At 40.4% G+C, this 72,089-nt stretch overlaps 2 protein-coding genes across 3 annotated transcripts; one reads left to right on the top strand and one right to left on the bottom strand.

The window, feature by feature from the left end:
- Window positions 1–620: 620 nt before the first annotated feature.
- Window positions 621–6,255, top strand: Clec4e (C-type lectin domain family 4 member E). The gene is made up of 6 exons (XM_059256896.1): window positions 621–745; window positions 1,534–1,629; window positions 3,065–3,154; window positions 4,075–4,226; window positions 4,866–4,981; window positions 5,909–6,255. Exons 1-6 carry the CDS (start codon window positions 709–711, stop codon window positions 6,063–6,065), a joined length of 648 nt encoding a protein of 215 aa, XP_059112879.1. The 5' UTR covers window positions 621–708; the 3' UTR covers window positions 6,066–6,255.
- Window positions 6,256–22,600: 16,345 nt separating this feature from the next.
- Window positions 22,601–35,607, bottom strand: LOC131906103 (C-type lectin domain family 4 member D-like). 2 transcript variants are annotated; one of them, XM_059256894.1, is made up of 6 exons: window positions 35,580–35,607; window positions 33,237–33,329; window positions 31,312–31,422; window positions 30,292–30,443; window positions 26,497–26,612; window positions 22,601–22,863 (listed from the first exon to the last, which is right to left on the bottom strand). In XM_059256894.1, the coding sequence occupies exons 1-6, from the start codon at window positions 35,605–35,607 to the stop codon at window positions 22,692–22,694; spliced, it is 672 nt and encodes a 223-aa protein (XP_059112877.1). In that variant the 3' UTR covers window positions 22,601–22,691. The 2 variants fall into 2 exon arrangements, with proteins under 2 accessions (XP_059112877.1, XP_059112878.1); XM_059256895.1 differs by having other exon boundaries at window positions 30,292–30,440.
- Between the last annotated feature and the right edge of the window lie 36,482 nt (window positions 35,608–72,089).

The raw sequence follows: 72,089 nt of genomic DNA, 5'->3' as shown, positions 1-72,089 counted from the left end.
TCTGCAGAAATTGTGTCACTGTAAGAAGATGAACTGACTTGCAAAATCGTATGAGCCTGATCTGTGAAATAATCCAGTGGTTAACATCTTGATAAAGGGGACCAGAGTTCACACAGTGAGTGTCCAAAAGCTGGTAAGGAAAGAGGGACACAAAAGATGAAAAGAAACTCTCCATAGCTAACTTGTAAATATGCATATTGTGCACCCAGCTGTGTGCTATGTGTGGGGAGAATTCAGAGTCTCAGCCTCCTGTGAACAAATGTGTACTTGGTACAGACAAAAAAATAAAACAAAACTAACCAACCAACCAACCAACCAAACAAACAAACAAAGAAACAGAATTCAGAATGTGGAGCTGAGTCCCACAGTGCCAAAGTGAGACTTTGGAGAAAGAGAGGCATTTACCTACTAAAATAAAACAAGTTTTTTTTTCAGACTTCTCAGCCATTTCTCTTGATGCTTACCACCTACCTCATCATTTCCTCTTTTGTGGTCTGGAGTGAGAAGTGGCATGTTGTCCAATAAACTCCCTATCCTTGTGCAAGAAAGGAAATTCTGAGTTAATTGTACAGAGCACATTAACACACTGTGATATCAGCTCTGTTAGGGCTGAACTTTTAAAAACGGGTGAAGCATTCATCTGTTGAGACTCACTTTCCAGGGCTCTTACTAAGTCGAGAGGAGAAAGAAAGGGGGAGAAAAAGAAGTATGTCTTCAATGAACTCGTCTGCATCCCATCACACAGGTACAATCTGCAAGTCTTCCTTTGCTTGTACAGCCCTTTTATTAGAACATGTATAAAGTTTGTTAAGGGTAGGACAATGGAAGAGTGCACAGTGAGATGGAAAGAGAAGAGAAGCAGGGTCCTCAGGATTAGCAGAAAGCTTGCTGAGGAGTCCAGGAAAGGCTGCCACTCTGCTGTTTCTACCTTCTGTGATACTCTGAATGTCTTTGAACAAGGCCTTCGCTTCCGTGGAATTCCCTCTACCTGTCTGTAAATGTATATTGGGGAAAAGGAAACACCTGCTGCTTGACTGTTATGTTTTATTTAATTTATGAAGATCTTGAAAATGAGATGCGGAGAAGACGACAGTAGGAGAGAGACTGGAAAAGCAAAGGGGGAAATGAAGTAAAAGGAGAAGAAAAGAAGGAAGGAAATAAAGAGGGGAGGCCTTAAGGTGTGGAAGCATTTCAAATGGGGAAATTAGAAATGAAAAGCTCATCGTATACCTAAGTCCAGGTCTTAACACCAGCAATGGATTACAGCAGGGGTTCTTAAGGTGTGGTTTCCAGACAGATTCCACACAACTCTCCTGAATTGTTAACTCCGAGGTGGGGCTGAGGCCCAGCAATCTGCATACCACACGGATTCATGGGCAAGCCATCTCCATACAACGGATTCATGGGCGAGCCTGGGGATCACTAGACACTAGGCAATTACGAATAGGAAGTGGCAAGGATAGAATTGACTCAAATCTCTTTTGTACGTTGCTTTGGGAAGATCCACTGTGTGTTATATCTTTCTTCTTTCAGAGAGAGGATGTTTCAAAAATTCCCAAGTGCTCTCATGGACCCTGGCCGGGGCCTCCATCCTGTTTCTCAGTGTCTGTTTCATCACCAGATGTGTTGGTGGGTTCCGAAAGTCAAAGTCACTCTATGTCTCCAGGGCTGATACTAGCAATGGATTCTTGCTCAGTGCAGTGCATCACTTTTCCTACAAGGAGTCTTTTTTTTTTTGTTACAAAGTTTCATATATGTTATACTTTGTTATTCTTGACTGATTTTGTTTTTAATAGTTTCATATATATATATATATATATATATATATATATATATATATAGTATTCCGATTACTCATTCTCTCACATCCTCTCATGTCCCTCCCTTCACTATCAATCCCCACACAGTGCCTTTCCCAGTTTCATGACTTTTGGTTTGGCTTTGTGACCCATTCAGTTTAACATGGGCCATCTCTATGATCACTATTGGAGTGTCCACTGGGGGAGGTAGGGTTCATCAATGGGGACACAGTTGAAGGGAACAATCTCCCTACTCTCTGAATCTATCAATAGGCAAGGGCCCAACAGAGGAAAGGGCTTCCCGATGCCCTCCTCCGACCATGCCTGAGAGTGAATGGGCCTACTCTATGGCAAGCCCAGTGTGGTCACCTGCGGCTGCTGTTGGGTTAAGATTGTAACAGCTGTGTCAGGTCCAGAAGATGACATTCCACAGCTCTTTGCCTTATCTTCTGGCTCTTCTACCCCTTTCCTTCTTCTGCAATGTTCCCTGGGCCATAAAGTAGGTGGCAAATGTCTTGTTTAGAGCTGAGCACTCATCCATTTCTGCATTCACTGTAACATTCAGCAGAAGGAGAGGCTCCTCTGATGAAGACCAAATAGTGTTCATCTACCTATGGATATAAACACAGATATCTATACGGCAACTTGACACTGGATTAATTCAGTTGAACAGCAGTGCTCATAGTTAGGCCTATGATGTCCCCTGTGATGGGTTTTTGACCAGATTTATAGTGCTTTTTTTATTTCATTTTCCTTCCTATTCACCCTCAAGCTCCAGACTATTTCCTAAGCCAGAAACACAACTAGTCTAAAATCATTTGAATTTCAGTCATCTCTATACATTTTTGTGGTGCATATTTTCCATCCCCTTGGTGCTCTTGAGTTCTTCCTTTCAGACCCCTGTCCTTAGGCCAACTTTCTCAATGAAATGTTAACCTGTAGCTTAGATGACTGGTCAAGACCAAAGGCACAGACATTTGCTTTGTGGATGGAAGATTTTAGATGGTTAGCCTTGGCACAGAAGGGACTACAAACATACTTTTGATCTGAAAGAGTTTATTCTTTGTTAAGTCAGGAAAGCCATGAAATGTGAATTACTCTTTCTTTGAGGAAGTGGATCCCAGTGTGAAGGGGAAAACAGGCAGTGAGGAAACTTCCTGATCACTGTTGGCCGTTGTGTTCCGAGCAGAAAACTGAGGGCAAGGATTTCGTTAGGAGAAAGAATAAGAGGCATTGACCGTGACCGTGACCCTTTCCTCTTACAGTAACCTATCGCAGCTGTCTAATGTACGAGCAGAGACAGTTACAGTCACACGAAACAGTCAAGGAGCTGTCCTGCTCCAGTGTCACATCAGGTACAACTGTCTGCCAAGTTGAACATGAAAGTGTGTACGACAACCTCTTTTTAGTTTCTAGATTGTCTTTGGAAACTATAGTGGGATTAGTTTCTGTTTTTCCAAATGAAATGAGAAATCCTGTCTGTGCAGAGAGCGGGGGAAGGTTGATGAGAGCAGAGGGACAGAACTCTGGAAACGCAGGTGTCCTTGGGCCAGAGATCTCCGGACATTACAATAAACCCTGACCATAAATTTCAAGTATGCATCTAAATGAGAACTCTGAAAAAGAAAGGATTTATTGCCAGTAATGGAAGTTTTTCTTCATTTATCTGCTTCCAAAATGAGGTGGAGGAGAAAAACATTTACAGAGAATTTTTAAATACCTAAGAAAAAGTACTCAAATATTCTTATATATCAGCATAGTCCAAGACATAGCAAAATGCTGCTGGATAATGGCAAAGTAAGTTACTTCTTTAAGCCACAGGGTTTTGGTGTTTTTTTTTTTGTCTTTAAATTAAGAGAGATTTAGTTCAATAAATGTCAACGACTGAAATTTTATAGTTCTAAAACATTTATCCGGGTTCAGAGGATTGGTCAGAGTGCAGAGCTTATCCACCACAAGGGTTTGCCTGGGAGTCACCCAGAGAAGACTCAAGAGTGGCCTTGCCTAAGCACAGAAACTTGAGTTCTGAGGTGACTACCTGACCCAGGTAAACTGCACATACCGCTGTATTTACTAGTCCTGATATCTAGAAAATAAAGGTTCTGCTCCAAAGACAAAATTGCTGCTTGTGTTTATTGACACTGGAATTACCTAACAGTCTTAGAGAGCAAGGTGTGGGCTACTAGAAAGATTCTAAGCTCGGGGCTCCCAGTGTTGGACTCCACCGGATCACAAGCCAAATTCCCCGACACTCCCTGAAGCTCTCTCCTCCTAGGTTCCGTCAAGAACTGCTGTCCTTTGAACTGGAAACATTTTCAGTCGAGTTGTTACTTTTTCTCCACGACCACCCTGACCTGGCCATCAAGTTTAAAGAATTGCTCAGAAATGGGGGCTCACCTGGTGGTTATCAACACACCAGAAGAGCAGGTAATTGGTGAACGGGCTCCTCTGTGTGGAAGGGATGTTTTCGCTGATCTTTTCTCCCAAACTTGTGCCTAAGGTTTGAGCCACAACTGTTTGCCAAAGGAGTGGGCTGAGATGTGTGCCGTGGCTACTGTTTCACCCATGATTTGCTTTCAGGCTCGGCATTACCAGAACCTTTAAAGGCTGATTTATCTGAAGAGACTCGATATTAACCAGAACAGCGGCGAGTAGGAATTGATTTTAGAATAGTATTTTGTTGATGAATACTTTGTATGAAGGAGGGCAAACAACTATTACCCATTGTCGTCAGACTCTGGTTAATTTCTCATGATAAATAGATACATCAGATGTGACTGCCATTAGCTAAAGACCAACTTTGAATGAATGACATAGAATCTCTTTTAGAGATTAGAGGGTTTTTATCTGTTGAATTATATTACTTGTAATTTCTCACAATAAAAAATTAGGAAATGGCCTTCAGTAATCTTACAGTTTAAGAATGCTTATCTATTGTCTAGTCTCAATTCTGCTTCACCTCTCCTAAAAACTAACTACTTTAAGCATCTCTTCAGAACCAAGATAACTGATCATGTTCTTCATCATTGTTGTTGCTATTATTGTCATTGTTATGTTCTTCCTCAGGAATTCCTTTTTCATACAAAACCCAAGAAGAAAGAGTTTTACATTGGACTGACAGACCAAGTGGTGGAGGGTCAGTGGCAATGGGTTGATGACACACCTTTCACAGAGAACCTGAGGTAAGTACATCCTGTGGGAAAATGGTCACATCAGGTAATCCTAAAGTTAGACCACGCTGAGGGGAATTCTCAGAATGGCTTTTGCTCCAATGATGCAAATTCAGGTCCATCACTGGTGATACTTGATGCAGGGAAGAAAATTGGAGGCACAGGCTTCTGTTCCCTAGGAATGCCAAAAGAATAGAAGAGAAATGATAGATGAAAATAATAAGGACATCAGAACTGTAGTGTAGATTCAGTTATCTACAGTGTAGATTTTAAAAAGAGTAAAGTTAAATCTTATGCCCTAAAACAGAACTAAGTGAAACATAGTGACTTAGAAAGGACAGAATACTCTTCTGATCCTACTGCCTTTCCCCTTAATAATGGCCTTGTGTCTTTATAACATTACATTTTAGAGTTTACAGTTGGTTTTCATTATCCCTCTTTATTGAAATAATTATAGATTTCTGAGACATGTCAGTGTTATTAATCTTTATCCAGCATTTGAGGAAACTAAATGTGGAAGGGAATGAGGGACTCACTCAGCTAACAAGTGGTAGTTGTGAGTCCAGGGCTTGGCTGCCCTGAATCCTGAGGAGGCATGCTTCACTGCACAGTGAACGATGCCCTAGGAGAACATGGAAGAAAGCGAGGGTAGCGTGAGGTAGGAGGGCAGAGGCAGCGCATCTGCCATGTCACCAGTCCAAGTAGTCCTTACCGTGACATCTCTTTCTGAGTCCAAGTCTATGGAGCTGCATGACAGTATAGAAACCCAGGAAGATCCCACCAGCTGATGACATAGGCAAGCGGGTTTTTCTTTGTTGGTAAAAATGGATTTTATAATTTCACTTCACAAAAGGATAGTTAAATGACAAATATATAAGTTGTTTAATGTGGTGACTCCTTTTCTTGAGACTGAAAATCTCCTGTGTTTCCCCTTCACAGTTTCTGGGATGCTGGAGAGCCTAACAATATAGTTCATGTGGAGGACTGTGCCACCATAAGGGACTCTGGAAATCCCAGGAAGAATTGGAATGATATACCGTGTTTTTACAGCATGCCTTGGATTTGTGAAATTCCAGAAATAAGTCCTTCAAACTAAATGCAAATGAACACGGGAGACATGATTTAAATGCGTGAGGAGAAACAGGAATGTAACAACACCCAAAATCCAACATGGGAAAACATCCATTATGGACCATAAGGACCACTTATGTGTGTGTTACTCTAAGTAAAAGTGACTTGTTCCATTGTTAAAATCCCTAGTACTGACCGATGTTCTCACCATAACCTGCAAGTCCTGTTTTCAGAATTTGTGGAGTAATCCACTAATAAACGCAGCAAGAGGAAAGGGACTTTCCTTTTGACATCCATCTTGCTTATGAGAATTAAAATGAAAATATAGGTACAGAGAGAGTGAGTATGCAGTCTAGTGAAGAAGTCTATAGACTTTGGATAGTCACCAGATCTTCCTCTTCTTTCTACATCCAAGGATCTAGTTTATCTCCTCACGTTGTTAATGCATAGATCATGTCCATGTTCTCCAACAGCAAGGAAGAAGCCTCTGTGAGTCTTGAGGCTTACTGCAGCTCAGGAGAATGACATGGCCGTCAGTGCATCTCCACAGGGAAAGGCCAAACTTCAGCTCCAAACAGACGGGTGGTCTAGTCCACTCTTCCCTGGACCTCCATTTTCTCTGTGTTTTCCTCTATCAACTGGATCTTGCCTGCATTTGTATCTGCTGCTCAAGTAGAACCAGAGTTCAAAGTGAGATTGCCCTTTAGAAGTTCGGTTTCACACTTTCCTATCTCAAGACTTTCCATTTATCATATGATATTCTGTCAGTGAAGACCATGGTTCTTCCAGGAAGAGTCATAAAGAGATCTTCAGCAGCATTCACATGCTGGAATAACATATATCCTTGAGTAGGGGAATTTAACTAAACAAATCAATTTGATATATTAACATTCTTTACAAGCATTTCAGTTAGGCATCTTAACAATCTGATTTTGAAATTAAAATCCTTCTTTTAAACACAAAGTCATTTAAACTAAAAGAAATCTTACAACCATACATTTGACTTTCTAATTCATTTTTAAAAATTATTTCTGTTTGAAAATTTCATGCACTGTATAGAATTCACTTTTAACAAACCCATCTTTTTCGCTCCACTACAGCCTGCCCCTAACCACCTGACTTCCTTCCCCTCCCAGCTTCATGTGCTCTTTTTCTTTTGAAACCCATAGTGTCTGCTCAGTGCTGCTTGTATGAACTTGGGTGTAATATCTTCTATGGAGCATGGGCAGGCTCTCAGAAATCACATCCCGCACTCCACCTCCTCCAGCAACCAACCCTTGTCAATAGCTTCTCCTCTGAGAATAGGACTCCATGAGCTCCATGCCATCCATGCTGGGATTTGGGATGTCTTTATTGTGTTGAGGTATGTCCCCTGTGCCCCTAGAATCTCCAGAAGTTTTATTGTGAAGAGATCCTGGATTTTGTTGAAGTGACGATGTTGTGGGATATTTTGATCATGCTCTGATGCTCCTGAAACTGACAATAAAGTTTATCCTGAATCAGAGGATAGAGGTAGCTTCTAGCTGACCAAAGTAGCCATAGAGGTTTTAGAGGACCCAGGGCATATAGAGAGACACAGGAATTAGTAGGGAGGGGCTTAGAGAGATGCTCTGCCTTTTGGATCAAGGGAGGAGAGGGAGAAGTCCTTCTTTGCTTTTCCACCCCTTCTCTGATCAATCAGGTCCACCCCTAATATCTGACTCTTGAGTTTTTATTGATAAAAGAATAATTAGATAAATGCTTCATCTGGCATCCAACATGGGACACAAGATTATGGGGTAGCCCCTCACCACTGGCTTTGCACCTGTGGAGTCACTGCCGAGGCTGCCTTTCTTTCCCTCCTCTTAGCCTCTCTGTGTCAGTCTGGGGTTTTCCCATTGCAGCCTCTCTACAGCAGCCTCCAGCTCCCGCCCATTTCTAGCCCCAAATACCATAGGTGAGTGGGTCCCCAAAGCTGGCAGAAGTAGCCACCCACTACCATCCAGCTCTGTCATTCAGGTCCCCTGGCTCTCACTTCTACCATACAGGCTTCTTCTGCACATCCCCCTGTGTCCACTTTTCAAGTGGCTTGCTCCCTCTCCATGTGGGTTGTGGGCATCCCGTGGAACCCCTCCTCAGGCTGCTGCCATGCCAGGTTGGCCTGCTCGACACCTGCTCATTCTTTTACTGCTGCTGCCACTGACAGACACTCTCAGCCCCCAGCCACATGCCAGCAGTTACAGGTGATCTCAGCCAGGCCAGTCACAGCCTGCGTTCTCTGCCCAGCCATGTGGCACAGTGACATCCAGCCTCACACTCTGCTGCCTTCATCAGCAGATCTGGTGAGACACCTGGGAATTTTTAAGGGGGGAATTAGTTTTTTAAAAAGGAGTTTTCTCCCCATGTTAACAGCGGGGAACAATATTACCATACAGGGAGTTAAGTCTCTTTATGGCTCCACAATGGATGGTTTGAAAATGGAAAAATCAAGTGGAGGGGTAATCAAATTGGCTGGGATTGATATAATGTTGATTATAATCACTGCCAGTTTGATATTTTCATCTTTTATCCTTAAAAAATGGTTTGATATTGGTGCCAAATATGAAAAATTGACTGATAGGATGCAATCCTTAGAAAGACCTACTAATGAAACTAAGAAAAATATTTACACGGAGGAGTTTAGAGCAGAACTTGCCACATCATTGCTCTATAAAACTGAAGAGGAGCAGTCCAAGGTTAATAGAAAACCAACCTCAATTTATCCAGTTACCATTCAAGAATGATCACCAGATGACGGGCACCACCAAGGCTATGCAGAAGTTGACTGGGATCCTGTAGAAATGTTAGATTTGAAGACATTTAAGGAAGCAGTAGTTTCATAGGGTATGCATTTACCATTTGTAAAACAGATGTTAAATTCATGGACAATTCAAAACAGAATTATTCCACAAGATTGGAAAGATTTAGCTACAGCAATATTGTAAGCTGGTCCTCAGTTACAATGGAAAGCATGGTAGAAAAAGGAAGCTAGGGTCATAGAACAATGAAGTAAGGACAGTATGCTGATTTACAAAGACAGTTTAGATTTGATGATCACACCTTGGACCTATGCTATATAGCTGCTTTGAATGCTTGGGACTGGGTTGAAGAATCAGGAAAGAGGACTGAGTCATTTACTAAAATTATACGAGGCCCAAAAGAAGCCGTCACTGATTTTTTTTTTTTAAACAAAGATTGACTTCAGCTATAAATAGAATGATATCAGATCCGGAAGTTAGACAAATACTAATTGAATCTTTGACTTTTGAAAGTGCTAATTTGGAATGCAAAGGCAAGATTAGTACCCATAGGTGAGTGGATAAAAAATATAACTGATATTAGATCTTACACTTATGATAATACTTGGAGAGGAGAAATAATTTCTAAAATTTTTAAAGAAAGATCAAAAGGTTAGATGTTTTAATTGTGGTAAACAAGGTCATCTGAAAAGGTATTGCAGGCAAGGCATTCCTAGAAATGATGTTTTTTCTAGAGATAGTCCAAACAGAAGGCCCCAGCCTTCTGTACTATGCAGAAGCTGTGGCAAAGGCTGATATTGGACTAATGAATGCAGATCAACAAGGGACAGACAAGGTAATCCTTTGCCATTGGGAAATGCCTTAGGGGCCTCTCATAGGCCCCAATGTCAACTTTGATTAAACAATTTCCTGTCAGCATTGGGGAAAACTCTCCACAGAGAAATTAAAAGACTTAATGCCTGTTGTTTAAAACCATACTGCCCCAGGTGACAGAACAGCTTATTAGATAAAACAAATTTTTCAGGAGAGTATTTTGGCAAACTGCCATAAATGATCAGAGACAAAAGCTAAAAATAGAAATAAATGGTATTGAAATGGAGAGTTTGGTAGACACAGATGCGGATGTAACCATAATTTCACCAAATCTTGGCAATCAAGATTGGCCTCTTCAGGGGGTAAATGCTCAGCTTCTAAGGATTGGAACTTTATCTCAGATAAAATAAAGTGCAAGATGGGTTGAGTGTATAGGGCCAGAGGGACAGATAGGTAAATTCAAACCATATGTGGTTAACATAGCAATCAATTTATGGGGACATGATTTGTTGTTGCAATAGAAAACCCAGATTAACATTCTTCCAACCTCAGAAACAAACTATAAAATAAAGAATGCTTCTAAGAGAAATTTTAAGAGCTATTAGCAAGAGCAGTCACAGACCATTCAGGTTGTACATAAGCAGGGCACAACAGCTGGTGGTCTTTCAAGGGTACCAACAGCCCTTCTTTAAAATGGTTAATTGACAAACCTGTCTGGGTGGAACAAGGGACTATGACATCATAAAAATTACAGACAATAGAATAGCTGGTACAGGAACAGCTAGATGCTCGATAGATTGAAGAATCAACCAGTCCTTTGAATTATCCTGTATTTGTCATCAAAAAGATATCTGGAAAATGGAGGATGGTAACAGATTTAAGAGCCATAAATAAAGTGATTCAGCCAATGGGCTCTTTACAGCCTGGAATTCCCTTGCCTTCTTCATTACCTAAAGGATGGTCTATTATAGTTATTGATTTAAAAGACTGCATTTTTACTATACTTTTACAAGAACAGGATAGAGAAAAATTTGCCTTCACAGTGCCTGCTTATAATGACTCCCAGCCTGTTAAAAGGTATCAGTGAAAAATTCTTCCACAAAGGATGTTAAACAGCCCCACCTGTGTCAATATTTCATACAACAGCCATTCGAAATAATTTGTAATCAGTTTCCTCAATCTATAATTTATCATTATATAATTGATATCTTACTAGCTGATTCAGATGCAGTTAACTTAGAAAACATGTTTCAAGAGGCAAAAAGAATTTTGTCTTGTTGGGTATTACAAGTGCTCCTGAAAAGAATACAAAAACACAAAGAGGAGATTCCATTAATTACCTAGTATATAAGATTGGTTTACAAAAATGACAATCACAAAAAGAACAAATTCAGAGAAATCAATTACAAATTCTAAATGGTTTTCAAAAATTGCTGGGAGATATGAACTGGCTACAACCTACAATTGGATTGACAACTCCAGAACTAAGTAATTTATTTCAAACTTTACAAGATGATAAGGACTTAAATAGTCCAAGAAAATTATCAACTAAGAAATTGCAGGAAGCACATGTAGATCATTTGGATTCAGAGCTTGATTATATTCTGGTTATTTTACCTTCTGTGCATTCTCCCACAGGAATTCCTATACAGAGAGAAGATAATATTTTAGAATGGGTATTTTTGACACACAGAATAAAAAAAATTAAAGACCTATGCAGAAAAGGTTTCTGAATTGATTTATAAAGGAAAATAAGACTTCATCAATTATCAGGAATAGACCCAGGAGAAATTGTGCTGCCTTTTACTAATGCTGAAATTGCCTCATTGTGGACAGTAAATGAACATTGGCAAAGAGCTTGCAGCAATTTTTTTTGGAGAGATTAGCAACAAATATCCCCAAAGAAAGAGACTTTGGTTTATAAAGAGAACTAATTGGATCCTTCCTCACACTGTATGGGGAACACCAATTTCTGGAACTTGCTACATTCTATACTGATGCAAATAAATTAGGAAAAGCAGGTTGTAAGACAGGAAATTTAAATAAAGTGGCTCAAAGCCAGTATGAATCTATTCAAAAGTCAGAATTATATGCTATTCTCATGGTATCATTAGATTTTCCTGTCTCTTTTAATATAGTTACTGATTCTCAACATGCAGAAAGAGTTGTTATCCATATTGAAACCACTGAACTTATTCCAGATGATTCAGAATTAACTTTGTTATTTATTCAATTACAAGAAATAATAAAAAATAGAATTAATCCCTTGTATATAACATGTATCAGATCTCATATATGTCTACCAGGCCCTCTAGTACAAAGTAATGATGAAATTGATCAGCTATTGGTATGAAATGTGCGAGAAGCCTCAGATTTTAACAATGTTAATAGCAAAGTTTTGAAGAAAGATTTTTCTATCACTTGGCAACAAGCCAAGGAAATTGTAAGGAACTGTCCTACTTGTTCTTTGTGTAACCAAAGTCCATTACCTGCAGGAAGTAACCCAAAAGGTACTCAAAGAAATTAAATTTGGCAAATGGGTGTGTTTCATTTTTCAGAGTTTGGAAAATTAAAGTATGTGCACCATACCATGGATACATACTCAGGATTTCAATGGCCAACTGCTTTGAGTTCTTAGAAGGCTCTGTAATTACACATTTATTAGAAATTATGGTCATTATAGGAATATCTGTATAAATTAAGACTGACAATGCTCCATAATGTCTCTAGTAAAATGAAACAGTTTGTTGCATATTTCAACATAAAGCATATTACAAGTATTGTGGTGATATATTGTGTATCAAATAAAGTTTGCCTGAGGATCAGAGGATAGAGCCAGCCACTAGATTAAACATAAAGGCCAAGCAGTGGTGGCACACACTTTTAATCCTACACTTGGGAGGCAGAGATCCATCTGGATCTCTGTGAATTCAGAGTCACCCTGGACTACATGAGATTAATCCAGTTTAAAGGAGAAACAGCAAGACAGTGGTGGCACACATCTTTAACTCCAGTACTTGGGAGTCACATACACTTGAGATCTCATGCATTTGCTACCAGTATTTGAGAAGCACATATGCCTTTTATCCCAGAACTAGGAAGGTTGAGATAGAAAGTGAAGTGATTGGGCAGAGAAAGGTATATAAGGTGCGAGGAGACAGGAACCACCATCACTCTGCTAGGAGAAAACCAAAATATATTAGCTATAGAGACAGTATAGAAACAAGGTCAAAATGAAGTGAGATTGCAGGCTATGAAGAGCTATAGAAGCACATGATTGTGAGAGTGCATTCTAAAGCATACAGCAGCAGGATATCTGTGCTGTTTCAATGGCTCTTTCCAGTCTCAGGAGCTGCCAGCACTGGAAAAGTGTCTCTGGAAAACAAAGCACTTCCACGCCCCGAGGCTTTTTGGCTGAGGACTCAGAGGCATTCAGTCTGAGGATTCATGGAGACAGGACTGGCTGAGGAGTTGGTGAGGTGAGAATTGACTGTAGCTTGTTCCTTTGTCTTTCTGATCTTTTAGCATTTACCCAACATTTGACTCTGGGTTTTTATTATGAGACCATTTAGTATTCATGCAACAAGTATAGCACACAATCCTACAAGACAAGTAGTTATAGAAATATCTAATCATACTTTAAAAGATATGCTTAATAAACAGAAAGGGGTAATAAAGACCCCCAAAATAGATTACACAGTGCTTTATTGTCTTTAATTTTTTTAATGCTAATGAAAAAGGAACAACAACTGCAGAGAGACATAGGATAATAGAAAAAACTGCTGAATTAAACCAGCCTATATATTTTAAAGATGTGTTGACTTCAGAATGGAAACCAAGATTTGTGTTACATTGGGGAAGAGGTTTTGCTTTTGTTTCCACAGTGGAAAAAAAGCTATGGATACCATCAAGATCGATAAAGATTAGATCTGAACAAGAGAGACCTCTTGATTAGGAGAGGCAATAGTTCCTAAAACAGCTTAGTCTTTCAATCATAACTAACTTATAAGACTAACAATTGACTTTCATTTGATCAGTATGAAAAAAATTAATATTTTATCATTAAATGATAATACTTTTCTGTTGCCAAAAAACCATTTTGTCTTAACAAAGACATAATCTGCAAAAAAGGAACTTCTCAAAGTTAGGATTGGGATAGGATTTGCTTTTTTTCCCAGGAGAATGAAAATATCTAACTAAGGAATCTGGAGATCACTAGACAAATGAGACATCTGAAGAAGGACAAATTACCTAGAGAAAATGCCCCAAGGAAAGTAAATTGGCCCAATGGTAAAGCACATTTCCAACAGGATAAAATTTCATAAATCTTCCTAAACAATTTTTTCTACTGTTCTCTATAGACATATAAGGCAAATGGTCTTTTTGTAGTCCCTATTCAATTAAAATTTAAATCTGGTTTTGGAGTTGGAGAATGGCTCTCTCCTTCTCTAAACCCAAACACGCTTCTTAAAGGAAAATCCAAAATCTGTCTCATTTCAGAAGAGCCACATGCTATGGGACAGAAGAAAAATGAAAATTAAGGGACTATTATATTGGCACTAATTTTATAATCCTTTGGTTTTATTTTGACTCTTTAAAACATTTCTTAAGGTGTGATAATATTGTGTTCCCCAAAATATTGTGAAACCTAATAAACTTATCTGGGGTCAGAGAACAGAACAGCCACTAGATACAGAGGCCAGAAAATGGTGGCACACACACCTTTAATCCCATCACTTGGGAGGCAGAGATCCATCTGGATCTCTGTGAGTTTAAAGCCACACTGGAAACAGTCAGGCATGGTGACTCACACCTTTAATCCCAGGAAGTGAGCCTTTAATCCCAGGAAGTGATGGCATAAAGCAGAAAGGTATATAAGGCATGAGGACCAGGAACTTTGGCTGGTTAAGCTTTTAGGCTTTTGAGTAGCAGTTCAGCTGAGATTTATTTGGATGAGGACTCAGAGGCTTCCAGTCTGAGGAAACAGAATCAGCTGAGGAATTGGCAAGATGAGGTGTCTGTGGCTTGTTCTGCTTCTTTGATCTTCCAGCTTTAACCCAATACCTGGCTTTGGGTTTGATTTTATTAATAAGACCTTTTAAGATTCATGTTACATTAAGGTATAAATATTATCTCAAAATTGATAAGATTAATTTTTTTAACTTTTGGTTGTGATATTAATGGTCATATAGAGTACTAACTAATTCTAGAAATAGGCTTAATTTAGCATTGGGCTTGAGTCTGAAGCAGGTAACTAGAATTAAGCTTGTGTACCTCAGATGTATTTAATGGATTGTGGTCCTTTAACCTCTCCAAGATCTGCTGCATATGACATTTAAAATGTTTAAGTTTTCTGAAGTGACCTGTGATCATTCCTGGCAGTGATCTTTGAGGTCTCTAAGAAGATGATGGGGCCCCACAATGATTAATCCACCTGGGTTGTGGTAAAGCCACTAAGCTGACAAACACCATGTGAAGATCAGCTTTGGACTACAAATTTCTCAGGACAATTTCAAGGTGGTTAGTTGAGATTGTTAAGCCTCACAGACTGCTCTAGCCAGCACTTCAGATAAGCTCTATACTTATTCCAATCACATAGACACTAAACAAAAAACAATACAGCTAGCTCTCATAGGTCTTGACCATTATCCAATTTTCTCAGGGTCCTTTAAAGATGCTGTCACCGCCAGACCACAGGAAACAGTCGAGAAAATACAATGCCAACATTCCCAGGAGGTGGGGTGGGTGATTTTTGGTCATTTGGTTGAGTATAGATGTTTGTCATCATTTAGGGGGTTGAAAGTTTGGTCGTGATCAGGGGAAAAAAAACTAAGCAAAGGAGGTTAGATTCAGAGATCTCTTTCTGAAAAGAAAATAGGGAAGATATAGGAATGATAGGATAAAAGGATAGATTATTGAATCTACTGTTAAGCTAAAAAAGCAACTACTAGTCTTAAATATTTTACATTGGTATGGATTTCTGTATATTGATACAAATTTAAGGTTTTTTTGTTAAACTGTATATATGTTTCTAATCTTGTTTAAGATATTGTACCTATACAGCTCATTTAACAATGTAATGTAAATTTCTAGTCCTTGAAAGTTATTATTATGAACTATTTAGGATAGTTAAAAAAAACAGGTTAGTAGTTAGTTATCTAATAATCAAATTTGTGGCCACATTAGGTATGTTTTAAAGTCAAACAGAGATATATTTTAGATAGATAGATGGTTCTGAAACACTTCAGAGATCTACAGAATATGGCATTTAAGATGTTTTAATAACATAAGGCTTTTTGTGACAGTGAGACATGTCTGCTCCCGGCAGCACCAATTTACTTCAAAAAAGATGATGAAGTTTGATTTCATTCTGGAAAAGTTAGCCACTGGGCAAGAAACTTTCCTTGCCTAGACTGCTGACAGTATGTTTTCAAATCTGACTAGCAGGACACAAAAGGTGACTGCCAAACTTTGCCAAGACAAGGTAGGACAGTCCTTCAAAATTCCTACTTCACAGAAAAATCTGTCAGATATCTTAGGCCTATAGGTCAAAGATGGATTTCCCAACATTGCAGAGGAACTTTAGGTGACTGTCCAGGCAGCCAAATGTCTCTTTGGAAGTTGTTTGCTCTGCACTTTCTGTTTATTCAAGTAATATTATATCCTTCTCAGGTCTCTGATGGGGTTGAAGAGTAGACAGTTATAGTTACAGTTTTCCTTGTTACCAAATTCAGAAAAGAAATTCAGAAAGAGGTATAAAGTATATAAGGTTGAGAGACATAAAAGCTTAAATTGTTTATCTAAGAAAATATTTTCAGGTTTAAAAAGATAGTTTGGGGTTGGTAATACACATTAGGATAGAAAGTGAATTAGGTACAAAACTTTGGACTCACCAAGATAAGATAGATAATGGATTATTTTCTCTGAATTTGCCAAATGCAAATGGACTGGACATTGTGAATGTAATTCTTACCAGATAAATTGTTTTTATTGTATATAGTTTTACTGTGTCAGAGTTAAAACCTTTCTTTTTTATTTAGACAAAAAGTGGGAAATGTGAGATATTTTAATTGCACTCTGACGCTCCCGAGACTGACAAAGTTTACCTTGAATCAGAAGGTGGAGCTTGCTATGAGCTGACCAAGTTAGTCATAGAGATTTTGAAGGACCCAGGATGTATAGAGAGACATAGGAAGTAGTAGGGAGGGGCTTAGAGAGCTACTCAGCCCTTTTGGATTGAGGAAGGAGAGAGAGAGAGAGGAGGGCCTTGGTTACATCTTCACCACTTCTCTGATCAGGTTTTTACCCCTAAACCTCTCTCTCTCTCTCTCTCTCTCTCTCTCTCTCTCTCTCTATATATATATATATATATATATATATATATATATATATATATATATATATATATCTGACTCGTGAACTTTATTGATAAAAGAATAATTAGATAAATGCTTCAGGATGAAGCTGACATGATCATGGTAGATGATCTTTTGGATGTTGTCCTAATCTGCTTTTCTATAGCTGTGATGAAACACTGACAGAAAAACAGCTTGGTCAGGGAAAGGTTTATTTTATCTTAACATGAATTACCTATTCAGAAAATTGGAGGTAGTGGATCATCCAATAGAAACTTTTCAAATATTATATTTGTGGGTGAGCTTACAGAAAGACTTAATAACTTTGACCACAAAAATAGAGTAAAAAACCACTCATGTTCTCAAGGACATACTCCTCCAGTAAGCCACCATTACAATTCAAATACACCATTTATGGACCTAATATTTTAAAAGAGTAGTCACTTTACTATTTTTAGTAAAAAATATACATGTTCATTATGAAAATTTCCTATGGAGCTCAAAGATGTACAGATGAAAAAGTCTTCCAGTTAGAGAAATACTTAGCATGAACATTAAACATCATTCCAGAAAACCATGGGTGAATTCTGATTGGTGCAGGAAGTGCTACTCCACAATATGGTACCTTGGAAAATTAGAAAGTAGCAAAATCAGGATGGTCATGCCTGCCTGCCCCCTGCCTTTCTTCCTAAAAGGAAGTCATAATGCTGAGCGCCCTCATCCTTCTCCTCTCAGGACCCTCAGGTTACAAGGTTCTACCACTATAAGAAGACTCGGCATAAGCCTCATAAGTTTCACCCACTTTATTAGCAGTAGATTGTGCTTTTATTTCTTAAATCACACATTCCCACCCCCACCCCAGGATTATCCACCTCTTTTTCAGACTTAGCATAACATAGATTCTTTTTTTAAAAAATTTTATTTTACAATACAATTTAATTCTACACATCAACCACTGATTCCCTTGTTCTCCCCCTTCCCACGCCCTCACCTTCCCCCCAGCCCACCCCCATTCCCATCTCCTCCAGGGCAAAGACTCCCCCGAGGATTGAGATCAACCTGGTAGACTCAGTCCAGGCAGGTCCAGTCCCCTCCTCCCAGGCTGAGCCAAGCATCCCTGCATAAGCCCCAGGTTTCAAACAGCCAATTCATGCACTGAGCACAGGACCTGGTCCCACTGCCTGGATGCCTCCCAAACAGATCAAGCCACTCAACTGTCTCACCTATTCAGAGGGCCTGATCCAGTTGGGGGCCCCTCAGCCATTGGTTCATAGTTCATGTGTTTCCATTTGTTTGGCTATTTGTCCCTGTGCTTTATCCAACCTTGGTCTCAACAATTCTCGCTCATACAAACCCTCCTCTTTCTCGCCAATTGGACTCCCAGAGCTCCACCCGGGGCCTAGCCATGGATCTCTGCATCCAGATCCCTCAGTGGTTGGATGGGGTTTCTAGCACGACAATTAGGGTGTTTGGCCATCCTATCACCAGAGTAGGTCAGTTCGGGCTGTCTCTCGACCATTGCCAGCAGTCTATTGTGGGGGCATCTTTGTGGATTTCTGTGGACCTCTCTAGCACTTTGCTTCTTCCTATTCTCATGTGGTCTTCATTTACCATGGTCTCCTATTCCTTGTTCTCCCTCTCTGTTCTTGATCCAGCTGGGATCTCCCGCTCCCCCAAGCTCTCTTTCTCTCGCCCCTCGCCCTTCATTACCCCCACTCATGTCCAGGCTGTTCATGTAGATCTCATCCATTTCTCCATCATTGGGCGATCCCCGTGTCTTTCTTGGGGTCCTGTTTTCCAGATAGTCTCCCTGGTGTTGTGAGTAGCAGTCCAGTCATTCTTGTTCCACATCTAGTATCCTCCTATGAGTGAGTACATACCATGTTTGTCTTTCTGAGTCTGGGATACCTCACTCAAGATGATTTTTTCTAGATCCATCCATTTGCCTGCAAACCTCATGATGTCATTGTTTTTCTCTGCTGAGTAGTATTCCATTGTGTATACATAACATAGATTCTTATTTCTTTATCTCTGAAGAAACTTGTGTCTTGTGAAACTAAATATATGGGTGTGTCTTTCCCTTGTAATATATACTCTGTTAGATACACAAATTCAGAATTCAAATAATGTGTCCCTACATGGAAGTAATTATATATACATAATTATATAATTATGATTGTAATTACTCTAAATTACTCTAAAGAGGCACTAAAGTATGATACTTCTTGAAGGAGGAGAGACTTCATTTTTTGTCCTTTCTTTTTTATTTTTTGACAGTTTCATAAATTTATATAATGATTTTATTCATTTTTCACATAACTCTCACTCCCTTTCTCACTCCTCTTCCTCTCCAGCTGGAATCCTTCTCCTACACTCATGGCTTCTTCTTGTGTGCGACCTTCTGGGTTAGATGAGTTTCTTGTTGGAGCGTGGATAGGAGGTTCTTTAAAGGAGTAGGGGCAATTAGCTGCTGAAATGGCCATGTTGTCCAACTACCTCCTACATACGTTTACAGCCATAGATTACTGTTACTTCATGTTTTCATTAATGTGTTTACTGTTTGCATTTTAACACACATATGAATTGATTTCCTAGATATGAAATTCTGGAATGGACCTAACCAGAGGCTGCTGCCTTCATCCAGGGAGGAGGGCTGGGGGCCTGAGGCTGGCATAGGTGCTGGGGATTGAACATTCTTAGCAGCAGGAAACAGACCATAGACAGAGGTGCAGAACAGTGAAGGAGATCACAGAGGAGTCATGCTTTATTGACAACTGGATTTTGACATAGACAGGCTCATGATTTGTACATTAAAATGGATAAAATTAACTCTACAAAGCCCATTAGTACATAAATTTCTTTCAACTTGTCTTGTGCTATATGACTTAATTAATGTGCCCAACACATGTGAAGTGACTTAGTCCTCCTTCATCCAAAAGTACCAACTTCAACATGGACACACAGAGAACACAACACTCCACTGCCACACTTAACCAAACATCAATATTCTACATTTAACCCAGAAAATCATGAACAAACTTGCAAAGCAGCTGCTGCTTTTAAAAATGGTGAAGGAGAGAGAAGACAGGTTAAAAAGTTGTTGGTTGATGGGGATAGAGAGAAACCCGGTGTTAGGGAAGTTGCCAGGAATCACCAAAGGTGACCCCAGCCTGGGCTACTAGCAGTAGTGGAGCGGGTGCCTGAACTGAACTGGCTTGCCCCAGAGATCAGACTGGTGAACACCCTGTCATCACAGAACTTTTCTCCAATGACTGATGGAAGCAGATGCAGAGATTCTAGCCAGTCACTAGACAGAGCTCCAGGAGTCTAGTCAAAGAGAGAGAAGAGGGATTCTATGAGCAAGTGCATCAGGATCATGATGGGGAAACATGCAGGGAGGACCAAACCAAACCAGAAGGAACTCATAAAAGTTGGATCAATTGCTGTGGATCCTACATGGGACTGGACTAGGCCCTCTGCATGACAAGACAGTTGTGAAGCTTGATCTGCTTGGGAGGGCCTCAGGCAGTAGGATCAGAATCCATCTGGTGCATGAGTGGGCTTTGTGGAGCCCACTACCTATGATGGGACACCTCATGCAGCCTTGAGGCAGGGGGAAGGGCTTGGACTTGCCTCTACTGAATGTGCCTCCCCATGGGAGGCCTTGCCTTCTTGTGGGTGGGAGTGGGAGGTGAGTTGAGAGGGGGAGGCTGGTGGGTGGGAGGAGGGAAGAGGGGGATCTTTGATTGGTGTATAAAATGAATGAAAATTTTTTTTTAATAATAAAAAAATTGAAAAAAAATTTGTTGGTTGAAAATTCTCAGCTCAGATTCAGGAAACACTAGCAAATAAAATTTCAAACAAGACTAGAACAGTATTTTTTCTTTTAAAAAATGTGTGTTAGCTTGATCTGTTTGGGAGGCATCCAGGTAGTGGGACCGGGACCTGTCCTCAGTGCATGTGCTGGCTGTCTGGAACCTGGGGCTTGTACAAGGACACTTGGCTCAGCCTGGGAGGAGAGGACTGGACCTGCCTGGACTGAGTCTACCAGGTTGAACTCAATCCTCAGGAGAGTCTTTGCCATGGAGGAGATGGGAATGGGGGGTGGACTGGGGGGAAGGCTGGGGGGGAGAGGGCGGGAGGGGGGAGAACAAGGGAATCCGTGGCTGATATGTAAAATTAAATTAAATTATAAAATAAAAAAAGTGTGTGTGTGTGTGTGTGTGTGTGTGTGTGTGTGTGTGTGTGTGTGCAGAAGTTGTGTTGTATAGCCAGGAGAAAGAGTCAGATACCCTGGAGTTGATGCTACAGGCCACTGTGAGCCACCTGATGTGGATACTGAGAACTGGATTCAGGTCTGCTGGAAGAGCAAGCATTCTTAACACTGATCCATCTCCCCAGCCCTCTTTAGGCTTTCTTATGGTCAGTTGTGACTGAACCACTAACAGCACAAACATTGTAATTGTAGGTTGTCAGTTTGGTGACTTTCTTGCCAATAGTACAGCTCTTGAATATTAGACAATTTATATAAATGAATTAAAAGTAATATCTTCATGATTCAAAATGAAAACACCAATGGAATGAACTTCAAATAATTAAGAAAATTGAGTCCTTAGCTAAGTGAAAAGGTCAGCATATCTCCATAAACTTTCCTGTACGTACAAAGGAGACATGGTTCATCTCCAGGAAAAGGTAGATGAGTCATAGTCCAGATTGCCATGAACAAACAATGAAAAAGGGAGCTCTTTAGCTTTTCAAGAATTTTGTTTCCTCAGCTATAAGGGAGTTGAAAGAGCTCATTTAAATGAAATTAAGTCAGCATGAAACTACGCGGTTTGGCCTGACAGCTGGAATGAAGAAAGAAGAAAAAATGCTAGAAGGTTTATATCCTTCTTCTCTATCTGTATAATACATCACCGAGACTTGTTTTACACTGTTTTTCCTGGGAGGTTGTTAGTAACTACTTAAATGTGGAAGTAAAAGATCAAACAGTAGAAATGTTAACATTTTAAACTGAGATTTGGGTTTGAATAGGACCCTTTCTCCTACTGGGCTGCTTTGTCTGGCCCTCCCTGATGTGAGGGTTTGTGCCTAGTTAGGAATCTTGTTGTGCTGTGTTCGGTTAATATCTTTGGGAGGCCCGCTCTTCTCAAAAGGGAAACGGAGGATCTGGGGGAGATGGGAGTTAAGGGGGTACTGGGAGAAATGGAGGGAGGGGAAACTGTGGTCAGGATGTATGAGAGAAGAATTTAAAAAAACAAACAAACAAAAGATTTATCACTACTAATGTGTATACTGTAAGTTTGAGTTTTAAGAAGTAATAATTTGAGCAAGAAAAAAATAGCAAAAAGATTGTATTACTTAATCCTTCCATTAGATACATAACTAATGCATACCGACTGAAAAGTAAATATCTTAAAATACCGTCAAGGAAGCAAAGATAAAGACTGATTCCCATAGGATGATGCTCATTCTAACAAAATACCACACAGAGCATGCACACACACACACACACACACACACACACACACACACAGATAATGAGGCAGAGAGCACAAGCCACACTATGTGTTTTCAATTACATTTAAGCAAAAATAATTAAGAACATCCTCATGGTTGACAGTGCCCTATGATCCAGTGTGTTCTCTATTTCTATGGTGCATAGACACTTTCCCCGGTCTGATAGGTTCATCTTTGCCATCTCCATCATAACAACTGCTTTGTGGGCTTCCAACCGAATGTTGCTCCAGGTAACTTGCAAATCCTACTGGCCCTAAAATGACAAGGAAAGTCATTCCAGGCCCATTTATCTTGGACATTAATAAGGACAACACAATCTTCTTCCATAAAGTTATTGGGTTCACCCTTATGCCAGAATCTGAAAGAGAAGGAGAACAGTGAGCTAGAGATTATACCAAGGACAATCTGGAGAAGTAGAGCAGACAGTAGAGCGAGTGACTCCTCAGAGCTGCAACCTGCACTACAAGAGCCACCAGCTACATGTAGCTATTGAGCATTTGAAATGTGACTTCCAACTCTGGCAGCGGTGGCACACACCTTTAATCCCAGCACTCCAGAGGCAGAGGCAGGTAGATCTCTGAGTTTGAGGCCAGCGTGGTCTACAGAGTGAGTTCCAGGACAGGCAGGGCTACACAGGAAACTCTGTCTTAAAAAACAAACAAAACCAACCAACCATCCAAACAAACAAACAAAAACTCCAGCATGGCACTGCATAAAAACAGGCTCATGCATCGATGGACTGGAACTGGGGAGCCGTAAGTAAGTCTGCATTGCTGTATCTACCTGAGATTTTACAGTGAAGCCAGCAAAGAAGACGGGAGAACAGAGCATCTTCGACAAATGGTACTGGCAGAACTGGACAGCTAACAGCAATACAGTGAAACTGAATCTTTACTTCCCACCCCACAAGACTCAACTCCAGAGGAATCGAGGACCTCAGATAAAACCTGATGCCCTGAATCTGATAGAGGAGAAAGTAGGGCTCTCAAAGTCATGGGCACAGGAAAGGACTTTCTGAGCAGGACCCCACTGGGAAAGGGATTAAGACCAATAACTAATAAATGGAACTTCACGGAAGTAGATAGGCTCTGTGCACCAAAGGACACCATCACTCAAGGGGAGAGGCAGCCTAAGGAGGGGAGAGGATATCTGTCAGCTATACACCTGACAGAGGGTTAGTATCCAGACTACACAAAGAACTGACAGGAAAAAAGGTAAACACCAGCAAAACAAATGGGGTTTGGTGAACTAAGCGGAGTGCTCTCAAAAGACAAAATACGAATGGCAGAGGAATACCTTTAAAATGTCCAACATTGTTTGCCATCGGGGCAATGCAGATTAAAACTGCTCTGAGATTTTATCTTACTCCAGTCAGAATTCCTAAGATCCAAATAAACAGACCAAGGCAAATGTTGGCAAAGGTGTGGAGAAAGGAGAACACTCCTCATTGCTAGTGGGAGTGCAAACTGGTACAGCCACTGCAGAAGTCCATGTGAAGTTTCCTCAAAAGGTTAGAAATATATTTAGTATATGATCCAGCTATACCATTCTTGAGCATATACCCAAATGACTCTATATCCTTCTTAGATCTAGATACCTGCTAATCCATGTTCATTGCTGCTCTATTCATAATAGTCAGAAAATAGAAATAGCTTAAGGAACAGAAAATGAAAATCTGGTATATTTTACACAATGAAATATTATTCAGCTGTTAACAAAAATTAAATTATGAAATTTACAGGATGGAGCTGGAAACAATCATTCTGAGTGAAATAGCTCAGACAGGTAGATTTAAAATGAAGTTACCCCATAAGTTACCCCTCTTAGACACCACAGGCTAACAAATAAAAAGCCTAGGGCTGGGAATGGTTTACCTCCTTTGGATCTGTGAGCCAGTGAGGTCCAATAGACCCTCTAAATACCACAGCTTATTACCAATGCTAGTGGTTACCCTCCAGAACTTGACAGTGTGACCCTATTGCTAAAGACAAGACAGATTTGAGTCACAGAAATAAAGCTGATGTTATCTGCAAGCTTCATCCCTACTGACTAGCTTTTATGTGCTGGAAGGTGCTGCGTATGATACCAGGGGGAAAAATGTAATTAGTCTTACCCAGCTGTGAACCTGGCAAGCTACCATGACTGTCTGGCAAGACATAACCACTGGTGCAGTAGTCACACGAACATTATAGGAGCAACCAACTTTCTTATTGGATTTAAGCCCTGTACCACAAGATAAATCCCATGTCTGACACCATGGTCAGTCAGCCCAAGAACTTGTGGTACAGGCCCTAGGGGAGACCCTACACTATTAGTCTGCTAAGTGGACATAGAACTAAACCAACTCCTAATGACTTATCATTATACCCATAGATTCATGCATCTCTCTATCTTCATCAGAGAAGTTTCTGTTTATAGTAGATGAAGATTAACAGAGACTCACAGCTGGCTAAGGTGAAAATAATAAGAATGTTCAGCTCTAAACGGGACATCTGTACCACATCCCCTCCTCCTGAGGTTCAGGGGTCTTGGTGGATGAAGTGTCAGAACCTGAGGAAATGGGTGGCTACAAGGAAACAGTGTCCTCCAGACACAGCATGGCTGTTGCACATGAGAACTGCATAGCACACAGTGCACATACATAGCACATGCATAGCACACAGTGATTGTGCCAGCAGGCACAAGCCTTGTGCAAGTTCAAGGTGTATCAGACCCTAGCATGGAGAGTGGAGGTAGGCACAAAATCCCATCACTGGTCTTGGGAATTGATAACTGCTGGGAGGGGGAGGGTCAATTTTAAGATTATAGCCTATGACTGACCTTCCACCATACATCCAAGAATATGCAGACAACACAAAATGGGTGAAAAATAGAAGAAAACACAAAGTTGGGTGGGGACAGAGGAGCAAATATGAACACAACACATTGTATGAAATTCTCAGGGAAAAGAACTAATTTTAAAAGAAGAAGAAAGAAATGTGGTTTCTCCATACTGAGATGTCCTTTAAGTGTTAAGTGCATATGGCTGTACTATGTTAAATACATTATTAATAATTGATAACCGGTGGTGGTGACGCACGCCTTTAATCCAAGCACTTGGGAGGCTGAAGCAGGTAGATCTGTGAGTTTGAGGTCAGTCTGTTCTACAGAGTGAGTTCCAGAACAAACCAGGACTGTTACACAGAGAAACCTTGTCTCCATATATATATATATATATAGTGTGTGTGTGTGTGTGTGTGTATTATCATAAATTTACCAGTTTTTCTTTTTTTGTTCTTCTGGTGTGTGTTGATTTGTTGTTTTTCTATTTGAAACATGGTCTCAAACAGAGACCTATTGCCTCCCTAGAACTCTTTCTGTCTCTGTCTCTCTAGCTCTCTGTTTCTCTCTTTCTGTCTCTGTCTCTCTCTATGTCGATTTTTCTTGTTTTTCTGTTTGAAACATGGTCTCCCTATGTAGCTATGGCCTCCCTAGAACTCCCCATGAAGCCCAGGGTTGCCTCAAACTGTCAACCCTGCTGATTCCATCTCATGAATACAGGAGTTATTTGTGTGTGCCACCATGTCTAACATCTTCATACTTCCTTAACATTACTGCTAGCAAAACTTAGGTTATACGTGTGGTTTTTTATCTTACTTATATTATACAATGTTGGTTTCGAGAAGGAAAATAACCAGGTTAAAATTCTTTCAAAAATAATTTTAGCTCTTATAGATAATATTGTTTATCAAATTGATAATCTTAAACACCTTTTCACATTACTCTCGTGTTATTTGTTCTTTCATTAACATTGTACAATCAAAGATACTGAACATTTTGTTGAAGTCATAGGATTATTGTGCAATGGGAACATAGCAGTATAGAGATTGAACTGTTGGCACTCTGTTGAATAAGCACTTACATTGGTGTATCCTACTTTAAAATGTGTTCTCCTTGCCACATCTTCTCATCTTTGCTTATAAATGCCGTTAGCCCCAACCACAATACTTACCCCATGTGTGAGTTAAATGGCGTTTGGTCCACCCACTGCCACAGACCTTCTGCATTCTCATCAGTAAGTCCCAGGAAATAGGGAAATTGTTTATCCAAAAGCCCAGTCAGAAAGTTCTGCATACAAAATATACATTCTTTTGTAAGTGCTCTTGGGTGATGTGATGTCCATTAGACTGATAAGGAGGGAAGAGGTCAGTGTGATCACGGGTTAGGTGTAAACAACACGATATCACATAAGTCTGTTCCCAAGCCTGCTTAAAGCAGTAGAGGCAGCTCACTCGGCAAACCCCGAGTCTTCTGGCACAAATGACAAACAGATTGAGAAAGAAATCAGGGAAACAACACCTTTCACAATACCTTTCAAATAATATAAAATATATTGGGGTAACTCTCACCAAGCAAGTGAAAGACTTGTACGATAAAAATTTCAAATTTTTGAAGAAAGAAATTAAAGAACATGTCAGAAGATAGAAAAATCTTCTTGTTCTTGGATCAGTAGGATTAACAGTAAAAATGACCATCTTGCCAAAAGCAATCTACAGATTCAGTGCAATCTCCATCAAAATTCCAACACAATTCTTTACAGGCTTTGAAAGAACAATTCTCAACTTCTTATGGAAAAACAAAAAACAGAGGATAGCTAACAGAACTGCTGGATGTCTCACCATCCTTGATTTCAAGGTGTACTACAGAGCTATAGTAATAAAAACAGCATGGTATTAGCATAAAAACAGACAGGTTGATCAATGGAAACAAACTGATCAATGGAATTGAAAAGACTGAGACATAAATCCAAGCACATATGGACACCTGATTTTTGATAAAGAAGCCAGAAATATATACTGGAAAAAAAGACAGCTTCTTCAACAAATGGTGCTGGTCTTACTGGATGTCTGCATGTACAAGAATGCATATAGATCCATATCTATCACTCTACACAAAACTCAAGTCAAGGTGGATCAAAGAACTCACTTAAGGTGGATCAAAGATACACTTAACCTGATAGAAGAGAAAGTGAGGAATAGCCTTGAATGCATTGGCACAGGAAATGACTTTCTGAACAGAATACTGGTAGTTCAGGAACCAAGATCAACAATTAATAAAGGGGACCTCATGAAACTGAAAAGCTTCTGTAAGGCAAAGGAGGATCATTTGTCAGACAAATGGCCTACAGGATGGGAAAAAGTTTTGTTTTGTTTTGTTTTGTTTTTTTTTACCAATTCTGTGTCTGGTAGAGGACTAATTTCCAAATTATATAATGAACTCAAGAAACTAGATATAAAAAATAAGTAAATCTTAAAAATAGGGTACAGATCTAAACAGAATTCTCAACAGAGGAATCTCAAATGGGTGAGAAACAAAGAAATATACAACATACTTAGCTATCAGGGAAATGCAAATCAAAACTACATTGAGATCCCACCTTACACCTGCTAGAATGGTCAAGATAAAAAAAAAACAAGTGAGAGCTCATGCTAGCAAGGATGTGTAGCAAGGAGAACACTCCTCCATTGCCAATGGGAGTAAAAACTTGTACTGGAAATCAACATGATGGTTCCTCGTAAAATTGGAAATCAATCTACCTCAGGAACCAGCTATACCACTCTTGGGAATATAGTTAAAGGATGCTCAATCCTACCATAAGGACACTTGCTCAACCATGTTGATGCAGTTTTATTCATAATAGCCAGAAACTAGAAACAGCCTAAATGTCCCTCAACCACAGAATGGATAAAGAAAATGTGGTAGATTTATACAATAGAATGTTACTCAGCTGTTAAAAAAATGACATCATGAAATTTGGAGGCAAGTGGATAGAACTAGAAAAAATTATCCTGAGTGAGGTAACCAAGACCCAGAAAGACAAATACGATATGTATTCACTTATAAATGGATATGAGCCATTAAGTAAATGACGCTCAAGCTATAATCCATAGACCCAGAGAGGGTATTTGAAGAGGAGGGCTGCAGGGGGTACTCATGGATCTCCCTAGGAAGGGGAAATAGAATAGATTTTATGAGTAGACTAGGGGTGGGTGGGGATAGGAGAAAGAGGGATCAATTGTGTGTGGGGGTGGTGGTGGAGAGAAACAGCTGGAATTGGGGGGTATTTTGTGGGTGGTGTGGAAACCTAGTGCAGTGGAAACTTCCTGAAATCGATGAAGGTGATCTTAATGAGGACTCCTAGTAATGGGAGATACAGAGTCTTAACTGACCATCTCTTGTAGCCAGGTAAGGCTTCCAGTGGCAGGGTTGGGTTGTATTCAATTGAGTTTTTGGCAAGCAGGATCTCAGGGAAATGGAACGGAAAAATGTAACACATGAAAAGAGCAGTTTCAGCTCTTTACAAACTGAATTTATCTTCAAATGCATTTACTTAGAATTAGTACCACACATTAGAATTATCTTCCATATATATAAGAAGCCATTTCAGTCCTCATTAGCCACTCATGTAGTTATATGGTCATGTGTCCTACTGTATGTCCTTCTGTATGCTCATGAGTCCTACTGTATGTCTGGCATTGTGCAGGATATTGGAAATATAAAGGCAAGGAAAGCTTGGTCTGAGCCTTTGATCAAGTGGGAGTCATTGGAAGAGCTGCAAGTCACTGGAGTAAAAGTTGACATCCCTCTGTGCTCAAAGAGCCTTAGCAGAGCCTACGCCATAGACTAGGGAAAGCAGAGTAGGAAAGGGCAGGTTTCTGAGAGAAACGACACATCATTAAAGTCTGGAAAGACCAGAAGTTGGCCACATACAGAAAACTGACTAGTTTTCTAACATATAAAGTACATGCATTTCTACCCATGCATAGGGCCTGCACCAGGTCTGTGTATATGTTATGGCTGTTAGCTTGGTGTTCTTGTGATACTCCTAACAGTGAGAGTGCGTGTGTCTCTGAGACTCTTTCCTTTCTATTGGGTTACCTTGTCCAGCATCAATATGAGGGCTTTCACATTGTCTTATTGTTTTGTCCTGTCTGGCTGTCGTCTCTTGGAGACCTGCTCCTTTCTGAGGAGGAAATGGAGGGGAAATGGATCTGGGAGAAAGAGAAAGTTGTTGTGGCGGGCGGCCTAGGAGGAGTGGAGGGAGGGAGAAGAAATTGTGGTTGGGATGTATTGTATGAGAGAATTCAATAAAAAAGAAAGATATGCATTGTACTATATAAATCCTCTGGTGTGTGTTTTCTATTATCAGAGGAAGGGTAAATTATGCTATGATGTATTTTGGACTTTGTTATTATGAAAAGCACAATTGAAAGTCAAAGAGATGAGAGAAGAAGGGAGTGGGGAAAGAGTGGGAGAGGAAGAAAAGGCTTTCCAGGCTGATGAAAAACACGAAGGAAAGATACATAGGGAGTCAGGAAATTTCTGCTCTGTAAAGAGATTTAAGGCAACAGGGTAGCTTTTGCTGTCTACTCCACACAGCTTAGAATTACTGGAGAAGGGACTCTCAGGGGAGGGATATCCAAATCAGACTGGCTTGTAGGTATGTCTGTGAGGGGTTGTGTGGATTGTTAATTGACATAAGAAGGACCCAGCCTACTGTGGGGAGCACCATTCCCTGCAGGTGTTCCTGGGCACAGAAGAAACTAGTTACCTATGAGCCTTTGAGTGGGCCAGGAAGCAGTGTTCCTCCTTGGTTTCTGTATCAAGTTCCTGCATGAACGCCTGCCCTGAGTTCCCTCTGTAATGGACTGTAAGCTGTAAGCTGTGAGTGGAAACAAACCCTTTCCTCTTTGAAGTTCCTTTTGGTTGTGTTTGTCGCATCCCTGTGAGCTGAGCTAATACATACCTGCTCTGCTTCGGTGTTGACGGTCACCAAATGACTGCCCATCCCGGAGCAGTTCCTCTCACTCTCAGACCATGTCTGGTTGTCATTAAGAGGAAAGTAACAGTTAGACTGGAAAGCTACCCAGCCAACAGGACAGCAGTTCCAGGTACCTCCTCGGGTGAGAATTGAAAGAGGCATTAGTTACAAAGGAGCATTTCATTTGTGATGGTGCATACTTATCTTACTACGAGTATTATCTTAGAAGACATTAAAGTTATTCAGTGTCCTTACATGTGTTTGCTTTCATATATTTAAATATTTCCAGAGCTAGCAGTGTAGCTCAATGGTAAAGTACTTTCCTAGAATGTGAAAAGTCCTGAGTTTGATACTTAGCAAAGAAAGAAAGGAAGGAATTGAGAAGGGAGAGGGAGAAAGAGAGGGAGTTTTTAATTTAAAATTAAGCAAAATGTTCCTATAACAAAGCCTTTTGCAGGACAAAAAGCAAAGACTATGCAAAACTCAAGCATTTCTTAATTCTCCATAACTTCATAAATTCTAGAATATAAATAAATAGGCGTCTCAGCAAAGTTATATAAACTGAGAAGAAACTGTCCTCATGACATATCTGAATCAAGGAAAAATGGAAGCTCCTGTTATGTTTCAGATGTCAAAAATACGGATCTAGGGTAATGATGCCGACCTGTAATCTAAGCTCTTAGGAGACAGAGGCAAGAAGGTATCTAGTTCCAGGCCAGCTTGGGCTACATAGTGGGATCCTGTCTCAAAAAACAAACAAACAAAAACAAGATCTGTTGATGGGGGGCAATTGCTGAACATGCATAAGGCCTTGCATTTGATCTCCAGCAGCACAAAAATAAACTAGATAATGTGTGGCACTGTTTGACTACGGTCATGAGAAGTGATTCTGTCCCAATTGACTGATATTCATTCTTGTAGCCAGTTCCCATGTGTTCCCTTTCTGATTTACTACAGATGCTCTTTAAAAGCTGAGTGGAAGCACATAAGAAGTTCCTCTGCTACCTGCAGCTCCAGGCTCTGGCTCCTCTCGGGTACACGTTAGCCTTGTGTGGTAGTCTGAGAACTTCACCATTCTCGCTCTTTGCATCCAGCGGGAGAAGTAATGATGAGTCACTGTAGGGCAGGAAAAACAGCTATTCTTTGTGTAGACACCAGTTTAGAAGAGTGGACCCATCTCCCCACCCTTCTCCTTCCCTCACAGTTAAGGCCCCCACACTCTTTTTCTTTCCTACATCATTCCATGATCCTATGTAAATTCATTGGAAGCAACTGTAGAAAGCTAAAATTTTATAATCGTTTTATCCATGTTGTGATTTACAGTGGAAATTTCAAAATCTTTCAGGTGCATGCCATTTTCAGGTTATTCTATCAGAATGTGCAGAAGAGTGAGATTTTGACAAACACTGGGCTAGTTCTACAAAGTTTTATGAACTTCACGAGTTTAATAATATTTTTACTATATTTAAAATAGTTGAAATATAATCAAATATTAAAAAGTAAAAAAAATAAAATAAATGTACAGGTTGGTAAATTAGCATAACATGAACACTTTGGGCAAAGACTGCCAAGTTCAAGAAATAGAATAGGGCCAACACCCCAGGTAGCCATCATACCCCAAACACAGCCCACTCTTCCTTTGTAGTTAACCATTTTGTGGCTTTTAAAGTCTTCACCCTGTGCTTTGCTTCACAGTTTCAGCCTGGAACCATACAGATCAGAATGACCTTCTTTGGGACTCTCTATGAATGGGCTCAGGTGGCATGCATCCTTTGGTACTGACTTATGCTCAGCATTGTTTCTGAAACAATATTGCTGCCCATAGCTACAGTTCATCCATTTTCATAACTAGGAAGTGATCTGTTGTCGTCACACAGTGACTGCTAGCACATCTGTTGCTTCCAGTGTCTGGCTGATGTGAACTGTGTTACTCTGAGCATTTTTGATCTTGCATCCTAAAGCGAGTAAGTATGCGTTTCTGTTGCTGGTGGTAGTTACATGTGTGGTAAGTGAGGTGTGTGGGGAAACTTTCCAAACAGGTTCACTACTCTGTGTTCTCTCCTGTGGATAAGCACCACAGGTCCAGTTTTCTACATCTTCGTCATCGGATGCTGTCTACTTTTAGTCATCACCATCCTGGTGTTTTTATAGTGTTGACTCATTGTGAATTGCAGTTTTACTTCCCCTAACAACCAAGGAGGTTGACAGTGTGTGTATTTCCTATCTTTCCATTTTCTCTTCTCTATAATGTCTACTTAAGACTTTGTCCATTGTTTATTATACTGCTGACATTTCCAATTTTTTGACAGATTACTATGCATTCCACACATTAAGGCAGTACAAATATTCTGTCCTATAGAGTTCTATTTTCACTATATGGGCTGTTGTTTGTACATGATATGATGCAAGAGCCCAATTTCATTTATTAAATATAATCATGTTTTAACAAAACTCTCCCTTCCCCATAACTCTGACACATTCCCCTTTATTTTAGATAAGGAATTACATATGCAGATTCTTTACTGCAAGTATCTATTCTTTCTCCAGCCTATTTGTCTTAGACCAACACTGTATTAATTCAGTCCTAGCAACCTTATCTTAAAGCTTGATATCAGAAAGAACAGGCCTTCCTGTGAGATCAGTGGTACTGATGGCGTCATGGGTACATATTTGTCCCTAATCTTGAGGTGGACACATTTAATGCATAGAGCTTCTATATGTCAATACTGCCTCAGCAAAGTGCTTTTCTGGAAGCAAACAAAACAGTCTCATATACATTAGAAAATCAAGTGCACAGCTCTGATGTTAAGCCTAAGACAGCGAATGGTTGTACGTGGATACACTGAGGAAAAGTGAGGTTCGGGGCACACATGTTGGAAATTCTCGGGGCAAATAAGTCAAGATGAGCTTCAGCTTGTCTAGTAGCTTACCCAAACAACTTGCAATAAAGCAAGCGCTGAGAAGTGAGATGAAAACCACAGCCAAGACCCCAGGGATCAGCTTGGGCTGTCGGATACCCTTTGCTAAGAAAAAAAGAAAAATAGGTTAGTTTCCTCTCTGCCATGAGGGAAGCCAAGATTATCAAGCCGCAGGCCAAATGGGAGAGTGCGGAAGGTATTTTAGGAGTACAAGAGACTTAAATATTTCCTGTGAATAAACCAATCTTAGAACTTGCTAGTAAATAACAAAGAAAAATATAAGCTTGCTTTTATAAAGGTTTTTATAAGCAGAACATAAAAACAAAAGCCATAAAAATTAAAGCTACTATATAGCATAAATAATGTAAAACATGCATGCAGGTGCCCATGTGCGCGCACACCCACACACACACACACACACACAGAAAAGAAAGCCCTGTTGTAATATCACTATCAAACACACATAAAAAATTTCTAAAGTCAACTAAAAAACTGTAAAATTATGAGCAGTGTATTTAATCTGTTGAAATTATAAGTTGTCTTTAAACAAATCAAAGAATGTTCCATTGGGGAACTATAAACTAAAATATTGTGTCAAGGTTTTTCATATTGATCCAAAAAGCATATCGAAAGCATGCAGTGTTGGCCCGGCTGAAAGAAACTGCTCAGGAGAGGAGAGGGCTGTGTTGCTGAGGCTAGCCCCTGAGAAAAGCCCCCGAGAAGCATCAGCGAGCAGTGTTTGCCCATTCTTAGCTTTTGATTTCATTTATTCATTTATTTGTGTGTGTGCATGTGCCAGGGTGCACGTGTGGAAATCAGAAGACAACGTGTGGGAGCTGGCTCTCTCCCTCCAGTGTGGGTCCTCAGGCTTGATGGTAAGTGCTGTCAAGTACCAAGCCCCACCTCGATGGCTGAGCATTTATCCATGTGTAAATGCATTGCGTTTGTTGTACCAACATCAATTTAGAACTCTATGCCACAGAAATAACTGCATTTATTTGTATAAAGGGATATTCTTAGCAGTATTTTTTTTTTCTTCGCCAGGCCTGGTACAGCAGGCATGTAATCCCAGCTATTCAGGAGGTGAGGGAAGGACTAAATTCAAGGCCTGCCTGGGCTATTGAGGGAGTTCAAGGCTAACCCATGAAACACAATGAGATTTCGTGTGGAAATTAGAAGTAAAGAGTAAAGAAAGGCCTGGGGGTGTACCTCAAGGATGGAGCACTTACTTCCCTAACATGTGGTAGACACTGCTTCTAGTCCCCAATACAAAACAAAAAATAAAAATAAGCAAACAAAGCAAAACAATGTTTTTCAGGACTGCAGTACAGTGTGGTCCTGTTGAAGTTAGCTATAGCAGACTGATAAGATTTTAAGCAAGACTCGAATATTAAACATATTTTAACATTTTTTGTCACACATTTCTTCTTATTACTAGAACATCTTTTATTTACTCTTTGATAATTTCATACATCTAAGCAATGTAGCTCGATCATATCCATCCTTAAGACTCCCATCTCACCCCTACTCCCATCCCCAGGCATCTCCAGCAGGTTCCCACTTCTCCATTCACGTTCTCTGCTTTTTTGCTGTTGTTGATTTTGTGATCCACGGAGTCCACGGAGGGCTGCCTACTGGCATGTTGACTCATCGTGTGCAGGTTGCCAAGCTGCTGTGAGTTCATGGCTGCAATGGCCATGCCATATCTAGAAGATGCATTTGTATCTTACTTATCATACAATGTAATATAATAGAGTATTAGTTAATAGTCTCACTGTGCAAATCCAGTAGTATCCCTTAATTTAAACAGGAAAGCAGATAGATTCTCTGGCATATCATGAGCCTATGTCTGTGTGTTTTCTATAGTTCTCCCTTCCCTTCGAAGTAATCTCCCAAAGTATTTAATTATTTCTCCTTTTCTTTTTATCCCATTTCTTTTTTGTATACTTTATCTCTTCTCTTCGTTCAATCTGATTCTAGTGTCTGTTATGCAGCTTATTAGGATTTAGCTACGTCCTTTCTCATTTGGCTGTCATCCCTGTCATCTTTGCACTGCGTTAATTCACATTTTAAAGTCATAGTCATCAATACTTCTACCTGTTAAATGTGAAAAGCGCTGGGCATGATAGCACATCACCTGTCGTCTCAGCCCTCAGAAGATGGAAGCAAGAAGATCTAGTTGGAGGCCAACCTGGGCTATACAAAAAAAAAATTCAAGGCTAACCTGTACTTTGTCTTGAAGGAGGAGGAGGAGGAGGAAGAGGGGGGGAGGAGGGAAGGAAGGAGGAAGGAGAGAGAGAGAGAGAGAGAGAGAGAGAGAGAGAGAGAGAGAGAGAGAGAGAGAGAGAGACTCACATTTCCTTTGAGGTTCTTCTAGCCACATTATGTGTATCAGAAGATGCAAGCTCCTCTTCTACTTCTCCCCTTGGGTGTCTATTTCTGTCACAGGTAAATATTCAGAAACATTTAAAACTTCACATCAATACATCTGACCTACTCCAGTAAGATCAGTAAGTGTTCAGTATAAGAGAGTTAACTGGGGAGAAATCTTCAAAAACGGGGTTTCCTCTAAGGTACTCCAGCAGATGGGCAAAGAGAAAAGGGAAATTGAGAAATCAACTCCAGAACAGTCAGTAGAAACTTCCAGCACTGTGTCATGTAAGATTTCTCAATGTGTTTTTCGTTAGTCATATATTATGTTTTCAAAGTTGGTATATGTTTGAGGTAAAATGCGCCTTAGAAAGCTCTGTGAGTTCAATGAGATTGTCCAGGGTGGCAATGAGAAACACTTTTAACCTACACTTTGTGCACATTGTGCATGTGAAGACATGAAAGACGTTGCTTTAGAACTGGGGAAGAGGCCGGTGAAGCTGTTGATCAGATCTCAAGGTCTCCCCAGGTTGGAGAAAATAGGCTTGTTATGGCAAAGGCAAAGGTTTCCTGACAAAGACACCATTGTGATCCCTGGCTCCACCTACAGGACTGTTAAAGAATGAATATTTGCTGTCCTCCACAGCGTATTTGCTGAAGCCATAAACACTTTTGTTGGTGGTTAGAGGTGGGACCAGGGATTTCAGAGAGAGGAGCATGGGGGAAACGCTGTGGTGGAAGCTTCTCCGCCATTTACAGGAATAGCCATCAGGCTAGTGTGGGATATACCTGGGCATCTCTGTTAAGTAAATAGAAAAGTAAGTCCGCGGACAGGGGAATCCGTCGCTGATAGGTAAAATTAAATTAATTATAAAATTAAAAAAAAAACTGGAAAAAAAAGAAAAACAACAGTTTCCAAGTAAAATAAAAATAAAAAAGAAAAGTAAGTCCGTATGTCCTTGGAAAAGCTGATTCAAAATTATCTCATTCATGAATTAAAATTAAAATGTGATATTGGCACTTCATAACACTTTTAAATGTAGCATCCACTTTTGTAATCGTTGAATTTGGGTCGGCAGTTTATGTTGATGTTTGGGGAGTTATTGTTTCAATTTGGTTTGGTTGGTCAGGTTGGGAGTTTGGTTTTTTGGCACAGGGTCTCTCTATGCTCAGAACGAAGGCCAAGCTGGTTTAAATGATGATACTCCTGTCTCCACCTCCTGAGTGCTAGGATTATAGGTGTGTCCCATCTCCCCTGGATCTTAGGCTATATACATTTTTTTGTAAACTAAAACCAACACAACAATAACTGTAAACTAAATACGCATGATTTCACAGTAGAAACGTGTAAGAAGATTGACCTTTCTGACAGAAATTACACATACACAAGCCTCACCGTGTCCCAGGCACCATCTCAGGTACCAAGAACAGGCCACGGGTTCCCCCCGCCAGGAAATGCAGGGTTAAATTTAAAAAGATTTATGGAGAGGCTGGGGAGATGGTCACAAGGAGTTGAGTTCAGATCCTCAGCACAACATGTCAAATGCCATGCCAGTGGACATCTGAACCTCAGTGCTGGAGGAGGGCGGTGGTAGAGACAGGGGGATCCCACTAGGGCTTGCTGGCCACTAGCGTAGTTGAAAAGATGCCAAGTTCTGGGTTCGATGAGAGGTGTCATCTTAAGAGAATAAGGCATGGAGCCCTAGAGGAGGACACTATGCACATGTACATGTGTATGCCATAAACACAAAAATAAGTAAATACACGCATTGATGATATAAAATAATGGTTTTTTGAAAACTGAAGTTGAACAGTTTGCAGGAAGTGAGCAGAAACCCTGTCTTAGTGTTCCTTTTTACAACATGCTGTTTTAAGTGCACTAAACACAACCCCAGGAGTCAGAGATAAAACAACTGACCTGGAGCTCCTTCCCCTCCAACAAAATGTCCTCATCTGTAGAACAGTACCTGCCTCACAGTTTCACAGAGTGGCTGGGAAGAGGCAAGGCTGTGCCACACAAACAAGACAGTGCCAAGAAAGCGACCTTGGCCTCACTCCTGTACCGCCCTTTCTGTATCAGCCAGAAGATCGTCCCGGGCCCCTCACAGCCATGCCTTCTGCCCTAGGTAAGTCCTCTCCACTACAGCTTTTGCTTGCTTTTTCTCCGGTGGTAAGTGTTCTTTTCTTCTCTACAAAGGCATCAATGTCACTTCTTTGTTGAGAAAGAGCCATGTTCCTATCTTGAAATCCGCAGGTGCTTCCCACCCCCACTGCAGCGCTTCTGAAATTGTCTCCAGTAAGCTGTGCCTTACAAAAAGCTACTGCTTCGTGGTCCTTCCACCAAGAACATATGATGACATTTGCAATTTTCATGCATTCCATAAAATCTTGAAGCACTGCATAACTCTACCCAGTCCTTGCAGAATTAACGTTAACTAGAAAATGATCATCTTTTCTTAACCTCTTTAAGTTATTTTTTGTTTATTTATTTATTTTGCTTTAGAATGACTCTAGGAAGGATGGCAAGATAAATAAAATGCAGGGACTGGAAAGACAGATCAGCAGTTAAGAGCATGGACTGCTTTTCCAGAGGACCCAGCTTCCATTCCTAGAGCCAGCAAGGTAGCTAACAACCGTCTGTAATTTGTTTCAGGAGATCTGCTGCCCTCTTCTGACCACTGAAGGCACCGCACATACACGATACACAAGCCATACATGCAAGCAAAACACCCACACACACTTTAGCAAATGAAAATAACTGAATCTCAAGAAAAAGCTTATAGAAAAGCAGCAAACCGATGTACTTGCAAGGACGGAAGAGGGAAATCACCTTTCTGTGGGAGTTACATGTAAAACCTTCTTAGGATCCTTTTCGAATTGCCTATCTTATAAGGTGGCTGGGGTCCATACAAATTCATTCCTATTTTCAAATTTGATTTTTTTTTTAAAACAGGGAGCTAAAAATTTCTAAAGAAATTATAGATTTTATGTTACACACACACAAAGAAGAAATTATGAGCTTCATAAGGTGTTTGAAGAGAAAAGTAATACAAATTTATCAGCTATTTTAGAGGATCAAGTCACATGTGAACAACTGGACTGTTACGTCTGACTACGGACGTCATTCCCTCTGTCTCTTGCCATCTTTCTGCCTCCTCTTCTGTGATGATCCATGGGCCTTGGAGGAAGATGATGAGAGATACAGACATCCCATTTAGAGCTGAGCGCGCCACAGTTTCTTATTCTCTGCATGTTGACCATTGAGGGTCTCTAGCTAGTATCACCATCTACTATAAAAAGAAGTGTCTCTGATGAAGGTTGAAAGTTGCACTAATCTATGGATACGAAGGTAAGATCTTAAGAGGCAGCTTATTATTAAGTCCTTTCAGCAGAATAACAGTGCCAGGACTCCCCCACCCCACCCCACCCCCACCCCCGGGCCTATGACTTAACCAGCCATGGATTTGGGACCCTGTTAACACTACCAGTCACGTGTTCTAGCTTGTGGAGGAGGCTTTAAATCCATTCCGAAAGTGGTTGGTTACTCCCATAGCATTCATGATCTGTTGCACCACTGGGCATATCTTCCCAGGGCTCACATCTGGATAAGACTGATGATGACTCTTCTCCCTCAGTAGTGTGCACAGAACCTTCCATTTTGAAATGACTTTTGTACAGTGTGGGAGATCAGGATCTCGTTACTAAGATAACTTTTCAAAAAATTAATATAACCTTACATGGTGTCACATATCCTTTATATCAGTGCTGAGAAGGCTGAGGCTGGAGGATATCAAGTTTGAAGCCCTCAAGACTAAATAATGTCACTCAGCTTAAAACAAAACAAAACAAGAACGTCATACGTAAGAATAGCAGAATAACAAACTAGGCTCACAGGCTCGGAACATTTTAACAAATGAAGCATCAAGAAGAGACTCTGACTGATCTAGAAGGGAAAATACAAATTTTTCTCAAAAGACAGAAACTGGATATTTGACTTGTCAACATAACTAGATATTGAAAGTTCATAAACTACAACTTCATAGATCACCATAGATAACCGTGTTTCTTCAACTCAAGAAAGATTTGTTTTATAGAGACAAGGCAAAACTATTTCTAACAAGAATCTCTGTCTCCCTTTTACTTTCCATGGAATTGAGGAGGATGGAAGGGAAATACTTTTCCTTACCTCTCACCTCTCACAAAGAAGCTTCTCTTGCAGAAGACAGAGACCATGAGACCATCACAAAACACCACAACTGTAAAATACAAAGACCGTGTGGGGTATCCAGATTTGTTGAATAGATCTACAACACAGCTCTTGCACTTAAGGCTCAGGGAACATCACAGAAGAAAACGTGTTGCTTGTAACAAAATCCCAATCATTTGATTTTACCAATAAAGACTCGGAAGCCAGATACTGGGGTGAAAGCCTGCTAGCTCAGAGAGGCAGAGAAAGCACCCAGTTGACCTTCCTCCTCAGCCAATGTCCCCAAAAAACGTTTCTCTTACACCATCTCAAAGAAAACTCCTCAAACTGAATGTCCCTCCATTCTATTCCAGGTGCGTCTCTCTATCCATCCTCTCGACTCCCTCTTACTCTCTATGGTTTTTCTTGTCATCTGCTTGCTTGTTCTGCCTCTTGACCTTTGGTTGACTTTATTTAATCCTGCTTACAATATTCAAGCAGAAAACTGTTGGATTAAAGGTGTGTGCTAAGGCTGAGCTACACCACAACTAGAAACGGTTTTTTTCCAGTAAATAACACAATCTCAGGGTTCACAGTATGATCAAATAACCTGCATCGAAGTGGAAAGATTGTAAAAGCTGGAAGACCAGGAAGCTTGTCTTGAGATGTTGTATCCTAGAACTGACAGGGAAGCCACACCCAGGAGACCTCAACAATATGGCTGCCTAAACAGTACCCAAACAGTAACAACACCAAAGGACATTGTATCATGGAAGGGGCTAATCTCACTGAGCTCCACCCCTAGACAAAGAACTACAACCAATTAACAACCACTGTGAGGAGAATTAGTCTCTCCGTGGGATGAGACCCCAAATTGATTATCCAATTCAAAGTAATCATTCCTGAAATCACGTACCTACAAACCACAGTAAACAGACACCACAGGCTGTGTTTATATGTCTATGCATTTATACATACATACATATATATATATATATATATATATATATATATATATATATATATATATATATAAGTAACAGTGAAGAAAAAAGAAGCCATGAATTTGAGAGGGTGTGAGGAAGGAGTACATGGAATGGGCAGAAGGGAGGGAAAGGAAGAGGAGAAATTATGTGGTTATATTTTAATTTTAAAATTAAGTATATATTTTAAAATACTATAACCATGAAGATTTTCTAGTGATTCTTAGATCTATACCATGAGTTAGTTCCTTATTTACTTTCATAGGGAATGCTACAAGAGGCTAAGTCCTGTTGATAAAATCTGGAGTGCCATCTGAACACATTCAGTTTGAAATGCTTAGATTTCCAAAGGATGCAGTGGGACTTACGTATGGGGGATTCAGAATGAAGCTCAAGATGAACAGGAAATCAGACACCAGAACAGGAAGTTTGGTTGCTCATGGCAAGAGGGTACTTTTTCAACAAGATTGCATTTTAGGAAAATTATGAAACACGTTGTCAGTTTTCCAGTATGACTTTGATGAGTCACTAGGAAAGAGGAAGGTGTCTGTGGAGCTAGAGAGACCTCTGACAGATATAATCAGGCCAGAAAATTTAATGGCTCTCAAATCTCTGGACAAAATCCGCTCACAGCTCAGTTCAGCTCTGTTATCCCACACTTACCCTCCTTATTGTTAGAAGGTTAAAGTCTGTCATCATGATTCTGATCCATTCAATGCCAGCTTTCCCCAGCTCCTCTGTGCATCTGTTTTCTCTGCATACCCAGGAACGAGAACTTCGCTATTGCAGAGCCTGCCTGTGTTCGTTTATGGTATTTTTGTCTACATATATTTTAATATCTATCACATTAAAATGTGAAAGCTGCAGTCAAAGCAGAGACTCTGTAAGGTGGGTCACTATTTGGACAGCACCAGGAAATCCAGCAGTTACCTAATATACTTTAATGCTGACACAGACTGTCTGCATTCCTTTCCCATTGCCTTCTCTTGTTCTCCTCTATCTCTTGTATCTCCTCTCCCTCTGCTCACTGTCCTTTTCTAATTTCACCCCCTGTTAAAACAAGCATGAAATACTTATCTATCTACAAGTAACATAAGGGTTTTTTGTTTTGTTTTGTTTTTTGTTTTTTTGTTTTGGTTTTTCGAGACAGGGTTTCTCTATGTAGTTTTGGTTCCTGTCCTGGATCTCACTCTGTAGCCCAGGCTGGCCTCGAACTCAGAGATCTGCCTGGCTCTGTCTCCTGAGTGCTGGGATTAAAAGAGTGCGCCACCATTGCCCAGCCATATGTTCATTCTTAACTTAGTGAAGCTCCATTGTATATGGGAGTTTTGTTTTTATCTTTTTGATGGAATGCCATACTGGTTTCCGTATTGACTGAACTAATTTACATTACCCAACAGTGAATTCCCAACTTGTTATTGTTGAGTTTCTTGGGTATTCCTTATGATTATGGTGAGTTTCTAATATAGGCTTGATTTGCATTTCCATGATGGCTAGAGATGTCAATGGCCATTCACATTTCTTCTTTTCAGAGTGTCTAAACTTTTCAAAACATTTTTTTTATGTTTTGATATACAGTAAGCATCTTTGGGAAGAACATAATGAATCTTCTAGCTCTTTATTTCATTTCTTTGTGCCTTTAATTTACATCTTATTTGTGGACTCTCAACCCAATTGATTCCTGCATATTCCTTTTTGTCTAAATATGAAGTTTTAAAAATTTATTTATTTATTTTACATCCAAGCTGCAGTTTCTCTTTCCTCCTCTCCTCCCAATCTCTCCCCCAACCCTCTTTCCAAAGGTCCCAAAAGCCTGTAAAAGAGTCAGAGACAGTCCCTGTTCCCACTGTTAAGAGTCCCACAAGAGGACCAAGCTATACAACTATAACACATATGCAGAGTGCCTAGGTTAGTCCCATACAGGCTTCCTGGTTGTTGGCTCAGTCTCTGTGAACCCCTTTGAACCCAGGTTAGTTGATTGTGTGAGCCTTTCCATGGTGTCCTTGACCCTTCTGGCTCCTACACTCCTTTCTCTTCCTCTTCTGCAGGATTCCTTGAACTCCGCCTAATATTTGGCTGTGGGTCTGCAACTGTTCGCATCAGTTGCTGGATGAAGCCTCTCTGATGCCAATTGGGCTAGGCATCAATCTGCTCACAGGAGATGGCCAGTTCAGGCTGTGGATCTGCTACTGCTAGGAGTCTTAGCTGGGGTCATCCTTGGAGATTCCTAGGAGTTCCTCTTGTGCCAGATTTTTACCTGACCCTAAAATGCCCCACGTTCCAGTACTCTCTTTCAATATTCTCCCCTTTTGACCTATTCTCTCCCTAGATTATTTATCCTTAAGTTCATTTTTCTCTTGAGCCTGAAAAAGTAAATAGTTACAAACTTGATTATGATGTTTCAATTATACTAAAGTTTGAGCAATCTTTTTTAATGTCTAAGAACAATGTATGCTTATCTAAATCAACATGTTCTTCATATACATAAGAAGGAAAGTTAGATTGGTCTTCCATGAACTTTTAATATCTATATTATTTATAACTGTATCAAAAATGTGTATTTTAATAAGAAAAACAAGAAAGCAAGAAGATGAGAAAATCTTAGTGTCTCATATGATAGAGAAACCTTAGATATTTATTTAGTTGTACATGAAGGAGAGACAATATATTTCATCTTTATATTCTTGAGTTAGCCTTCGATTATATTTTCCTTTTAGTATAAAACAAGAACAAATAACAGCCCTCCAAATAGTAGACTGTTGTGTGATATTTTGTTTGTGTTCTGACAAATAAAGCTTGCCTGGAGATCAGAGGGTGGAGCTAGCCACTAGTTAACCATAGAGGTCTGGAGGTCTGTATAGACAGGAGACAGAAAGTAATAAGGCTGAGTGGAGACAGATCTTAGCCCTTTTTGGTCCAAGGATTCAGAGAGGTAAAAAGTCTCTGGTGGCTGCTCCTCTGCTTCTCTGATCTTTCAGCTTTTACCCTGATATCTGACTCTGGTTTTTATTGATGAGACTAATTAGGATCACACTTCAGTAGATGGTGATAAATAATCAAGATCAGAGAGGAAATTAATGAAATAAAAATAAAAAGAAACAACTGAAGAGTTTGTTTTTTGAAAATATTAACAAGATTGATATTTAGTCAAATTAACTAAAAGGAGGAGAGAGAAGACCCAATTCATTAAACTAAATTAAATTAAATTAAAGAGGAAAAGGGAAATAGCGCAACAGACTTCAGTGAACTCCAGAGGCTTTTCAGGGCATACTTCCAAAACCTTTGTTCCACCAAATTAGAAAATCTAAAAGAAAGGGATGAATTGTCAATGCATATAATACGTTAAAGTTAAACCAAGAAGAAATTTTAAAAATTTAAATAGATCCACCAAAACAATGAGATGAATGAGCAATTTAATAAATCTCTCAGCAACAAAAATAAAACCAGGCCCAGATAGATTTACTTCAGGATTCTATCTGGCATTTAAAGAGCTAAAACTGATGTTTCTCAAGCTATTCTATAAAATATAAAAGGAAAGATGTTTCCAAATTCTTTTTATGATGCCAGTATTAAACTAATACCTAACCCCCAAAAAAACCACAACAACAAAGAAAAGGACACATCAATCTCCCAGATGAACATAGTTGCAAACCTTTCCTCAGTCAAATATTACTAAAGATAACATCAAAAAGATCATCCACTACAATCAAATTGTGTTCATCCCCCAAAGATGGAGGGGTGATTTAACATGTGTAAGTCAATAAATGTAATTTGCCATACCACAGATTCAAGGACAGAAACCATATGGTTATCTCATTAGATTAAAAAAACCTTTAATAAAATCAAATATCCCTTCATGATAAAATTCTTAAGAAACTAGACATAATAAAGACACATCTTAACATAATAAAGGCAATGTACAACAAGCCCACAGATGCTAGACAGAGGGGAAACTCCAAGCATTTCACTGAAGAGTGATACAAGGATGTCCACCAGCTCCACTACTGTTTAATATGGGCTTGAACCAGAGGAGATGATAAAGGGGATACAAGTGGGAAAGGAAGAAGTCAAGGACTCCTTATGCAGATGACATAATTATATACATAAAAGACCTAAAGATTCAGACAGTTAATCGCAGCTGATAAACTTGCTCATCAAAGCAGCATGATACAATATTGGCACACAAAAATCACCAGCTTTTTTTTTATACCAATGACAAACATACCAAAAAGAAATCAGGGATGCAAAATCATTCACAATAGATTCAAAAAGTCTTGCAATAAATCTAACCAAAGAGAGATTGGCATATAATTTTATTTTTGTTGTTGTAAAGAAAAAGAAGGAAGGAAGAAAAGAAGGAAGGAAGGAGAACCATACAATGAAAACTTTAAGACACTGAAGAAACTGAAGAAGATACCTGAACATGGAAAGATACGCCCCTCCCCATGCTCATGGATTGGTAGGATTAATATTGTGAAAATGACCATCTTACCAAAAGTAATTCGCAGAGCCAACACAATCACTATCAAAATGCCATTGCAATTCTTCACAGAAATTGGAAAAATAATCTTAAAGTTAATATGGAAAGACCCAGGACAGCCAAAACAATCCTGAATAAGAACAATGCTGGAAGGATCACCATTCCTTGTTTCAAGTTATATGACAGAGCTACAGTAATACAAACAGCATGACACCGGCATAAAAACAGACTCACTGATCAGTGGAGTAAAACTGAGGACCAGATATAAATCCACACTCCTGATTTTTTTGCAAAGAGACCAAAAATAGACATTGGCAAAAAGACATCCTCTTAAGCAAACAGGGCTACTCAAACTGATAGCTACATGTAAAAGAATTAAATTAGGGAGGCAGAGGCCAGAGGAATTCTGAGAGTTTAAGGTCAGCCTGGTCTACTTAACAAGTTCCAGGTCAACCAGAGATATACAATGAGAGAGAGAGAGAGAGAGAGAGAGAGAGAGAGAGAGAGAGAGAGAGAGAGAGAGAGAGAGAGAGAGAGAGAGAGAGAGAGAGAGAGATTGCAGAATACTCAGCCCTCAATTGGACATCTATACCACACTCCTTGCCCCCAGGACTCAAGGATCATCATGAAGATCCAGTAGAAAGGTTGTAAGAGCCAGAAGTAGTGGATGACTGCAGTAAAACAGGACATCACACACATGAACTCCATAGAAAGTGTGACTACGTGCACAAGACCTCTACAATCGAGCATGGAAGGAGCTCCTGAAGTGTCCCCTAGCTTACAAGCTGCTGGCGGTGATGGCTGTCGGAGGAGGAGTGGCCCCTGTGAGGCTACCCATGCTCCAGTAGATGGCTCAGTATCCATGCACTTACAGGCAGCGCTAAGTGGACTGGGCATGGGGGAAAGCATAGGAAGTTGGGAAAGAAAAGTCATGAGAGGAGGAATTAGAAGATACTAATTTCTGTGGCCTGCCTTGAAGAAGGTTTTCCAGCCAACAGTGTAGATAGATGTGTGTGTCCTATATATGTCACACACATGCCATAATCTCTCAGATATTAGTGATTTCAGATTCATCATATACTATTCTTTTGACACTTATTTTATTTTATTCTGTTTGATGTTTGTTGCATGAGCACCGTGACCCAACACAGAAACTAGATTTGTTTTTCTGTCATAGGCTTATGTGCTCTCACATCTTCTATATCCACTTTGCCATCCCAAGGTGACCATTACCCAGAACTCTGTGCCTGATATGCTTTGATTTTTCTCTCTACCAGCTACATGACTGATATTTGCATCCTAGAAAGTCTACCTAAAAATTTCCCCAAGTGACACCTTTACCTTTTAGTATGTACACATCATAAGCCTAGAGTTGGGTGATATTTACATAAGAAAATGTCCATTCATAAACTTTCCTAAGCAGATGTACCAAAGCTAGTTCAAAGTAGCAATGCATATTTAATGTATTGCATTGACCTACAATTCCCCCAACAGTTGTTATTAACCTGTTTCCAGTTTTGCCATTAAGATGCATTTGTAGCCAGGTATGGTGGCACACTCCTGTGATCCCAGAACTCTGGAGGTTGAGGCAGGAGGATCTCTGTGAGTTTGAGGCCAACCTGGTCTGCATAGAGAGACCCCCATCTGAAAGAAAAAAAGATGTACATATAAAAGCAGGGGAGATGGCTCAACTGATAAGGTGCTGGCTGTACAAGTGTAAGGACCTAAGTTCAGACCCCCAGCACTCATGTAAAAACCAAGAGCCAAGCACAGAGGCACTTGCCAATTAGCCCAGCACTGGGGAGATGGAGACAGGAGGATCTCTGCAGCTCACTGTCCAGGCAGACTAGTCAAATCAGTGAGCTCAGGGCTCACCTTATCTCAAAAGACAAGGTAGGAAAAAAATTAAAGAAATCACCCAACATCTACCTGTGGCCTCCATACATACATGTACACACACACACACACACACACACACACGAACATTTACATATACATATACACACCAACAAAGAAGCATACAAAATACGTACGGTGTATTCTAATGTTGATGTGCAGCTCCCAAATTACAAGTGAAACTGAACAATTGTATAAAATGATGTTTGCTGAATTACTGCTGCTATGAAGACCAGCCTCCAGCATCGCAGGGCTCGATGGGATCCACGGAATCGTTGAACTAAGACTTTTTTACCTAAGGGAGTAAAGGAAAAGAAACATACACTCTCTTGATCGTTTCCTTCTGACTTTTTCTTTACTCTTCTTATTTTTCCTCTTCGTCTTTCCTGGGGTTTTCCATCTCTCATTCTTGATGTTTTCCTTCAAACTCACTTTATTTTTTTCCCTTACAGCTTATATACCCCAGGAGAATCTTTCAAGCAACATAAAACTTACAGTGTGGTTACATTCTATTTTTTAAGTGAATGATTACAATAAATACGGGTTAAAAACATGTTTTTCATCTCCCTTACATGATTAAACAAAGTCATCCCAAGAACCCACATGCACTCACATCTAAGTAACTTGTTATAGGTTAACAGAGTGTGAGCAAGCAGGATTTTTTTCTCAGCCAGTTCTTTTTACTGGCAGGCTGCATATTGTGATTACAAAGAAAGAATCAATCACTTTATTACTTATCTTGAAAGGTAATCTTATAAGGAATCTTAAAAGAATCACAAACATAAACTTTTATATATGAAAAAGAATCAATCATCTCTACTTTAAATCTTTAGGGTACATACCCATTCATCAACAGTTTTTTATATCAGGAAGTTGAGGGCAGAAATGGGTACAAGGAATTAATTATCATCTTTGATCATCAACCAATCCTAGCAAGAAAGGTACTTCAACTAATAATAATTGGCTGCTTTGCTTTTGATCCTTGACCTTAATGAATCTCTCACTCAGCTATGTGTCCTTGTGAACTTTAGATTGTCTTCTTGGATTTTTCACCTCAGAGCCATTTGACAAAACCATCTCAGTCTAACGTTAAGTTACTTTCAAAGCTCTGTTTCAGTTATGATGCACTCTGAAAACTGTGAACACATTTCTCAACACAATTAAAAGAATTTAAGCTAGCTGGGCTACTGGGACTCAGTTGTTTTTCTTAATTGTTAACCTAAGCCACAGTCTATACAGCTCCTCAATAGAAATTCATGTGTTCTAGCTGAGTGACACTTCCTTGTTTTATTTTTCATCCCCTGCAGCCTCTGCTTTATCAGAGGCAGGGGCAACACTATATCCTACCTTCACCTATGTTAATTTTTCCACTAAACTAGGCTCTATCATAATCTCTTACTATGTTTATTAAAAACCCTCAATCATCAAAATCCTATTTAAACCAAAACTATTATTGTATAATATCATTGCTTCAGTTAAACAGTACAGCTTAGAAGGAAATCATTTTTATAATAATCCACAGGTAAAAATGCCCAGTAGAACAGGATATTTGCAAAAGATGATCATACTGCATTAAGGGCAGTAGGGATCCCCCCACACCCATTCACACCATGCCAGATACCAGAGAAAAATGGCAGCAGAAAACATGCAAAAACACAGCAGTTGAAATAAACATTCTGGGGCCTCGGGGCCTTGCCTATCCGAATTCACCCATCAGGGTTTTGTTTACTGGTGGGCTGATCCCCTGAGTCAATTGCCATCTGCTGCTCCTCTGACATGGCCACCAGCACTGAATGTATGCATTTATACCTCTATGGCTTGTTTGTTCAAATATTTTATTCATTTTGTCTTTTTCTAATTCATTGTTGACAGTTGTTTATGCATCCTTTGTGCTAATACTGTGTTATTGATAAGTGTTTGAAATACTTTCTCCTCATATTTTGATAAACTGAAGTCCATTGTTGTAGCAAAGAACTTTTATTCTATTCCTTCTTGTTATACCTGTTTTGTTTTTTAAGGGGGGAGGATAACCTGGCTCCAAGAGGGTCCCCAACAGATTCTCTCTTTCCATTGTTCACACTTTGGAGTATTATCTTCTTCAGTTGTGTGTAAGTTCTGAAACTGCCTCATTAGAAACTGCAGCCTTTGATTTTTGGATCACTTTCTCAAGGAGAAGGTGGCTCCCACGCTCTGAGCACATGCTGGTCACCTTTCGGAGACTTCCCTATGTGAGGGGCTGACTGGCAATAATCGGTACCAAGGTGCCAGCCATGAGGGTAAGCCATGGAGAAAGCAGATTTGAGCTCTTGTCAGATCCCTGGATAGTTGTGGTTCTAGCCATAGTCACAACCTTCACCAGGGGACTTTTCTATGACATTTTGAAAATGAAGTGGATTTCAAACAATACTGTATTGTAAATCTAACAGCTCAAAGAGTACAATCTGGAAAGAGGAATGTTTGTAGAAGTATGAAGAAAAGAGAAAAACCATGAATTGTAAATAAAAGAACAGGACAAAGGGGGTATACTAGTTTGCTTCTCTGTTGCTGTGAAAAACAAAAAAAAACAAAAAACAATAACAACAACACTGACCAGAACAACTTGGAGGAAACGGTTCATTTTATCTTATATTTTCAAGTAACAACAATTCGTCATAGAAAGAAGCCAGAGCAAGAACCTAGGGCAGGAACCTGGGGCAGAGATGGAGGGATGATGCTTACTGGCTTGCTTGCCATGCCTTTCTCAGCTTGCTTTCTTATACAACCCACAACCATCTACCCAGTACCCATTGGACCCTCTTACAACAATCATTAATCAAGAAAATGCCCCACAGACGTGATGACAAGTCAGTTTGATGGAGGTAATTCCTTAGCTGAGGATCCCTCTTCCCAGGTGACTCTATTTGGGTCCAGTTGACAAGAGTCTAACCATCACAGAGAGGAAGGACACATTTTGTCATCAGTGAAAATAACATCTAGAAAAAGAATGGCTATGGTCACGTGCACATGCCAAGAGGCTTCCAGGGTATGAATGAATAAAATGCCACTCATAGGTAAGTCTTCTTCATTTCACATATTGAGTTATATTTACTATCACAGAAAACATCATTCCAGCCCCATTTCAGAGGATCCCAGAAAACTATTGAAGCGCATCGTTCTTCAGGCAAATTGGGCTCACTGGGGTGCCAGAACCTGCAGGAAACAAAAGACAGAAATAACTCCTCCATGAGCGCATAGCTGTTGCTTGAAAGATGGCATTTAAGGTTGAATGGAACAGAGCTGAGGATGAGAGAAGATTCCAGCATTTTCTCCCCCTTTCTCACGCAACCCACTTCTAAAATGCCAGATATGGGCAGCTTTACATATATTTTCTCCTGATGTGGTAAACTTTGACCTTTCCCCTGCAATCCAATATTTCCTCTCTCTTCTTCACAAATCTCTTGTCACGATATAAGTTAGTAAAAGTTGTTTTTTTCTTTGGCACTTATAAAGGCTGCCTCCTAACTCTGAATGTGAGTTATCTGCCTCCTTTGAAGACTATAGAAGGGGATAGAGGTAGGGAGTGGGCCTTTCCTTTTTGAATTAAAATAATTTTTAAACTAGGGTAAAATCAAATACTAGTGGTCTTAAAAAATATGTAACAATAAAATGACTCCTAATGATATTCTACTGTACTCATAGATTGGGGCTTTACTCAGCCATCATCAGAAAGGCTTCAGATGGGAACAAATACAAAATCCCACAGCAAGACATTACACAGAGAGAGACCTTGGACCACACAGCTCTAAACAAGATGTCTCCATCAAATCCTTCCCCTTAGAGCTCAGGAAACCCAGTATGAAAGAGAAGGCAGAAGGAAAGGGGGAGACAGAGAGGATGGAAGACACCAGGAGAACAAAGCTCTCTAAATCAACATGAGCAAAACTCATATGAACTCACAGAGTTCTGAAACAGCATGCACAGGGCCTGCATGGGCCTACACTAAGTCCTCTGCATGTACACTATAGCTTTAAGTCTAGTACTTTTATGGGATTTGTTTATAACTGTGTAAAGGAGTAGGTCTCTGAATCTTGTGCCTACTCTTGGAGTTCTTTTATTTTCCTGTTGGCTTGGCTTGTCCAACTTCAATGTGATGGTTTCATTTTATCTTATTATATTTTATTTTGTTATGTGCTGAGAGCTGCTGGTAGCAAAGACCATGGGTGTAGCTTAAGTTTTCCTGCCTGGCCCACAGTCAGGACAAATCTCTCTCACCCGCCAGTCCCACAGCCTCTCAGACCCGACCAAGTAAACACAGAGACTTATATTGCTTACAAACTGTATGGCCGTGGCAGGCTTCTTGCTAACTGTTCTTATAGCTTAAATTAATCCATTTCCATTAATCTATACCTTGCCACATGGCTCGTGGCTTACCGGCATCTTCACATGCTGGTTGTCATGGTGGCGGCTGGCAGTGTCTCTCTGACTCAGCCTTCCACTTCCCAGCTTTATTCTCCTCCTTGTCCCTCCTACACTTCCTGCCTAGCCAATGGCCAATCAGTGTTTTATTTGACTAATTAGCAACACATTTGCCATACAGAACTTCCCACAGCACATGGGAGTATACAGCAGGTGACAACTAGTGTTCAGCAGGTCGACCCACCAGACTCTCTTGATGGAAAGCCCCCCTGGCAAGGAGTTACTGACTGTAAATGACCAGTTGCTATTGTCTGTAATTTCTCTAATGTGTCATTTCATTTCTTCCCTAAGAACAGTTATGGGTGTTTCCCCACTGCTGGTGTGTTTATCTCATGTATATATTCCATCTATTGGGCACATATATCCATGGATGGTCAGGAAGATGACTTCTCACGGGGCAGTATGGTTTTGATATATGGAAAACAACTAGGATATGCTTCATGACTAGATCTACTGTCCCATGAGGACTGTAGACACTTAAAAGCCTGCTTTGTTCCTTTTACTTAGACTAGGGCAGGAAAACAGCAGTTTCTCCCCAGTCTAGGACAAACTGCACATAAGTGGCTCATTTTTTACCTCAGAGCAAGTCCAAAATAAACTAAAAGCTTTTGTAAACAGATCACAAGTTCAAAACTTTACAGTTGCACAGGGTCCAAGGTTATCAACACAAAGCACCTAAGAAAAGCTTGCCAAGTCTGCACTTGCCAAGTCTAGCTGATAAAGGACCTATGCCTCAAGCTTATCTAATGGGGCACTGTACCACTGGGCTCTGATCACAGTCTTTCTCCTGAAGCCTTGAAACTCTGTGTTGCCATGGTAAATGGCTCTGCCCTTACCATTTACCCAATGGGATGTAACCTTTGTAATTGCTTCAAGGCTCCTGAGAAAAGTGTATTTAAGCTAGATGTTTAACAAGAAGCTAGAGAGAATTGGAATAGGAATTAGAATTGGGGCAGAGAATTAGAGCTAAGAAATTCTAGATAGTTAGGACAAGAGAGTTAGAACTGAGGCAGAGCAATGAAGTGGCAGGGCCGGAAGAGCAGGGGTGTGAGTTATTCCCTCAGATTAGAAAGATCCACCTTCCTTTCACTTTGCGGTGGCTTCTGACCTGAATCCTGGAGGCAGCCTTGCAGAGCTGGACTCTAAGGCCACTGTTAGTGATATTTTATTGTTATCTCCTAGAAACCTGTTCTTTTCACATGAGAGACAGAAAGGGAGTAGATACAGATGGGAGAGGAGGTGTGGAGGAACTTGGAGGAGTAGAGGGAGGGGAACTATATTCAGATTATATTGTGTGAGAAAAAAAATCTATGTTTAATAAGAGGAAAAAAAGAAATAAATAAAATACTTGTTTAACTTCTAATTCACTTTGACCCTGACCAAGAAAGTTCATGTCTTTTGATTTTAAATTCTTTATGTATAAAAATGGAAATCATAAAAAATAGAAACAAATTTAGTAAAAGTTTCAAAATAACTCACAAGATTGCATGAGGATAAAATAAGGTAATATATCAATAAATTCATTTAAAAATAACAAAAAGTATTATGAAATTATTCTGATATATTTGTCATGATTCTGATCCAGTTATTTTAAATTTTATTTATTAGAGATCAATAAATTAATTTAAGTTTCTACTTGTGTTTAAAGGCAGAAAAAAATCTAATGGCTGAGAACATCATCTTTAAGTAGACATTGGGTTAAATGCAGTTTCTCATTTTATTGGTCAATTGATCTTGAAGTTATTATTCAATATTTCATATGTGAAGCAAGTTTCTGAAAGAGAAGTTTCATGAAACTTTAGATTATTCATGCATTTAGTGAGAACTTAATCTGTTATAGTCATTAATATTAATAGGCACTGCTAGCAAAATTTCCCTCAATTTTCAATGTAAATAGTCCCAATGGTTCATTAACTTAGGACTTCACTCACCTGATGTTTTGACTGAAAGGAGTATTATTGATCCATTACCATTTGTTATTACCTTGTGGGTCAGAAAGCCCCAGGAAGTAAGCAAGTGACCTATTCAGCTGTTGGGTGATGAAATTCTGTATGGATGAAAGGGAGTTAATGACTGGGAATGTCCATGTTGAACAGGGCGAGCATTCCTTACAGCCTTCTCAGCCATACGAAATAGAAGCAAACGTTAGTGAAAGGATGGCCATTTGAAACAATGGCACAGGAACCAAAAATACCAACACTGTCGCAAGGCCAGAAGGCCCTAGCCCAGGAATCCTCATCATTCATTCTTCACCAGTTAAAAGGGTCATCTCTAATTCCATGAGATTATTTTTATATTTTAATTTCTTTTAAAATGATATTAGATTCTATGTCTCTACCTGGCAAGGCCAAGGGACACCCAGATTAAAATGTCGTCTCTGAGTATATATCTGTGATGTGTTTCCATGGGATCTGTGATCTCTGTAAGCTAGCTTGCTGAGTGGGTGGGCATTATCCAAACATTTGACAGCCTGAATAGAACACAAGGCAAAGTTCAGAGGAGTTCCTCTTTGCTTCCTGACTGTCTGCTCAGGTAGAAATAGCCTTCTGATGCCTCTGGTTCTCAGGCCTTTGAACTCTAGAGATACATCAATGGTTTTCTTGAGTCTTTAACAAATTCAGCAAAGTTACAGGATGCAAAATCAACATACAAAAATCAACACCATTTCTTCACACTAACAACAATAACAACAACAACAACAATCTGAAAAGCAAGTGAGAGAATAGCTCTTTCCGAAAGCATCAAAAAGAATAAAAAAAACCTAAGAATAAGCTTAACCCAGAGGACAGCCAACTTACTCAGGAAGCAAAACAATGTATTCTGAAAACTAGAAGACATTGACTGAGGAAATCAAAGAACACACAAGTAAGTGGAGAGATTCCTTTTTCCTGGAGTGTGTAAGTAAACTCCTATGTAGTCAAATGCTCTCTGGCCAAGTACCAAGATCACATGATGGGGAAAGGACAGACTATCTGACAAATATGCTGGGAATGAATGTTGTGGGGAAAGAATGGAGTTAGTTCCTTCCCTCATACTTCAGACAGAAGTATAAGCTGATGCTCCAACTCAAGCATCCAAACTTCTCAGCACTCACTGAGTATGAATGAACTGGAGAAGATAAGATGTATTTTCCAATTATTTAACTGTGGCCAAAGTGGACATTTTTGTAGTCTTTATGAGCTAATTTTTATTCTGTACTTGCATTTTTTAACTGAAAACAGTTTTTCACACAATATATTGTGATCATGGTTTCTTCTCCCCAATCTCTTCCCAGATCCTTCCTACCCACCCAACTCCACACCTTCCTTCTCTTTTTCTTTAGAAAACAAACAGGCAATTTTTTCTTAAAGGACAGAATTGAAAATAGAAGAAAAGCACAAGAAAGACACACACACACACACACACACACACACAAAGACACACAGAGAGAAATACCATAAAAAACACAAAATTGGGAGCCATAATATACAAGCAAAAGACCAATAAGATTTTTAAATGCCTAAATAAAGCAATATGAGAAAAAAAATCTACCATTGAGTTTGAAGTCTGTGAAAACACACACGATGGAATAAAATAACAAAAACAATACACAACATTAAAGTAGTAATAGAATCACTAAGTAAAGCCCAGAGATACAACTGGAAATGTGTAATTCAGGAAGTCAAACAAAACCTCATAAATAAGCCTCAACATCAGAGCACAAGACATGGAAGAGAGAATCTCAGGCACGGAAGATGAGGTAGAAAAAATGGACACCCCAGTTAAAGAAAACATTAAATCCAAAAAAAAATCCAGGCACAAAACATCTAGGAAATCTGGAAATATGGGATCCTATGTAAAAGAAACCCAGGTCAAAGGCACAGAAAATATTTTTAGCAAAAATCACAGAAGAAAATGTCTCCAACCTAAAGAAGGACCTGCCTGTCAAGATACAAGAAACATACAGAACACCAAACAGACTGGATCAGAAAAAGTATTCCCCACAATACATAGTAATCAAAACACTAAACATATGGAACAAAGAAAGAATATTAAAAGCTCAGGGGAAAAAGACAAAGTAACATATAAAGGCAGACCTATTAGAATAACACCTGACTTCTCAATGAAGACTTCAAAAGCCAGAAGGGCCTGAATGGATGTTCTACAAACTCTTAAAAGACCACAGTTACCAGCCCAGGCTACTCCACCTAGGTAATTATTTTGAGACAGACTGTAGCTAGAGTTTTCCTGACTGGCCCACAGTCAGGACAAATCTCTGACACCCGCCAGTCCTACAGCCACTCAGACCCAACTAAATAAACACAGAGACTTATATTGGTTACAAACTGTATGGCCGTGGCAGGCTTCTTGCTAACTGTTCTTACAGCTTAAATTAATCCATTTCTATAAATCTATACCTTGCCACATGGCTCGTGGCTTACCGGGATCTTCACATGTGGCTTGTCATGGCGGCGGCGGCTGGCAGTGTCTCTCTCTCAGCCTTCCACTTCCCAGAATTCTTCTCCTTGTCCCGCCTATACTTCCTGCCTAGCCAATGGCCAATCAGTGATTTATTTATTGACCAAACAGTAACACACTTGACATACAGACCATCCCACAGCACTTCCCCTTTTCTTTTCTTAAAAAGGAAGGTTTTAACCTTTACACATTTCCAAAGTCAGCTTGGTATATTTGGGAATTTGGGCGTAGCTTCTCTTACTACTTCCTGCTGGAAGGGGGCACTGTATCTCATGGGGACACAAAGAATTTTTTAGAATTATGGAGTAGTCCATGAGGGTGTATCGTCTGAGCCAGTTGCCTTGAAACGGTTCTGGATGTTGGATCATCTGGGCCATGGTGTCATCGGAGACCTTTTAGGTGGTCTTGGCTGGTCAAACCTGATGTATCTTAATCTGGAACAAATCCATAGCCTCTGGCTTTCTGTGGAAACAAAAGCAGAGCCTCCTTTCCAAAGCAACATATCCTTACATCCAAATTTTGAAGTCAAGGTACCTTTAAAATATACATTTTGGCATAACTCAACAGCTTTTGTAATCAAATGTTTTTCTTCAGTTACGAATATCAAAGAGAACATAATCCAGATTCTCTGTGTGGTAGCCATCTTTACATGGCTTATTTTTTTATATTAGCTTGAGCCTATTGCTTTAAATTGCAGCCTTCTAAGCCTGAAACGGCGCTGGCGCTATGGCTGCTGGCTCCGCCCACTTCAGCTTCCCAACATGGCCGTGGTACGTTTTCTGCCAGCTCTGGGAGCCATCAACTCTCAGAAATAGTGGGTCTATGCTTCTATCAAAGCAGCGTGTAGCCCAGAAACCTCCTTTTTTTTTTTTGTACTAGCAAAGGCTAAATCCATCACACAGCTTAATGTGCCACTTGCAGAGGCCTCGTTCCCGCCATACTGCAGGTCGAGCGCACATGCCAGGAACCTGCCAAAGTAGCTCAAACACACAGGCTGCTGCTAGCTTGAAAGAGACAACTAGGAGCTGTTTTTAGCTCCGTTTTAGAATCTTTTTACTCAGGTTTTAGGTGGAAACTCTTGCCAACACATTGGGTGCCATTTGTAGCTAGAGTTTTCCTGACTGGCCCACAGTCAGGACAAATCTCTGACAACAGACTCTCACTATGTAGCCCTGAAACTCTCTGGGTAGACCAGACTGAATTCAGAACTACAGAAAGTTCCCTGCCTCTGCCTCCCAAGTGCTGGGATTACAAGCATGCACCACCATGAATGAAAAATAAAACCATTTCTGCTGGAAGTATTAATTCAAAAGAGCATTGTCAAAATGTCAGTTTTTATTTTCTGATATGGTACTATATAAAATAGTTTCATCACATAAACTTATCTACAAATAGAATGGATTATACCAAACAGCCTGCTTGGCCATAATTTTAAGCTAGATGTGCTTGGGGGATGTGTTTATGGATGGATATGAATTTTTCATTAAAATCCACTTCTGCCTCATTTCAGAGCCTTCTAAAGGCAAAGTGCCCATTTCTCCTTTCCAGGAAGTCATTCCTTAGAACTGTACTTGTAGCCTGGTGTGGTCCTGCACATCTGCAACCCCTGCACTCAGGAGGCAGAACCAGGAGGTTGGTGAGTATGAGCTAGTTAGGGCTGGCTAAGGAGTCCAGCCCTTCCTGGGCTATATGTGAAGGGCTATCTCAGATATATGAACTATTATTATATAAGTGTCTCCAAAAAGTAGGAGAAAGATTATCCTCATGGAGTTGTTTTCCTCAGGAATGAATCAGCTCTGTAGTCATTTGACCCGAAGATCCCCAACATGCTAAGAAAATCATGGCCAGAACAAGCTGGCAACAGTTTTGTATCGCTACGCAACATATCTTGACCAACAACTAAAAGAGAAAATCCCAGCACTTCCTAGACATATGAGAGGCTTTTGCTCTGTCTCCACTTCTCACAGATTTCCCCACTAAGGTGGCGTGGTGAGTAAAACAGTTCTAGAGACAGGACCCTGACATCTGTCTAGATGGTGTTTCTTTTATGTGTAAAGATTGAGTTCATAAGGAAAACTACAGACGAGTACATGATTGTCTTTAGCGTCCATCATCACACACAGGTAAGGCAGATATGATACTCAATTCAACTCCCAACTCTCCACGGATAAATTTGTTATTTGTATGCTTTGGACAAGGGCAGGTTCAGCCTGAGACAATTATCCTAGCAATGAAGCTGGTGCTTGGAATGGAGATGGATAGTATTAGCTGAGAAACTTAAATATCAAAAAGCATTTTAGACATTGAATGTAAAACACATGGGAATAATTATGAATAATTTCCAAAGTTTACCTGCAAAACTCTGTGTGTGTGTGTGTGTGTGTGTGTGTGTGTGTGTGTGTGTGTGTTAATGGTGTTTCCCAAAAATCAAGGTGCCTGGGAATTGAATTGAATTGTTTCCTGGATGTATCCAGAACCTGAACTGAATATCTAAGTTTAGAGAAATCTTAATAGTATCCATGTTGAAACATCACACACACACACACACACACACACACACACACACACACACACACACTATAATAAATAAATCTTAAACTAACCCTAGTAGTTCTCTCTCTCTCTCTCTCTCTCTCTCTCTCTCTCTCTCTCTCTCTCTCTCTCTCAATATCGTGGATCTTCACCTGACATTCTCGTCCCCTCACTGAAGCAGGTGAGACTGGAATGGTATGTATGAAGTTCGGACAGTCTTGTGTTGGGTTTGTACACCGCAAACTGGTAAGTCACTGTGAAGAGAGAAGGGGATGAGTATCCATATAGTCAGTCCTGGGGCCTCATGTGCTCTACCTGGACCAGGCCGGTGCACCTCCACTCTACCTCCCCTACTATAACATCAGCTTTATTTTCTGGAACAGAAATTCCATCTTCTACATCAATTAATCACAATTCCCTGCATCAGGGAACTGCTACAAGTCCTGTGTAGTTAACTGTGAGCTTACCAATGTTTGGCCCCCTTTGTTTGAACAACTTTGAGGCAAAACCACAGGGTATGTTAACATATCCTAACCATTCCTCAGCAGGTAGACGTACTTTAAACATCTAGAGACTGTAAAGTGAGGTGGATATGATCAAGATACATTATATAAGTATATAAGTATAAAATTTTCAATAAACAAAATTTGATTTTTAAAAGTTATCATTTTGTTCATGAGTGTGTCCATTAAACAATGTTAACAAAACAGACTTTCTTCAATATTTTAAGCAAATGTTTCTACCTTTCTAGTTTGTGCTTTGGGTCCCGAACCTCTGTTTCTTCTTGACCAATAAGATAACTATCCTTAACCACCACAGCCCGCCTCTTGGACTTGACGGTGCTGATTAGAGCAGATCCTGCTTTGGTGAGAATGGAATGTTAGTCTCGTCCTAGAGCAGACTGCAGACATGGAGCACTCACACTCCCTCCCAGACTGTGCAGTAGCTACTGGGGTCATCTTCACAGCAAACAGAGAAGCAGACTGCAGACTGCAAAGAACGTCATCAAAACTTCTCACACAATAGACTTCAGATATGGTTTTGGGGGCAAATGAAACAGGAAAAGAATATTTTATTTCTTCAGTCTTCACCATCTAACTTGGCTGCTTTCCTCACCCACATTGAGAAAACAAAACCCATATGAATCAAAGACTAAACTGCTGACATTATGAAGTCCATTGGAGTTGCACTCCTAATAGAGAGATGTTGTGACCAGAGAATGTGATTGCTGGGGAGCCCAATGCTGGAAGGCACTGTCATGGATGAAAGTAATGAAATGGCTAGAGTTTAGCTAGTCTGAGTTAACATAGGAAATGAGAAGTTCATGGAGGGCTGGGAGGTGGTGAAGTGGTCGCCCTGCAAGTATGAGGACCTGAGACTGATATCCAGAACCTACCTAAAAATGTCAAGTGTGATGGATGGTACATGCTTGTAATCCCGGGGCTGGGGAAAGAGAGACAGGTGGGTCCCTGGGAGCCTCTTGTCTGGCCAAGAGCCTAACTGGTGTTCTCTAGACCCGTGAGAGACCCTGACTCAAAGGAGGTTGTAGTATGAATCTTAAAAGTTCTTATTAATAAAATCATTGAGTCAGGTATTGGGGTGAACGGGAAGATCAGAGAACCAGAACAAGCCACAGCTACCTCACCTCGCCAGATCCTCAGCTGGTCTTGTTTCCTCAGACTGGAGGCTTCTGAGTCCTCATCCAGAATGGGTCTCAGCTGAACTGTGCTGCTCAAAACCGAAAAGCTTAGCCAGCCAAATTCTTAACCAGGCCAAATGCTTCTAGTTCCTGGTCCTCACGCCTTATATATCTTTCTGCCTTCTACCATCACTCCCTGGGATTAGAGGCTTGCTTTCTGGGATTAAAGGTGTGAGTCACCATGCTTGGCTGTATCCTTGAACACATGGATTTCTGCCTCTGGAATGCTAGGATTAAAGGCGTGAGCTACCACTGCCTATCCTAAGTATCTAGTGGCTTTTCTGTTCTCTGACCCCAAATAAGTTTATTAGGGTACACAATATTTTGGGGAACACAATACCACCACAGGAGGTGGATGGTGTTCCGAGAATTATACCTGAGGTTGTCCTTAGAGGAAAAATAAATAAATAAAGAAGGATACTACTGCTCTTAAGGGGTTGAAGTTTTTATTATAGATATAAGGAAGAGCACATCTAGAATTATCTGGAATGGTCCAGACAGAACCTAGCCGTGGGGTCAGTGAGAGAGAAAGAGAGAGGAACCAGGGGCCAAGAGGCCAGGAGGGTCAGGAGACCAGGAGACCAAAAGGACCATGTAGCCAAAATGGCTGGGTTATATATGGAAGAGAAGCTGGGGGGGGGTGGATATGCCAGCCAGGACTTCTCTGAAACAGGAATTGGAGCTATTGAGAGACACTGGGGGACAGTGTCCACTTTGATGTGTTGATAGGCACTTCAGTTAGCTGTTTGTCCCAGGTTTGAGACCTAGCAGTCCCCAATCCATGCACACATATGAACATGCACATATATAATGCACTAAATAAAGGACACATGATCATTATTCAGAAGTGGTGTTGTGAAATGGAAAGGGTATTGTGATGTGCATTTTGTTGTATTATAGCTCTTTAGAATGTAAGTTAACTGGTATTTTAATTATGATTATTGTGACTATGCTTTGACAGTCCTAACTCCATTTTGAACACCCTCTTGTCATACAAGCTGTAACTAAGGCAAATAACTGATCTATCATCTTGACAACACAGTGCCAATCACTTTGACAACTGTTGGTCAATGTGCAAATGGGAATGCTGGGATCTAGGCCTTTTAGATATAACATTTCCTTATACTATAATGACCAGTGATTCAGATCACCATTGGTGACACATCTCCTGACTTGACTCTATCGCTCTGTCTGAACTGTGAGTGTGGGGACTCTATTGGAACAAATGAGTCCTTTTCTTCAATGCTGATGACTTGAGGGCAATCTGGACCTTTTCCATCGCCATCATGGGAGGGACTGATCTCTGCAACCATCTATAGGATTTTATTCATGAGCATATGTTTGGTTCATTACTAATGCTGTGTGCTCAAGTAATTTTTTTTTATATACTTTTGCCTATATATCCACATATTCCTTTCCCTCATTTCTGTGTATTCTGCCTTTGTGTTCCTTGAAACAAACTGATTAACTTGTGGACTCTTTTTATGTGCTTCTGACTTGCCCTTTGACTGGAAAGTAAAGAGTCTGCTCCTCTGTCAGGAGCTACAGTCCTTGGGCTTGATTGTGGCCGGCTATCAAGGTACCAGACTCACCTCGGTTGGTCTGCTATGACAAAATCCGACTTAAAGTTCTTAGTGCATCAAGAGTGACATTGGGCAAAAGTTAGTAACATTTTTTTTTTTTTGGTTTTTCGAGACAGGGTTTCTCTGTGTAGCTTTGCGCCTTTCCTGGAACTCACTTGGTAGCCCAGGCTGGCCTCAAACTCACAGAGATCCGCCTGGCTCTGCCTCCCGAGTGCTGGGATTAAAGGTGTGTGCCACCACCACCCGGCTAAGTTAGTAACATTTTATGACTTCTCTCATCAGGTTAAAAGAAGTGATAGGTAGTATAAAATCAGAGGCAAGCTTCCTAAAGTCTTTTTTCATTCCTTACACACACACACACACACACACACACACACACACACACACACACACACACACACACTCAGTAGTGTGGTGGTATTGTGTTCCCCCAAATATTGTGCACCCTAATAAATTTATCTGGGGTCAGAGAACAGACAGCCACTAGATACAGAGGCTAGAAAATGGTGGCACTCACGCCTTTAATCCTAGCATTTCAGAGGTAGAAATCCCTCTGGATCTCTGTGAGTTCAAGGCCACATTGGAAACAGCCAGGCATGGTGACACAGGCCTTTAATCCCAGGGAGTGGTGGTAGAAAGGAAAGATATATAAGGCGTGAAGACCAGAAACTAGAGGCATTTGGCCTGGTTAAGCATTCAGGCTTTTGAACAGCAATTCAGTTGAGCCCCATTCTGGATGAGGACTCAGAAGCCTCCAATCTGAGGAAACAAGACCAGCTGAGGATCTGGTGAGGTAGCTGTGGCTTGTTCTGGCTCTCTGATTTTCCAGTGTTCACCCCAATAACTGGCCTCAGGTTTGATTTTATTAATAAGACTCTCTAAGATTCCTGCTACATGGTGGAGCACAGACCTTCCCTCTTCTATGGTCACCAAAACCTCCATACTCATAAGGAAGCAGTCTCCAATAGAAGATTGCACAAGTATGGTACTGGGGTATAGAACATGTACATATATGTCTCCTCTCCTCAGTTCTTGGCACAGAACTTCTAAAAGTCTTTGGATCACAGGACATTTTCAGTTGCAAATTTTGTGAGGATATTTTTAATTCCAGAAGTAGTTCCAGAGCAATAAATATAAAAGGAACAGCTTTTCCTATATATAACAATTCCATTTTAGCCAGGCCTTACTGTGTGCTAATGAGATGACTCTTGCCAGTCCCAAGATTGTTTCAAAATGGGACCAACCTTGTGATCAGACAGCTGGAACCCTCACTCCCACTCCTTCAGAAAGGGAAAAGAGCTGAAGACTGAGTTCAATCGCCAGCAACCATAACAGACCCTGCAGAGAAAGCTCAAATGTGGACTGAACTGATGGGGCTTTTCAAGTAACAGGATGGGGATAGCTATTGCTAATGACGGGATTGATTTAGTAATTTAAAAAGCCCCCAAAGCTTTTTTCCATGGTAATTTGAGGTGAAGTAAGTCACAAGGGGAGAAGGAAGAAGTGGTTATTACCGCAAAGACATTACCAACCGTTTCCAGTTCCCCTTGGGGATGAAGAAGCATAATCCCTAGTGTTGGGCTGCCTGACTGTCCAGGAAGAGAAAACATCCCCCTAAGCTGCACAAGGTAAAGCTGCTCTCTGCTTCCTTACCCATCTCAGCATATGCTCCCCTAACTGATTTCTGTCTGGACCACCGACACCCTGCACAGGAGCCTCCAGCATATGCTCCCCTAACTGATTTCTGTCTGGACCACCGACACCCTGCACAGGAGCCTCCAGCATATGCTCCCCTAACTGATTTCTGTCTGGACCACCGACACCCTGCACAGGAGCCTCCAGCATATGCTCCCCTAACTGATTTCTGTCTGGACCACTGACACCCTGCACAGGAGCCTCCAGCATATGCTCCCCTAACTGATTTCTGTCTGGACCACCGACACCCTGCACAGGCGCCTCTGCTCCCTTCAGTCCCCAGAGGGTGTCTTTAATAGCAAATGCTGAATGACAAAACAAAGTCCAACTGAAGAATGTCCTGAAATAAAACATAACGCTAAACAAAAGAAAGTAAGTTAGCAGGAAAGATGGGAAATCAGAACATGACCAGAATTGTGGGTGAGCTCAAATAAGATATACAGAGAAATATAAAATATCTAAGTCTATCCAGAAAAAAATGCAAAAACTCACTATGGAGAATATAATAACTACTAGCGATTAAACTAGAAGCATGGAGCATACTTGGAGACATAGACAAGGGAATGTTATTTTGTTTTGACTAGACCTCTTTTATTTTAAAAAAGAATGCTTCCTATTGAACCTAGCTAATTCAAAATTCCTTATAATCTATGCTTGGGACTCTGCTCAGTCCCTGGACTAATATAAAAATATAGAAATTGACAAAGGCAAAAGACTAAGGAGATCAAAGTATCTGATAATTACTTATAAATCCACAGTGTTTATGCCTTGAGTCCTCAATTCATGGTACTTGCCCATGGGCTGACACCAGATTGGTCCTGCCAGCTCTTCTTCATATGTGGATTGGTCTAGAGAAGGCTGGCTCAGCATTACCTGTGACAGAACTGTTGGTGTGTCTTTGATTGGTTGTTCTTATCAGAGGGTTGAGGCATTGCAGCCAAAGTGTTGGGAGGCTGAAAACTGTGGAAACAAGCCATGATTAAGCTCCTGGGAACTAGAAATTCATTTCAGATTCCAATGAAAGCTTTGACCTAATCAACAGATTTTTTTCATAAATACATTAATACAAAAAGTTATAAATGCTGATTCCTAGGTAATATAATAAATTAGAAGTCTCATCAATGAACTGAGAAATCAGTCAAAGTGATACCCAATGATCTCTTTTCCTGGAAGAGACAAGAACTGTCAATGAACTTAGTAAGCCAAGAGAGATCTCTGCAGAGAAGCAGGCAGGCATGACTAGGCACTGCCCAGACAGACCAGGTTTGTCCAGTGAGAGCAGTAAAGATAACGGGGAAGCACTACGCTTTACTCACACCAGGCTGGAAAGAACAGCCAGTGAACAGCAAGGGCTGGCTGCGTGATTGGCAGTGACCCGGTGAACTGAAGAAGTTACAGCAGTGTACTGGGATTAGTGGAGGTCTGCGGTTACCACCAGGCAGTGACTTACAACCTCTTCTTCCGTAAATGCTGCAACCGAGGGCTTCCACTTGAACTTGCCACACACAGTACTGAGAGGAGTCAGAGAGAGGCCGAGGGTGTAGCTAAGCAGCGCACTGTGGAATATTCCTTTACACTGTGTAAATAAGTCTCTGTGGTTATTTGGGAGCAGCTGCTGGGATACAGAGAAACTCTGCCTACATATGGTGCCCAATATGAGGCTGGAGTTTCCACATAAGACCTAACAAGGCTTAAAAAAAGATTATTTTTTTTTTTTGGACAGGAAGAAAGGGTTTTAGTTCACAATTGCAGGTAATAGTCCACTATTGCAGGATAGTCAAGCCAGCAGGAACTTGAGACAGTTTGATCACTTACTTGTTTGTACTCAGTTTGATTTCTCCATTCTTTTCTTTCTTTTTTTTATTAAGAAATTTTTTTATTCGTTTTACATACCAACCACAGATTGCCCTCTCATCCCTCATCCTGTTCCTTCTCCCCCCTCCCCAGCCTTCTTCCCCCAACCCACCCCCCCATCCTCTGCTCTGAAAAGGTAAGTCTTCCCATAGGGAGTCAGCAAAGCCTGGTACATTCAGTTGAGGCAGCTCCAAGTCCCTCCCCACTGCATCAAGGCTGTGCAAGGTCATGGGCTCCAAAAAGCCAGCTCATGTATCAGGGATAGATTCTGATCCCACTGTCAGGGGCCCCTTAAACAGACCAAGTTATACAATGGTCTTGCTTATGCAGAGGGCCTAGTTCGGTCCCATGCAGGCTCCATAGCTGTTGGTCTAAAGTTCATGAGTTCCCACTAGCTTGGCTAGAAAATATCATCTTGGGTGAGGTAACACAGACTCAGAAAGATAAACATGATATGTTTGTATGTGGATACTAGAAGTAAAGCAAAGAATAACAAGACTGCAACCCACAGCTCCAGAGAAGCTAGCTAACAAGAGGACCCTAAGAGGGATTCATGGATCACCCTGGGAAGGGGAAGTAGATGAGATCTCCTGAGTAAACTAGGGGTGAGGGGTGGGCAATAGAGGGAATGGGATTGGGGATAAGAACATAAGGGAATGCAATGGTCGAGCTGGAACAGAGATGGAGTAGGGGAGCAATGAAAGAGAGATCTTGATAGAGGGGGTATCATGGGGTTAGGGAGAAACCTGGTGCTAGGGAAGTTCCCAGGAATCCTCAAGGATGACTCCAGATTAGACTACTAGCAATAGTGGAGACATCGCCTGAACTGGCCTATCTCAGTAATCAGATTAGTGAAAAGCCTAACTGTCATCATAGAGCCTTCATCCAGTAACTGATGGAAGCAGAGATCCACAGCCAAGAACCAGGCCAAGCTCCAGAAGCTCAGTCGAAGAGAGGGAAGAAGGATTCTATGAGCAAGGGGCATCAAGATCATGATGGGGAAATCTACAGAGACAACCAAACCAAAAAAAGATTCTAAGCACACAAAAACAGAGCCAAATGTAGCTTCCTGATAACCACTCTTTCTTGGGTAGGCTTGATACTAACAACAAATAGAGGTATGGCTCCTTTAAGAAGCTGCTTCCTTGGCTTGGTGCTAGCTGCTCTGGATATCGTTCTGTATAAATAAAACACTGATTGGCCAGTGGCCAGGCAGGAAGTATAGGCAGGACAAGGAGAGAGGAGAATTCTGGGAAATGGAAGGCTGAGTCAGGGAGTCACGGCCAGCCCCTGCCATGACAAACAGCATGTGAAGATGCCGGTAAGCCACGAGCCATGTGGCAAGATATAGACTTATAGAAACAGATTAATTTAAGCTATAAGAACAGTTAGCAAGAAGCCTGCCACGGCCATACAGTTTGTAAGCAATATAAGTCTCTATGTTTACTTGGTTGGGTCTGAGCGGCTGTGGGACTGGCGGGTGACAAAGATTTGTCCTGAGTGTGGTCAAGGCAGGAAAACTCTAGCTACAGCTAGCTGCTAGTGAGTGCAGCTCTTTCAAAAGGCCCTGCTACCAAACACTTAAATTGCTACTTGATGGCAGTGTGGACCCAACAACTTCCCAGAGTTGGAGCAGTAAACATGGCTCCCACCAATATTTATGCCATGAAGATAAGCTCTCAGGGAACCAAGGTTGCGGGGTGGGGGATCCAGTCACCAATGCCAATACTAAGCTGAGCTATGCTGGCAACTAATATAGCACTTTAAGATTCATCTCATGCAATCAGAAAAACAATACAGATGCTCAGTAAAGATAGGTCCAGATGAAAAAAAACTCTAAGTGGGTTTACAGTGTTTTTAAAAATGTACGAAGACTTGGGAGAGAAAAGAAAAAGGGTATAGATGCTCATATGTATATAGTTTTAAAATAATAAAGTCAGCTGGGTGGTGGTGGCGCACGCCTTTAATCCCAGCACTTGGGAGGCAGAGGCAGGCGGATCTTTGTGAGTTCGAGGCCAGCCTGGGCTACCAAGTGAGTTCCAGGAAAGGTGCAAAGCTACACAGAGAAACTCTGTCTCGAAAAACCAAAAAAAAAAAAAAATAATAATAATAAAGTCCTTAAAAAGGGAATAAAGAAATATAAAAGAAAAAAAGCTACATAAAGATAGAAAATACACAGAGAGTCTGGATCCTATATGTTATTGTATTGTCTTTACATTTTTTGACTGCTAAGAGACACTGGATTATAAAACCTGCTAGATTAAACCAAGCTATATATATATTTTTTTCTCTACCTTTAAATTTATTATTCCATATCTCCAGAATAGATTTTTTTCTTTATCTCTAGAATGTGTCTCCATTCAATGAAATCTTATTCTTTTTTTTTTAATTTTTATTTTGCAATACAATTAAGTTCTAGCTATGTTCATATCAGCATTGTTTGTAATAGCCAGAACATGGAAACAACCTAGATGCCCTTCAACTGAAGAATGGATAAACAAAATGTGGTACATATACACAATGGAATACTACTCAGCAGAGAAAAACAATGACATCATGAGGTTTGCAGACAAATGGATGGACCTAGAAAAAATCACCCTGAGTGAGGTATCCCAGACTCAGAAAGACAAACATGGTATGTACTCACTCATAACAGGATACTAGATGTGGAACAAGAATGACTGGACTGCTACTCACATCACCAGGCAGGCTACCTGGAAAACAGGACCCCAAGAAAGACACAGGGATCGCCCAATGACAGAGAAATGGAATGAGATCTACATGAACAGCCTGGACATGAGTGGGGGTAGTGAAGGGCGAGGGTCGAGGGAAAGAGAGCTTGGGTGAGTGGGAGATCCCAGCTGGATCAACAACAGAGAGGGAGAACAAGGAATAGGAGACCATGGTAAATGAAGACCACATGAGACTAGGAAGAAACAAAGTGCTAGAGAGGCCCACAGAAATCCACAAAGATACCCCCACAACAGACTGCTGGCAATGGTCGAGAGACAGTCCGAATTGACCTACTCTGGTGATGGGATGGCCAAACACCCTAATTGTCGTGCTAGAAACCTCATCCAACTACTGAGGGATCTGGATGCAGAGATCCATGACTAGGCCCCAGGTGGATCTCTGGGAGTCCAATTAGCGAGAATAAGGAGGGTTTATATGAGAGAGAATTGTTGAGACCAAGGTCGGATAAAGCACAGAGACAAATAGCCAAACGAACGGAAACACATGAAATATGAACCAATGGCTGAGGGGTCACCAACTGGATCAGGCCCTCTGAGTGGGTGAGACAGTTGATTGACCTGATCTGTTTGGGAGGCATCCAGACAGTGGCACCGGGTCCTGTGCTCATTGCATGAGTCGGCTGTTTGAAACCTGGGGCCTATGCAGGGTCCCTTGGCTCGGCCTGGGAGGAGGGGACTAGACCTACCTGGACTGAGTCCACCAGGTTGATCTCAGTCTGTGGGGAAGGCTTTGCCCTGGAGGAGATTGGAATGGGGGGCGGGCTGGGGGGAAGGTGAGGGGGGCGGGAGGGGGGAGAACAAGGGAATCTGTGCCAAGCTATATATTTTAAAAAATATCTTGACTTCAAAATGGAAGTTAAAATGTGTGTTGCTTTGGGGAAGAGGTTATGCTTTTATTTCCACAGGAAATGAGAGGCTGTGAATTCATTCCAGGTTAAAGATAATCAGGTTTGATGGAGGAAGACCCCCTAAAAATCCTGACTATAAACATAAAGAAATAAACCTAAAAAACTACAAAACACATAGTGTATATTTTTCTTGCTCAAACATAAAACAAAAAAATCATCTTTGGCTAACTTGTGTACAACACACAGTCTATACTTGTACTAATGCAAATATGTATGTTACCTTTAAAAGTTTATGTATTTTCAGAGCAAGGGGACAAGATACCAATGAAAATGAATGGCCCAGATGATCGAGCATCTCAAAATGCCTTTGTTACACTTTTCTTGGAGTCCTGCATCCAGAAAAGCTTAAGGTTGCTGGCTGAGATGATCCAGCCTCACAAACTACTTTAGCCAAGACTTAACCATTATCCTGAATTTTCTCAGGGTCCAAAGACACCTGTACCCCCCCCAAACAATGGGAAATAGTCTAGAGAATGACACCCACATTCCCAAAAGATTGGTTGTGGATGTTTATTATCATTTAATGGGGGTTCGTTACAAGTTGTTATTGGTAATAGGGAAAAAGCTGAACAAAAGAGATTAGATTCAGTAATCTTGTTCTAAAAAGGAAAAGGGAGGTATAAAAATTACAGGATAAATGTGAAGATTATTGAATCTATTTTTAAATTAAAAAAGCAACTACTGGTCATAAATATTTTACATTGGTATGGATTTTAGTTTATTGATACAAATTTAAAGTTATTTTTGCTAGACTATATGTATGTTTCTACTCTTATTTGAGGTATTGTGCTTATGTGACTCATTTAAAAATATAATGTATAATTAAGAAATACAGGTTAGTAGTCATCTATAATAATCAAGCTTGTAGTCGTATTAGGTATGTTTTCAGGGTTAAACAAATATATTTAGACAGATAGATGGTATTCAAATGCTTCAAAGACCTACAGAATATGGCATTTAAAATGCTTTAATAACATTAGGCTTTTCTTGACAGTGAGACACATCTGCTCCTGGCAGCACCAATATACTTCAGAGAAGATAATTGGTATTGAAGAAACTCCATATGGAGTTTTTTTTCTTTATGGCAAAAGCTAGCCATTTGGTTAAAGAAACTGCCCTTGCCTCAATTGTTAACAGTATACTGTCCAAACTGGACCAGCAGGATGCAAAAAGAAAGACTGCCAAACTTTGCCAAGACAGGGTTGGACAGTCTTTCAAAACTTTCTGCTTCAGATAAAAGTCTGCCAGATATTCCAGGCATGTAGGCCAAAGATGGATGCCTCAGCATTACAGAAGAACTCAGGGTGGCTGTCCAGGCAACAGCTGTTTCTGTCATTTCCCTTGATTTAGATGTTACTTGCTATTCACTCCCTGCTTACTCAGGTGATATTACACTCCTCTGGGGTCTTTGATGGAGTTAAAGCCTAAGTAGTTAGGCTTAAAATTTTCCTTAGTTATGGTTAAAAAAAGGTAAATTAGATATAAAACCTTAGACTCACAAAAATAAGATAGATAATGAGTATTTTCTCTAATTTTGCCAAATACAAATGGACTGGATATTTTAAGTGTAATTCTTCCTTGATAACTGTTTTTTTTTAAAAAAATATATTTTTACTATGTTAAAGTTAAAACCTTCCTTTTTAATTAGACAAAAAGGGGGAAATGTGGAATATTCCTTTACACTGTGTAAATATATGTTTCTGTGATTGATTTAATAAAGAAGCTTACTGGCCAATAGCTGGACAGGATAAGGTTAGGTGGAAGAACCAGACTAAGGACACTGGGAAGAAGGGCAGAGTCAGAGGAATTGCCAGTGAGACACAGAGAGGAAATAGGACATGCAAGATGAAAGAGAGGTAATGCCACATGGCAGAATGTAGATTAATATAAATGGGTTAATTGAAGTTGTAAGAGCTAGTTAGTAATAAGACTGAGCTACCAACAGAGTATTTATAATTAATATTAAGTCTCCAGGTCAGTTATTTGGGAACTGGAGGGTGGAAAAGAAAAATCCACCTAAATGGTTTTTCAGAAAATTGGGAATCAATCTACCTCAAGACCCAGCTTTACCACTCTTGGGCATATACCCAAGGAATGTTCAATCATACCACAAGGACACATGCTCAACTATGTTCATAGCAGCATTATTTGTAATAGCCAGAACCTGGAAACAACCTAGATGCCCCTCAACTGCAGAATGGATTAAGAAAATGTGGTACGTATACACAATGGAGTACTACTCAGCAGAGAAAAACAATGACATCTTGAAATTTGCAGGCAAATGGATGGAATTAGAAAATATCATCCTGAGTGAGGTAACCCAGACTCAGAAGGACAAACATGGTATGTACTTACTCATAAGTGGATACTAAATGTAAAGCAAAGGACAATCAGACTGCAACCTATAGCTCCAGAGAGGCTAGCTAGCAGGGAGGACCCTAGGATAGATGCATGGATCACCCAGCAAAGGAGAAATAGATGAGACCTGCATGAGCAAACTTGGAGTGAGGGTGGGTAATGGAGGGCAATGGATGGGGGATGAGAACATAGGGGAACAGGAGGTTCGAGCTGGAATAGGGACAGAGTGGGAGAGCAAGGAAAGAGATACCATGATAAATGAAGACATCATGGAAATAGGAAGAAACAGGGTGCTAGGGAAGTTCCCAGGAATCCACACGGATGACCCTACCTTAGACTACTGGCAATAGTCGAGAAGGTGCCTGAACTGGCCTACTCCAGTGATCAGATGGGTTAATACCCTCACTGTTATCATAGAGCCTTCATCCAGTGACTGATGGAAGCAGATGCAGAGATTCATAGCCAGGCACCAGGCCGAGCTCCAGGAGTTCAATTGATGAGAGAGAGGAAGGATTCTATGAACAAAAGACATCAAGATTATGATGAAAAATGAATAGAGATGGCCAGCTAAACTAGTGGAATCACATGAACTGTGGACCAATAGCTGGGGAGTCCTCATGGTACTGGACCAGGCCCTCTGGATAGGCAAGATGTT

The sequence above is a fragment of the Peromyscus eremicus genome, chromosome 3 (genome assembly GCF_949786415.1).
Source record: "Peromyscus eremicus chromosome 3, PerEre_H2_v1, whole genome shotgun sequence".
Classification (NCBI taxonomy): domain Eukaryota; kingdom Metazoa; phylum Chordata; class Mammalia; order Rodentia; family Cricetidae; genus Peromyscus; species Peromyscus eremicus.
This window is presented reverse-complemented; position numbering and strand designations above follow the sequence as displayed.

Bases quoted from the DNA above. Each gene is read 5' to 3' on its own strand.
- Clec4e (XM_059256896.1), top strand. From the start codon at position 709: ATGTCTTCAATGAACTCGTCTGCATCCCATCACACAG. The intron at 1,630-3,064 runs GTGGGTTCCGAA...TTCCTCTTACAG, and splicing joins TTTCATCACCAGATGTGTTG to TAACCTATCGCAGCTGTCTA. The intron at 4,982-5,908 runs GTAAGTACATCC...TCCCCTTCACAG, and splicing joins CCTTTCACAGAGAACCTGAG to TTTCTGGGATGCTGGAGAGC.
- LOC131906103 (XM_059256894.1), bottom strand. From the start codon at position 35,607: ATGTGGCTAGAAGAACCTCAAAGGAAAT. The intron at 30,444-31,311 runs GTAGCAGAGGAA...TTCTCACCCGAG, and splicing joins GCCAGAGCCTGGAGCTGCAG to GAGGTACCTGGAACTGCTGT. The intron at 22,864-26,496 runs GTAAGTATTGTG...CTTCTCTTTCAG, and splicing joins CCATTTAACTCACACATGGG to ATTCTGGCATAAGGGTGAAC.